The sequence below is a fragment of the Lissotriton vulgaris genome, chromosome 9 (genome assembly GCF_964263255.1).
Source record: "Lissotriton vulgaris chromosome 9, aLisVul1.2, whole genome shotgun sequence".
Lineage (NCBI taxonomy): Eukaryota > Metazoa > Chordata > Amphibia > Caudata > Salamandridae > Lissotriton > Lissotriton vulgaris.
Genome location: NC_141697.1, coordinates 664,863,376 through 664,928,714, shown reverse-complemented (window position 1 = coordinate 664,928,714; position 65,339 = coordinate 664,863,376). Strand labels below are relative to the sequence as shown.

Genomic DNA, 65,339 nt, shown 5'->3' with positions numbered 1-65,339 from the left:
TCACACCTTCACACCGCCTCACCCTTACACCCCCTCACCCTCCCACCCTCACACACCCTCACCCCCATCACCCTCACCCCTGTCACCCTCACCCTCCGTCACCCTCACCCTCCCTCACCCTAACACCCCCTCCCCCTCACATCCTCACACCCTCACCCTCACAGCACCACACCCTCACAACCCCTCACCCTCCCCATCCCACACCCTCACCCCGCACCCTCACTCAACCTCACACCCCCTCACCCTCACACCCCCTCACACCTCCTCACTCACCCTCACAATCCTCTCACCCTCACACACCCTCACATCCCCTCACACACTCTCACACCCCATCACCCCCTGACCCTCACACCCCCTCACCCTTTCACACTCCCTCTCACCCTCACACACCTTCTCATACTCTCTCACCCTCACACACCCTTACCCTCACACCGGTCACCCTCACATCCCCTCACCCTCACATCCCCTCACCCTCACATCCAATCACCCTCCCGCACACCCTCACCCTCACCCACCTCACCCTCACACCCCTTCACCCTCACACCCCCTCACCCTACCTCACCCTCACACACCCCCTCACCCACCCTCTCACCCACCCTTTCACCCTCACACACCCTCTCACATCCTTTCACCCTCACACACCCTCTCACCCTCACACCCGACCTCACCATCACACCCCCTCACACCCTCACACACCCCCTCATCCTCACACACCCTCACACACCCTCTCACCTTCACACCTGATCACCCTCACACTCACTCTCACACACCCTCTCACCCTCACAGACCCTCTCACCCTCACACACCCTCACCCCCTCACACTCCTCACCCTCATCCTCACACCCCCTCACCCTCAACCCCTCACCCTCACACACCCTCTCACCCTCACACCCTCACCCCCCACCCTCACCCCCACACGCCCTCTCACCCTCACCCTCACACCCCCTCACCCTCACACCCCATCACCCTCACCCTCACACCCCCTCACCCTCACACCCCCTCAGCCTCACTCACCCTCTCACCCTCACCCACCCTCTCACCCTCACACAACCTGTCACCCTCACACCCACTCTCACCCTCACACCCCTCACACCCCCTCACCTTCACACCCCCTCACTCACCCTCACACCCCCTCTCACACTTACAAGCCCTTACACCCTCTCACCCTCACACACAGCCACCCTCACACCCCCTCACTCTCACACACCCTCACCCTCACACCCCCTCACCCTCACACTCTCACCCTCACACCCTCACCCTCACCCCGTCACCCTCACCCCTGTCACCCTCACCCTCACATCCCCTCACACTCTCACCCTCACACCTTCACACCCACACACCCCCTCACCCTAACAACCCCTCACCCTTACAACCCCACACTCTTCCCCTCACACACCCGCACCCCCCTCACCCTCACACCCTCACCCTCACACCCCCTCATCCTCACATCCACTCACCCTCACCCTCACACCCCCACCCTTACACCCCCTCACCCTCATACCCCCTCACCCTCATACACCCTCACCCTTACACACCCTCACAACCCTCTCACCCTCACAGACCCTCACACCCCCTCACCCTCACACACCCTCACATCCTCTTACCCTCACACACCCTCAAACACCCTCACCCTCACACACCCTCACCCTCACACCCCCTCACCATCACCCCCTCAAACCCCCTCACCCTCACACCACCTCACCCTCACATCCCCTCACTCACCCTCACACCCCCTCACCCTCACACCCCCTCACCCTCACACCCCCTCACCCTCACACCCCATCACCCTCACACCCCCTCACCCTCACACACCCTCAGCCTCACTCACCCTCTCACCCTCACCCACCCTCTCACCCTCACACAACCTGTCACCCTCACACCCACTCTCACCCTCACACCCCTCACCCTCACACACCCTCACACACCCTCATCCTCACACACCCTCACCTTCACACCCCCTCACTCACCCTCACACACCCTCTCACACTTACAAGCCCTTACACCCTCTCACCCTCACACACAGCCACCCTCACACCCCCTCACCCCCCTCACCCTCCCTCACTCTCACACACCCTCACCCTCATACCCCCTCACCCTCACACCCCCTCAGTCACCTTCACACCCCCTCACCCTCACACCCCCTCACCCTCACACCCCCTCACCATCACCCCATCAACCCCCTCACCCTCCTTCCCTCACCCTCGCACACCCTCACCAGCATAGCATAACAAAACATAGCATAGCATAACAAAAAAAAGCATAGGATAGCAAAACAAAGCATAGCATAACAAAACAAGGCATAGGATGGCAAAACAAAACATAGTATAACAGAACAAGGCATAGCATAACATAACAAGGCATAGCAAAACAAAACATAGCATAGTATAACCAAATATAGCATAGCATAACAAAACATAGCAGAACAAAGCATAACATAACAAAACAAAGCATAGCATAACAAAACATAGCAAAACACAACAAAACATAGCATAGCATAACAAAACACAACAAAGCATAGCATACATAACAAAACATAACATAGCAAAGCAAAACATAGTATAGCATAACAAAACACAACAAAACATAGCATAACAAAACAAAACAAAGCATAGCATAACAAAACAAAGCTTAGAATAGCATAGCATAATAAAACAAAGCTTAGCATAGCATAGCATAACAAAACATAGCATAACAAAACATAGCATAGCAAAACAAACATAGCATACTAAAACACAACAAAACATAGCATAGCATAACAAAACATAGCATAGCATAACAAAGCATAGCATAGCAAAACACAACAAAACATAGCATAGCACAACAAAAAACAACAAAACATAGCATAGCATAACAAAACAAAGCATAGGATAGCAAAACAAAACATAGAATTGCATAACAAAACATAGCATAACATAACAAAACATAGCATAACAAAACACAACACATAGCATAACAAAACATAGCAAAACACAACAAAACATACCATGCCTTAACAAAACACAATAAAACAGAGCATAGCAAAACAAACATATAATAGCATAGCAAAACATAGCATACCAAACACAACAAAGCATAGCATAGCATAGCATAACAAAACATAGCATAGCAAAAAAACACAACAACAAAACATAGCATAGCATAGAAAAGCATAGCATATTAAAACATAGCATAGCATAACAAAACATAGCATAGCGTAACAAAACACAGCATTGCATAACAAATCAAAGCACAGGATAAAACATAGCATAGCATAACAAAAGAAAAAATAGGATAGCAAAGCAAAATATAGCATAGCATACAGCATCATTCAGCACCACCCTCAGCGGCACCACAACATCACTATGCGCTACCACAGCATCACTGAACGCCACAGCATCACTCGTTCGCCATCACATCACTCAGCGCCACCACAGCATCAATCTGTGCAACCATTCAACAACACCTGGTTCAAATATGTTCTCTCAATGTTTCAAGCTTTATTACAAATGTAACAAAAAGATGTTAATATTTCACTTCTGTTCTTGGATTTTCGTCATAATAAAATACACTGAACATAATCTTCACAAACGTTATTTACAAAAGTTTAAGCTATTGCCATTATAAATTACAATAACTTTTATTTAAGCATTAATTATTTAAAAAAAATAAAAGCCATTGTTATTTGTAATATCAATACATGTAAGTCACATAAATACAACACATATTGCATTACAAATGCTATAGGTGTCACATTTGCGAAAGTTATAACTATTGGCATTGTAAATGAAAGAGCTATTAATTTCGCTATTTTCAAAAACAAAACATAAATAAAAAATGTGTCATTTACAATACCAATAGCTCAAACTTTTCTAATGCGAGACCTATTGCATCGCAAATGCTTGTTTTATGCTGCACTGCATCAGAAAAAAAACGTTCTTTTTGCCGTTGCTGCACATCATCAGCTAAAGGAATTGACAAAACCAATAGTGGAAAAGTCGAGACCTGCTGGTTTTGTCATTGCTTGTTTTTCACAAGCATTGTTTCGAATATCCATGAATATAGCACTCACAATACACACTTTCAGGGTGCAAGTCCTAAAAAAAGAAGTGGGGGGACGCTGACTTCATTACAGGAAGTGACGTCACGAAAGGTGTCTTGCACCATCAGACTCATTGCCTCCCCTCGCTCACCCCTTAGATGCGATCATGCGATTGCATCAGAGAAGCTAGTGTGTGAGTAGCGTTCTGAATGGGCTCCGATCTCGCCCCAGAGAGGCCAAAGAGTGAATGTGTGGCTCTATTTGCTCCAGTTATCGAGCTCCCGGTAAAAAAAAAGTGGGGGGACGCCGTCTACCCACGTGGTACCCCGACTCGAGCCCTGCACACTTTGCCTTATTTCATGCAGCCTCAGAAAAATAAAAGCAGCAACAACCAATGCTTTTATCCTAGCAGCATGGCGCCAGCGAAGTCACTTTCTAATGTTATTATATAGCACTCTAGTTCATTCGTACAACGTTATGCTCCCATAACCAATTAGTCAGCCTTTCGTGTTCTGATTTGTGTGCTTAGCGTTTACTGGACGATACAGAGCTGCCGGATCATTCTGGTGCGGTGATTGGTTTAGCTAAAGACGATAACTTGTAAAGCGTGATAGTATTTTTTCTGTTGTTGTTGTAGTTCTGAACGGTGTTGGTGAAACGGAAACGACTTGGGTGAACTATGCTGCAGGGTGAGATAGGGGCCGTGCTCCCTCTTAAAGGGTCAGTCGATTCGGAGCAAGGTGAGTGACGAGTGTAACCTCAAGTTATATAAATCCCGGCATAAGTACTGCGGTTAGTAGTTCAAGAGGGAGGAATACTTGCAGTTACTGTTCGGTGGGAACTCGTTTCAAAGCTCGATGGACGTCGTCACATGCCGTTTGAGCTTCATCTCATACTGCCAGTTTGAGATCTTCATTGAGGCGCCTAGGGGGTGAGTCGCTTGGAATTGTAGGCGCTCGGAATTGTAGGCGCTTCTGCTCCTCGGCAAGGACTACATGCTAACATGTAAGAGCTTAAAAGTGGAAGATTTTGGGAAAAATAATCGGAGGAGTGCCTTTTTTCCCCATTCACTTTATTGAACCAGAGGCAATTTCTGACGGGAAACAGCTAAAACTCGGGTCTTTTGGCACGGATGCATTTTGTGGTCTTGCAGAGGTGGCTGTTTAGTGGAGCTAGACTGTCGCGGTTACTTAGCAAAGGTGAGCTGAGCTTGTACTTGGGACCAGTATTGTCAGATTCTGAGAGTCATTCGAAGCCCAAAGCTGTCCAAGTGTAAGCCCAAATTCTACCCAACAAAGACCAGTATCAGCCCAAACAACAAGCATTTACAATGCAATGGGTTTGCCTTTCTTAAAGTTAGAGCTATTGGCATTGCTCTTGACATTATTTTTATTTATGTTTTTTTTAACATAAATAAATGGCATTGTCATTTGCAATGCCACTAGCTTTATCTCTCGCAAATGACACACACAGAGCCCCCCCCCACACACACAGAGCCCCACACACACACAGACGGCTTCCCACATACTATCACTATAAATGCAACACTCGCCGCACACTTTCACAACAAATGCAACACTCTGCTAACAACTACCTCCTCAACCGGGTACTGTCCGAAAATACTCCTCAGCGCCCCACAACTACGTATAAAGGGCTCTATAAAAACTTCAAAAGGACTAAATTAATAGCGGTTACTGTGCTACTCGCAAATACAAGCAGGGTGAATATCACCACAAGAACATGGTCGGAGAGTATGGCGAAGCCGAAGCATACTTGCTCTTGCAATGATGCAGTGCTGTTCTACATGACGCCGCGTATTAACACACATTACGTGCAGTAGCAGTGATGGCAAAGTGTCATGTTTGTCAACCAGGACTCAGTTTCGTTTCGCCATCATGTTTTTAAAATAGTTTAAAACTGAGAGCGTGTTAGGCTAAAAAGTTGGGGCTGGCTGAAGTTGTAGCATGCACTGAAACTAATTTACAAATGCAATCAAAATGAAGGTAACAAACAAAAAAAATCTCAAGTGGAAACAAAATAATAAAGCCTTGTTCTACACGGCGTTCATCCTTTACTTCTGCCAATTATTAACGCAATAAACGCAGGTGTCGCTCCCATACATTGAACAATAAACCCTTGAAGGCATAAAATAACCTTGTGCACAAAATAAAATTCAGCAGGATCAAAAAGGACGTGCAGAAAACAATTACAGGGCCTGTGCGCTCTCGCCGACGCCTCCCATTTAATTCCGCCCCCCCCCCCCCTTTCAAAAACACATCACTCCTCTCAAGCAATTGTCCTGGGGTCCGGCGAAGGTCAGGCAGAGGAAACAACACTCCAGTTCGATGGTGTATCCGGGAAGCCAAACCTGTGAACTAGGACTTCCAAAAAAGGAACTGGCATGCAATGCAAGCAGAAATCAAGGGATGAATGCCTGCTTGAGGCCCTGCGGGAGCCAGTGCAGCAAGAGTAGTGTAAGACAGACAGGGGTGACCCTCCATCAATGGGAGGGGCGCGCCTGCACCAACAAAACATAAGGTGTGTATTTGTAAAGCGCACGTTAGCCAGTGGGCATCTTGGCGCTGAATAACAGGTGTTTACTGTTACCCAACTCAATGGAACTCATTTTATCGACCTCCGATGGATGAAAGGCTGAGTGGACCTGCTGGGATTTGAATCTGTGACTATGATTCAACAGGGAAATGGGGTGTTCCAGCAGCAAGCACGAACCCCACCCCCAGTAAGAGTTGGTCGGGATTCCCACATAAAAAAAATTGACAAAGCTAATAGTTCTGGCTTTATTTTGCTCCCACGTGCAGCTAAGGGCATGCATGCACACGTCTGTTTATTAGGGTGTTGGGTGCTTAGAAATGCTGTTAGACCTATTGCAATACCGGAAGGAAAAAAGTAGGACAGCTATTGCTTTCTGCAACAGAAACCATACAGGAATTAGACAACCTGCGATAACTGGGTAGACTTTACAGATGTAAAAGAGTCCCTCAGACAGTCTTGTGAAGCAATTTCTAGAAGACGGAATGGTCCATCAAACCACCAATGGCATGAGATGGGAGGCTGTTACTCTGGGGAGTGCTAAAGCTTGCTCTGTATAAATGGTAAAATATTTCGTAACAGGCGATGCAGACACTTGCGCTATAAAGTAAGCTCTAAAAATGAGTGGATTCAAGTCTTGCAGCAAGGGCTAGGGTGACTCGGGGAGTGGGGGACAATGCAGGTCTCGCTCCTGTGCATGAAGAAATAAAGGGGGTGCAGGACGAGGGTGGGTGCATGCATCTTCCTCTAACAGAAAAGCAAGGGTACTGGGGTTATACTTCAGTAAGTGTGTGTGTGTGGGGGGGGGGGGGGTAGTTGAAGTGGTGCGGGCAGTCTCCTCCGATTGGAGGAGGGGGGTGTTAATGGTGCAGTTAAACTTATCCTTGTCTGCACTCTGAGATATATGCCGTCCTAGCGAGGGAGGGCAGATGCTTCATTGCCAAAACCTGCATGAGCCCAGACCGCCTTATTCAGCAGGAGGGGAGGGGGGGGTGAGACCCCCTCCTTCACCCTGGAGACCCCCTCCTCCACCCTGGCATGGTGTTCTTTCGGCCAGCAGGTGGGAACTGAGAGGGGAGGTTCATGAGCTGGAGTGAGGGTCAGGCCTTCTCTGCCAGGGCCTCCGTTGGCTGTGACCTCCTCGTCCAGCGAGCACGTGGGCTCCCCGGCGGTGAAGGGGGGCGAGGCCTTTCCGCTGCCTCAGACCTGCAGGAATGCGCGGCTCCCACCAGCTGCATGGGAGATGTTTTCAGATTTCTGAAGTCTGTGGGGCGGGTGCCGGGAAAGGCTCGAGCGCGGAGGAGAAAGACCGGGAGATTGTTGGAGGGGAGTGTTATGCAGAAGCAGGTCCGAGGCAGCCACCGGGAGTGACGAAGGGGCGAGGAAGACAATTCACGGGGAAGGGAGGCAGCCGCGGGGTGACATGTTCGTCGGATGAGAGGAACCCACGGGGCGAGACTAGAGCGATGGCAAGGCGGCAGTAGTGTCCCGCCTTCTGGGCAGGGGAGAGGATATCCTGGCTAAGATACACTATGCGGTACAGACAAGAGGGTGAAAGACACCAGCAGCTTAGCATATGTAAAATAAACCACGTCACTTTTTGCCTCTTTCCTCAGATTTATCATAGCAGGGCACCATTTTTCAAGACCCCTTAAAAATACGAGGTTAACAATTTGCACAGGTTTATACCCTGTTCTTTATTGGACCCAGTATCGCCAACCACTTCAAGAGTAGGGAGAAACCGAGATTTAAAAGAAGAGAGTTCTCGACACACAGTTATTCGACATTAACTGACTAAAGAGTGCAAACACTGTTACAAGTACAACATCAACACGTTTTGCATCTAAAATACGGTTTTGTGACAGGCACTGCCCCCATGTCTTCAATTTCCCGCTAACTGCCCCCTCCCCTCCAAGTCCCTGACCCACGCCTGCAGTAAACAGTTACAATGCTAGTCACCAGGCCTGTTTTCGAAAACAATCGTATTGACATTTCACCTGATTACCTATATGCAATGTGGTGAAACGTTTGTTACGAGAAAGACGAGCGTGCGAGGGAGGGAATGCGGGTTCCACCCCTCCCCCCCCCCCCAACCCACCCTTTCCTTTTTCTTCTGCAACAACAAAAGCTTCCTGCCTGCCCCGCAACAGCCTGAGTGTGATACAAAGTATAGTGCCTCACCAGCACTTTTCCCATTCACCCAAGTCTCACAAGCAAAGCACTGCTGCACCCCGCCCGCCACGACTAAGCCCTCTTACCTCCTGCCACCTGCTGGGGCTGTCCCCCCAGTTCCCCCGCGCATCCTCCTCCCTGGCTCTCCATGCTGGGCCGGGATCCCACAGAAAGGCTGGGTGCGGCGAGGGGGTTTCGCGTCCTCTGTCAGTCCGCCTCCCTGGGGAGGTGCCGCAATACTCCCCACCAAAAATATATTAAAAACACAAAATAAACTTAAAAAAGCAAGCGCCGTGGGCTCAGTTTGATCCGGGAGCCAGCATCACGTTTAAAACATCCAAATAACGCAAATAAAAGAAAAATACATCCATAAAATTGTAGTTAGAGCCCGGGTTTAAAGGGACAGCATGGCTGATCTCAGCTCCCTTCCACAGGGCGCAGCTGGGTGCGCTTTCTCCTGTTTTCCTCCCTTGGTCCCCAGCTCAGGGAGGCTGTGTGTCAGCAACGACTCAGATTCACACAGAGAGGAGAAGCAGTTAAAAACAAGGATATTTATGTGAGCGCTGCGAGAGTTCACCTTTTCCTGCCAAGTGGTCGCTTCTGTGGGAGGCACTCGGACGTGAACACACGCTCGGTAGGGGGCGGGAACGGGGTCAGAGACACAGAGCGAGGCAGCGGTAGGGGGGCGGGAACGGGAGCCGAGGCAGCGGTAGGGGGGCGGGAACGGAGCCGGGGAGACACGGAGAGCGAGGCAGCGGTAGAGGGGCGGGAACGGGAGCCGAGGCAGCGGTAGGAGGGCGGGAACGGGGCCGGGGAGACACGGAGAGCGAGGCAGCGGTAGGGGGGCGGGAACGGGAGCCGAGGCAGCGGTAAAAAGCACAAAAAAAAAGCAAGCACTCACCTGGACTTCTTCCGGGTGCCTTCAATGCCGGACCAGATTCGGGGGCGTTCCCGAGAACCGGCTTTCGGCTGACGTAGCCAAAAGCCAAAAAATCTCGGGAACGCCCCCGAATCTGGTCCGGGATTGATGGACAGAGCCAACTCCCAATGGTTAGCCTCCATTTATGGAGCTAGCCAATGGGAGGAGGGGGCTGTTACCTGACTCCACACACAGAGCATAAGATTTTTCCTAGCGCATGCGTACTTCGTACGCATGCATCGCTAGTCAAAACCTAAAAAACGAGCCCAAAATTGCAACTCTCATATTATGCAAACTTCGCCTACAAAATGATTTTAAAGCTAATTCTAAAGTTTTTTTTTAATACAGAGTAGGAGGAGATTATTTGGACGCCTGTGCGCTTCTGCAATGGTCCCTAAATTTTATACACTACTCTTTTCAAAGAACAGTTCCCACTCTGACTTAACTTGCACTTCTGTTACCAAAGATCCAAATCTGAACCTGGCATTCATGAATTAACTCCACAAGATCAAATTAAAATAAACCTAAATGAAGTCTAAGAACAGGAACCTCAATGTTATTTCAGCAATGTGGCTCCCAAATAAATATTAAATGGATGTTACAGAGTTAACACCACACAATGATAAGCATATTTAGTAATAGCAATTGCTTTGAAGTAATTCCAGCACAACTTGTTAGGCAAGGTTTGCATTTTATTTGCTTAAGGATATAATTTTTTTTTTTTTTTTTACAATGATCATATCCGACAGTAGTACAAATAAACAGTGAAGCAATTTGAAAATCAATTTTTGTGCAAAAAAGTGTACGTTAATGTGAAGTGACAGTGTGAAAACTTAGAAGACTAGAAGTGTTCTGTTTGAAAGCTGCGAGGGTTGTATGAGTAACACATGAGACCCACACCTTTTCCGTTAAAATGTACTGAAAAGGCCAGAAGAGAGAGAGTCACTTACTTTGACCTATTCCCAGACTCTTCTTCAAAGCCCATCACCATGACCACTGGTGCTAAAAGTTATAAAGAACCTTGGTCGTTGTCCTCTTGTTGCAGTGAAGACTTGACTAAAGCTCGGTCTTTGCAGGCGGCAGAAGGGTTTCTTTGGGATCCAAATTAAATGTTGGAACAGAAAGGAAAAAGACTCAATTTCGCTGTACTTTTGGTGACATCCTGTTAAAAATTTGAACACTAACACTCAATTTCACTGATCCTGACATCACTCTTCTCGTCCGATCCTACGCCATTCCTCTCTTAAATAATGCAGACCCGCTATCACACCACTGCTGACCTGAGCAATCTCATGAGGCTACTCAGCTCCTTTACTCCTATCACCCGTGTAGGGCTTTAAGTATGCATCTTAATGCTCTTAACTTTAGTTCTTAACAGTGACTTTAAAATCCCCAAGGTAATCCAAGTGATTGAATAATTCCCTATTTACATTTCACATGTTTTACTTCATTCTGCGTTTCCTAAGAGCTTTTTCTTTTCCCAGATGATGTTTCTGTAGTTTTCATGCACCATATAACTAATATAGCACAAATTGTGAACTGACCTGGCCTTATGTCTGGGCGAGTTCAGATTGTGGGTGGGTGTTTATGATGGGCACGATTAAGAATCTTGAGGGTGAAGGCAGTTTCTCACAGCGCCCACCAGTGGATCATTAAGGTGTTCAGTATAAATGAACTTTAAATCCTTGACATCTTTGGAAAGTGCGCAGAGAATACAATGGTCACAAAAATGCCAATTGTAAATTGATTCAGAAGGGGGTGGTGATGGACAGAGTATCTGAATTAAGCAGAACACTCCTACCCAGTCAACAGATCAGGGCTTGATCCATCACCGTTTTTTAGCTCACTGCACCATCCCAGCTCAGAACCTGGCTACATGCAAATTAGTCTGTCCCTGGCCCAGTGCATCATGGGAACATGGCAGACCAAACTACCAAGCCAATTCTTTAACTGGAAAGGAAACAAGCTTCCGGGGACCGGTTTCTGGCATTACAACCGTCTTCGGCCCGGCTTGCTTGAATCCTGATGGTGCAATGAGCTAGGGACTCACATCTGAGTATACCCTTCCACGCTAATGGTGGTTTAGTCTGCCCTGTTCCCATGATGCACTGGGCCAGGGACAGACTGATTTGCATATAGCCAGGTTCTGAGCTGGGGTGGCAGAGTGGGTTAAAGAACGGTGATGGATTAAACCCAGATCTTTTGACTGGGTGTGAGTGTTTGATTCAGTTGCTCCGACCATCACCACCCCCTTTTGTACTGCTTTTGGCCGCCATAAGTGTGGCAGGATATGCTCAGACGTGAGTCCCTTGCTCACTTTGCCACTGGATTCAAGCAAGCCAGGCTGAAGACGGCTGGAATGCCAGAAACCGGTCCTCGGATGCTTGTTTCCGGTCCAGGGAAGACATGGCTTGGCAGTTCGGGCTGGACTGTTCCCATGAGGCACAGGGTCGGACTGATTTGCATATAGCCATGTCTGAACTGGGGTGGCAGAGTGGGCTAAAGAACGGTGATGGATTAAACCCAGATCTTTTGACTGGGTGTGAGTGTTTGATTCAGATGCTCCGACCATCACCACCCCCTTTTGTACCGCTATATCCTGGGGGCATTAAACAGAATCCAACGATCTGGGCCCCATATGGTTGGCTCGGTGCGAAAGAGGTCCCCTGGGGTCTTAAGTGTGGTGCTTTAGAAGGGGCCATTTTGCTTATGGGACTGTTTATCTCTGTGAGTTATCTCCGGGGCCTCAAAACATGTATTCTTCAGTGGAGAGATATCCTTCGCTGTATTGCTGCCCTCTACTTCGAGCCTTGGGTACAGGGCCTCACAGTGTTCTTTCCATTTCCGGCTGTAATGTGTGGTTCAGTAGCCTGCTTCCCTTCCCTACTGCCTGTATTAACTATACGCCAAAAGGCCTTTATATCATGGGCAGATAGGGGCTTCTTTAGGGACTCCCATTTTGTCCAGCTCCCATGTGTTTTTGGGTTCGGTGATACTAGCTTTTTAGAGTGCCCTTTTTTCTCTGATTAGGGATCTATCTTTGATGTAATTGCCTCAATCAAGGCTAACTTAGCTCTCCGGCAATTATCCTTAAACAACAGATGTTTGGCTTTTTTGGAGCCATTCGGATGAGACAGGAGGAACAAAAGATACCAGCTAAAGTAAATGTTATCATCTTGTAGGTCTTTGCAACTTGAGTGTGGGAAACAATAAAACCATCACTAGAAATGGAATGTTCCGCTGCCACCAAACATGGATGACTGATTCATACAGGGGCCCCATCTTGGCATATGATTGCTGAAAGGCTGACCACCGGACCTTTCTTCTGTCATTTGTCAGAACTAGCCTATCATCTTGCGGTGTTTAATCCTAAAACTTCTTCACTCATCGGTAGTTCTTCTACTTCCATAATTAGAGCGTTATGATCACTGTCATGGCGGGTGGAGACAGCAAAGTCCACCACACACTGCCACAACCTTATGTCAAAGAGGATGTAGTCTATGATGGAGGAGTGACCGGGGCGATTGTAGGTATGTTTCTCTAGCGTATCCGATTTGGTTCGGCCGTTACATGCTCTTAGGGAATGATTCACAGTGAAGGATTTGATCTGGAGCATCAAAGGTGTTCAGACCTACTTGGCGAGATGTTTACCTCTGGAATAGCCCAGTGTAGATAGTCTTCACCGAGAGTTCCTCCTTTAAGATCATTTAGAGGCTCAGACTGGCAATTAAAATCTCTACTAATAACTGTCCAATGGTTACTGGGGATAATAAAGAAGCAGCTAGGTGGTCGATGGTTGGTGACTCAAGGCTGTTACTAACAGGCCTGGAGTAGACATTGACCAGAGCAATTCTGACCTTCGATGTAAAGGTTAGGAGAAGGTAGTGGATGTCATTAGAAAAAAACTCCAGCTGTTCAACTAAACAGCCTAAATGGGTCCGACCCATATACATAGCCCGCCCGAGGGCCTGCCCCTGGTGGTTGCGGCTATACTAAAAGATACAAAGCCCACCCGCTGTACCACCTCCCTATCCCAGGTTTCCTGGAACATTCACATGTTGTGTTGGTCCACAAAGACCACCCCCAGTCCAAATTATTCAATTTATTTCTAAGGCCAGCAATGTTCCAAGATAAAACGTGTAGCTTAGTTGGGTCTATGTGGTTAGCAGACATGGGTAACCTAGGATTAAAATTAAGGGGCCTGGTTTTACTTGGTTGGGCACTTGGCATCCTTCCCCCCCATTAGAACCCTGGCGAATAGACTATCAGCTACGAGTACTTGAGGGTTGGTGGCTAGTGAGGGTACAAGAGCTGTGGCCCTTAACATGGTTTGTGACAAACCTGGGGTTAGGCGTAAAATAGTCACTGAGCGACTGACTCACCTCAGTAGGGCCTGTACAATTTGTCTGCCTATCCCTGTGAGGAAGGGTTATGACAGGGGACTCCTTCAAGCCACCTACGCCTAGCCCAGGCTTGGTGCTTGGATGGTGTGATACCCTGTTTACAATGGCCCTCTCCTTATTTAGGTCTCGCCTATTCTATCCGCAGGGATAAATTGGCAAGATTATAGTAAGCGGAAAAAAAGTCTACCTAGCCTGCAGATCGCGTACAGTTCATGTGAGCTATGCGCGTGCACAGAGCCTGCCACATCACACACCACCGTTTGTCTGTGCTTCGGCATCAGACTTCAAAGTCTGCCGCTCCCCCGCCCCCCCCCCGTGCACCTCGCACACCGCCATTTGTCTGAGCCTTGGCATCAGACTTCGAAGGAATGCGATCCCCCGCCCGCCACGCAATGCCGAGAGATTGTTTTTTTTGCATCCATTTCGCGCGGAAGCCGTGTTTTGTTTGGTGTTCTCTACGCCTTTCTTGTTTTTTTTTTTTTTCGGGACGAAAGTGAAAGCCTACCGTGCTTGTTTACAGCAGTCTTGCTCCTCAAATGCTGTTGCTGTGCTGCCATCTCTTTAGGGACACTCCGCTTGAACACTCGACTTGCTAGCTGCAATGCTACATCCGCTATGCTTTGCCTCTAGACACGTTGATCCCTAGCAGACTGTGCTGACTCTGCCCCTCCTGATTCTGAAACTGACCAACGCTTATGATGTATGCCCTGCCACCATTTACTTCGGACCCTCCCTCACACACCCCTCTCACCCTCACACACCCCTCTCACCCTCACACACCCCTCTCACCCTCACACACCCCCCTCACCCTCACACACCCCCCTCACCCTCACACACCCCTCACCCACACCCCCAACCCACACACCCCCCCTCACCCTCCCCACACCCCCACACCCACACACACCCCCTCACCCTCACACACCCCTCTCACCCTCACCCCCCACCTCACCCTCACCCCCCACCTCACTCCCCACCCACCTCACCCTCCTCACTCTCACCCCTCACCCTCTCCCTCTCCCTCTCACCCCTCCTCATTCTCACCCTCCTCACTCTCACCCCTCCTCACTCTCACCCCTCCTCACTCTCACCCCTCCTCACTCTCTCCCTTCCTCACTCTCACCCTTCCTCACTCTCACCCTTCCTCACTCTCACCCTTCCTCACTCTTCACCCCTCCTCACTCTCACCCCTCCTCACTCTCACCCCTCTCCCTCTCCCCCTTCTCTCTCTCACCCTTCCTCACTCTCACCCCCTCCTCACTCTCACCCTCCTCACTCTCTCACCCCTCCTCACCTCTCACCCCTCCTCACTCTCACCCCTCCTCACTCTCTCACCCCTCCTCACTCTCTCACCCCTCCTCACTCTCTCACCCCTCCTCACTCTCTCACCCCTCCTCACTCTCTCACCCCTCCTCACTCTCTCACCCCTCCTCACTCTCTCACCCCTCCTCACCTCTCACCCCTCCTCACTCTCTCACCCCTCCTCACTCTCTCACCCCTCCTCACTCTCTCCACCCCTCCTCACTCTCTCCACCCCTCCTCACTCTCTCACCCCTCCTCACTCTCTCACCCCTCCCTCACTTCTCACCCCTCCTCACTCTCTCCCCTCCTCACTCTCTCACCCCTCCTCACTCTCATCACCCCCTCACCTTCCCCTCCTCACTCTCTCACCCCTCCCTCACTCTCTCACCCCTCCCCTCACCTCCTCACCCCCTCCTCACTCTCTCACCCCTCCTCACTCTCTCACCCCTCCTCACCTCTGCACCCCCCTCACCTCTCATCCCCTTCCTCACCTGCATCTCACCCTCGCACTCTCTCACCGCTCCTCACTCTCTCACCCTCGCTCCTCACTCTCACCCCTCCTCACTCTCTCACCCCTCCTCACTCTCTCACCCCTCCTCACTCTCTCACCCCTCCTCACTCTCTCACCCCTCCTCACTCTCTCACCCCTCCTCACTCTCTCACCCCTCCTCACTCTCTCACCCCTCCTCACTCTCTCACCCCTCCTCACTCTCTCACCCCCCCTCACTCTCACACACCCTCACTCTCACACACCCTCACTCTCACACACCCTCACTCTCACACACCCTCACTCTCACACACCCCCACTCACACACCCTCCCATCCCCTGACCCCTCACCCTCACATCCCCTGACCCCTCACATCCCCTGACCCCTCACCCTCACATCCCCTGACCCCTCACCCTCGCATCCCCTCACCCTCGCATCCCCTCACCCTCGCATCCCCTCACCCTCGCATCCCCTCACCCTCGCATCCCCTCACCCTCGCATCCCCTCACCCTCGCATCCCCTCACCCTCGCATCCCCTCACCCTCGCATCCCCTCACCCTCGCATCCCCTCACCCTCGCATCCCCTCACCCTCGCATCCCCTCACCCTCGCATCCCCTCACCCTCGCATCCCCTCACCCTCGCATCCCCTCACCCTCGCATCCCCTCACCCTCGCATCCCCTCACCCTCGCATCCCCTCACCCTCGCATCCCCTCACCCTCGCATCCCCTCACCCTCGCATCCCCTCACCCTCGCATCCCCTCACCCTCGCATCCCCTCACCCTCGCATCCCCTCACCCTCGCATCCCCTCACCCTCGCATCCCCTCACCCTCGCATCCCCTCACCCTCGCATCCCCTCACCCTCGCATCCCCTCACCCTCGCATCCCCTCACCCTCGCATCCCCTCACCCTCGCATCCCCTCACCCTCGCATCCCCTCACCCTCGCATCCCCTCACCCTCGCATCCCCTCACCCTCGCATCCCCTCACCCTCGCATCCCCTCACCCTCGCTTCCCCTCACCCCCGCTTCCCCTCACCCCCCCTTCCCCTCACCCCCGCTTCCCCTCACCCCCCCTTCCCCTCACCCCCCACTTCCCCTCACCCCCCACTTCCCCTCACCCCCCACTTCCCCTCACCCCCACTTCCCCTCACCCCCACTTCCCCTCACCCCCACTTCCCCTCACCCCCACTTCCCCTCACCCCCACTTCCCCTCACCCCCACTTCCCCTCACCCCCACTTCCCCTCACCCCCCACTTCCCCTCTCACCCCCCACTTCCCCTCTCACCCCCCACTTCCTCTCTCTTCCCCTCTCCTCCCCTCACCCCCCTATTTTAAAAAACAAAACATAAATAAAAAATTTGTCATTTACAATACCAATAGCTCAAACTTTCCTAATGCGAGACCTATTGCATTGCAAATGCTTGTTGTGACTAGGGGATACTCTGTGAATTTACTTTCTCTTTTCAAATGTGGAAGCCTCTATTGAGGCCAGATCTGTCATTTAGGTCTGCTACTATCATCCTACTGTGGAGACTTCTCCCTTGTAGTGCAGAGCGGAGGCATGCCAGAGATTTTCAGAAAGTTGAAACTCACAAGTTTTCTCGATAATTCACTTTAAAATAAACCACACGGATTTAGTTCTTAGAAATGCTTAACACGATGTGCCCTTTAAATGTAATCTATTCAGTTGGCCACCTATACTCCTCTTAGTTAGTACTTCCTCAGAGGATGACTTCTCACCTAGGCTTAATGTGCCATAAATCCATTTTTCATACTGTGATTTGTAAAGCGAAATAATTGATCAACAACCTTATTGCTGCATGACTCATCACGTTTAAGTCACTTTGACCTAGGAAGAAGTTGCCATTCTGGGGTGAGTTGGACCTGTTGGATGGAATGGAAGTTTGTTCCAGTGCCATTCATACTTTTTTTTTCTTTTTTTCTTTAAGGAAATGCAAGAAAGTTTGCTTGCCCGTCGGACTTTATCCTCTGCCCCTTCACATCGGCCCCATCTTTCACAAAAGACAAAGTTAATAGCTCTAATACTGAACTTTGGCTGATCAAAGCACCATTGGATTTCAAACCTGCAGGGTAAGTGACCTCTGTGACTTTTGTAGCTGACGAGGTACAACACCTGCACCATGGCTGAAATGTTAAAAATGTTAAAACCAGTGTTGTGGGAGGAATAGCTCTATATCAGAGCTTCAACCTACTTTTTAGTATGACAAACGTTTGCGATCCACCTTGCTTTAATGGACATGAGGCGGGGTATGTAACAAAAGTATCCTGTACAGACTTGCAGTTTTACAGAAAAAACTAGCTCACAAATGATTGTGTGGAAATCGGGTTTCAGTGATTTATCATTTGGGTTTCAACAAATAAGGTGTATTGATTTGTTTTGAGCTTATTAAAATCTTTTTCTATCACTCTTCTGAATTTAAAAAAAAATGTTTTTTTCTTAATGAACTGCTGAATGTGTACTGTTCATTTATAAATAATTGCATGTTGTTGTGCTACAAAAAGACATCCTGCATCCTTTCCTTTCAAACTCTCTGTATCCAAGAACGATTGTCACATGATTCACTTTACTTCTTTCTCTGACTGCAAAGTGAAAGGAGTTTGTAAACAACAACCCCCCCTTGTTAAAATTTAAAAAGAAACCAGCAGCAATTTGTCAGGAGGCATAGTCTGACATTTAAGTGCTGCAAATGTGAGAAGGTAAACACTGAGTTTATCTTTAGCTATTACTTGGACTTTCACAGTCCACCACAAATCGACTCAAAATGATGCTGTGATTGCAATGAATTTGTAATCAAGCGATAAAGAATATATAGGCATGTGAACAAGGGCTGTATAGCCCGAAACGCGTCCTGTTTGGTTGCTAGCGGAAAAAAATCTGGAAAAATAAATTTATTCACCTGAATGCTGTGGTCTGTCTCCTGCTTCGCCGACCCTGCTGGTTCGGAGGTGGTTTCCTGGAGTGACTGTCGAGATATATATATATATATATATTCTCTGAAAAACCATAGGTTTCAGGCACATTATAGTTAGGAATTAGTATTTAAAAAAACCTTAGAAATTCACTGAGAAAACCATAGGTTTCATCCATGTTAGTTAGCTGGACATTTCTCTCATACAAAACCATTGAAATTCCTCCGTTATAGTTAGTTCAGCTAACAATAACTTGTGCGCCCGCAGATGACGTCACATATAACATCACTCATGACCTGGTCAGTGACATCACTCATGACATCACTCATGACATCACTCATGACATCTCAAATGACATCACTGAGGACATCTTCCTTGTGAAAGAGTGGCAGACCTTCTCTCAGCGTAATATAACCCTTGATACACACATTACATTTTTTTTCCAAAAAATAGAGATACCAATACCAGTTAGAACAACCTATTCAGTAATTCCAAAATCTACATACACATCCAGTCATTCACTAACAGTTCTATATAGGCACTCATACATGTACTCACTCATCCTATGTACTCATACAGCTATACATCTTATTACACACCGACTCTCATCTATAGAGTTACTTACACACAAACTGACACATGCAAATAAACTATCAAACATCCATTTACTTGCATATACAGCTATACACCCACCACTACACTTACTTCTACAGAATCGTACACATACTTACTCTCTTAAACAATCCCTTATAGAAACACATACTTATTTATACAGGAGCTCTTAATTTCTCGCTCTCACATATACTTACTTACATACATCACTTTTATACATCAATACTCACATATACTAGTTTAACACATGTGTAGTGACTCCTAAAGATACTATTGAGACAGTCGTTCACTCACTAACACACCCATACACACACACTCATCCATTGAATCAATTTTGCAAAAAAAACAATCATTTAGACACTTATTTACCCATTTATTTTTCCATCGACCTTTAGATATACATATATAAAAAATATTTATTTTTCAGAAAGACATTCACTGGATGATGTCATGAGTGATGTCACTGACCATGTCATGAGTGATGTAATATGTGATGTCCTCAGCAGTACATTGCGGGCGCGCGAGTTATAGTTAGCTGAACTAACTATAACGGAGGAATTTCAATGGTTTGTATGAGAGAAATGTCCAGCTAACTATACCTTGGATGAAACCTATGTTTTTTTTCAGTGAATTTCCAAGGTTTTTTAAATGCTAATTCCTAACTATAACGTGGCTGAAACCTATGGTTTTTTCAGTGAAAAAAAAATAAATAAAAAAAGAACAAAGAATATATATATATATATATATATATATATATATATATATATATATATATATATATATATATATTTTTTTTTTTTAATCTATATATATATATACTTCACTGAAAAACCATAGGTTTCAGGCCTGATCCACTGATGATGTCACCTATTACATCATTCATGACCTGGTCAGTGACATCACTGATGACATCTCAAATGACATCACTGATGACATCATCCAGTGAATGTGGTTTGCTTCGTTATTTATATATGTATTATATATATATATATATATATATATATATATATATGTATATGTGTATATATATATATATATATATATATATATATGGATAGAGGATTTAGTAGCAGTGTGATTGACTGTTTACTTGACTACTTTAAAGTGTCTCTCTAAATATATTGGATAGTGACTAAACTGTTTGAACATCTGTATCACTTTGTCAGTTGGTGTAAAAACTACTTTTCCAGTTGGTTACTAGCTATTTGAAAGTCTATATTAGTTATTGATTAGTTAACTGAGTATTTGTATGGGAGAGTGAATGTGAATGTGGTTCGGTGGGAGGTGTGTGACTGCCCAAAGATGTGTGAATAGTTGATGTAGTAGGTATCTGATGTTAAGACTACATGTTATAACAGTTGTTTGGGTGAGTGAATATCTTTATGGGTGTGGTGATGAACAAATATCTCTCTTAATGGTACATGTCCAACAAAGTAGAAAAATAAAAGGCAATGTATTTTGTCAGTTATTTATAAATAAGTATACATAAGACTCAGTGATTGTATGCGTGACTGTATGGATAACGGTATACTTGCAATAGTGATTTTATAACACACTTCATATAATTTACTATCTATAATAAAGATAGTAAATTATATTTAGTGTGTTATAAAATCACTATCTATATATAGATTCTATATGAACAGATAAAGTGGTGTTTGTATAAATGTATAGCTAAGTAAATGCAAGTATGATCCATTGTTTGCATAAGTGAATAGGATGACTTTATAAGTGAATAGGATGTGTGCTGGTGTGTAATGTCGATATAGGTGTATAAGTATATTTGATAGTGTTCTATTGATCATTGACTGCACGTATGAGTGAATCTGTGGGTAAGTGATTAGATGTGTGTATATATCTAGGAATCACTCTGCGGGTTTTTAGGAACTTGTATTGGTGTGTCAATGGATTAAAATATGGTACTCTGTATTTTACAGTGAGTGATGAAAGGTTATACTAGTGAATGATGAGGTGTATCATCAAGTGGATGATGTCATCAGTGATGTCATCAGTGATATCATTTGATATGTCATCAGTGATGTCACTGACCATGTCATGAATGATGTAATATGATGTAATATGTGACATCAGCAGTGGATTGCGGGTGCGCGAGATATAGTTAGTACAACTAACTATATCGGAGGAATTTCAATGGTTTTGTATGAGTGAAATGTCCAGCTAACTATAATGCCCCTAAAACCTACAGTTTTTTCAGTGAATTTCTGAATTTTTTCAGTGAAGTTTTTTAAATGCTAATTCCTAACTATATCAAGCCTGAAACCTATGTTTTCTTTAGTGAATTGCGACGGTTTTGTAAATGACAATTTTTAAATGTATTAATTGTTATATTTATTTGGTTTGATACTGATTTACTACATTTATTTAAAGTTATATTTCATATTCTTAATGTAAAATAACTAATTTCAAAAATGTATTTATACATTTTTTTTTTTAAAATATGGGCTGAAAGAGGCAGCACTGAGGTCTGTCCTGATAACAGATGAGTACATTGGAATTCGTAGAACGGCTGATTTTAGAGGAATTTTTTCAAGTTCCAAAACTCCACACTTAGAAGAATTTCCAAGTGAAACCAGTCAATGTTAGCCTATGGAAGAAAAATCAAGTTACTGTAAGTATGGTTAGAATTACTTTTTAGGATCAGTAGTGCGCTCAAAGATGCAGAACTAACGTTTCTTGTGATAACAGGTGAGTAAATTGGAATTCCTAGTTCGGCTGATTTTACATTATATGTTCGAGGCATGTGGGCCGCTAAATTCATATCTTGTGCATAGATCGCCGCCTAGTGTTGGGTCCGGATGATTGCACCTTGTTGTCCTGGAAGAATCTTCGAAGTATCATGAGATAGGTGGCTCCTCCCCTGGACTACAGTGCAAATGGGCATCATCTCCATCCTCAGATTGTTTTTTTCCGCCATTGGGTTCGGATGTGTTCTGTGACTCTAGTTCGGAACCAATAGGAAAAACGTGTTTTCTTCAGGCCAAAAGGCCTTTTTTAGGGTCGGTATTGTACTTCGTTCGGTTCTGAGTTGACTTATCCGGTTCCCGGATACTTGAGCACGTGTGCTCCCAGCTTTTTAGGCCCGTTCGAAGATTGACATCGACGATGGAATTCCATGCCCCGTTTAAACGTTGCCCAGTCTGTAACGCGAAGTATCCTCTCTCAGACGTGCAGCCGGTGTGCAACAGATGTCTGCCTCCAGACCGCGACGAGGGGAGTTGCTTGGCCTGTTCGAAATTCAGGTCGGAAGAGGCGCTCACTCTTCGACGTGAGGCGAGGCTACCTGCGCGGAGAATGTCGGATGTGGAGGATATCTTCGATGCTGGGGACGACGAGGGCCTTCTAGAGGAGGAACCGGAGCACTTCTCCGACCCGGCCTCCTGTCAAGAATCTTACTACGGAGAAGAGGTAGACGATGACAACATCGAAGACGATGGGGCCGTCGAGGTAAGAGATGACGGTATGGCCATTGGAGCCGCAGAGGGCGGCTCCAGCGATGAGCACGACCCGGCCGAACCCTCGGGGGTCGAAAGTGACACTGTCTTGTCAAAGGCTCAGGTCGAAGCATCGCCGGAAGGCCTTAGCCAAGATCTTTATGCTCATTCTACAGCCCCGCAAACTGACCCGGCTAAGAATATTTCAGAGCCTTCGGTGGGTACGCCTTCGAAAACGAAACTGACTAAAGACAAATCGAAACAGAAACTGGTCAAACCAGTGTTCGTTTCGCAAAGCCTCGTTCCATCGGATCATAAGAAGGCTCGGAGTGTCATTGTCCCTCCGGGGTCACAAAAGGGTGCCAACCCGAAGATCTACACATCCAAAAAGGTGCCAAAGGCCGAAGGAGATGGAGCGGCGTCATCTAAGGCTGCCCTCGGGGGCGTGGACACTGAAGACGGACTTGAGTTGCAGCCGCCCCTCAGCCCGAATTCATACAAGTTGATGCTGGTGAAGTTTCTCGAAGACAAGCACAAAATGGCCGCTTTGGAACGTGACGCATCAAGCCGCGGCCATTTTGGGAATCCCAGTGCAACACCTGGCTCGAAGTTGGCGATGGCCGTGAAAAAAACCCAAACCGCCATCGGGACCTCCACCTATAGTTTTTGGACTGCCTCCGACTGCACGACCTAAAACCTCTAAGCCGGCACAGGGCACCGACCCTGGTAAACTGATGTAAAAAATTAAGGGAACGACCGCCACTCCTGAAGGCGTCGGTTCCACTCCACCTTCTTCTGAAAAATCGAAGACGTTGTACATTGACACTGCAACCGGAAGACTCGCCCTTTTCAAACGGAAGATCTTGCCGGAGAATCCAATGGAATCCTATCAAATTCCACTTAAAAGGAAAAGAGACTCTGCTTCCTCGCCGGTTCTTTTCGAACCAGTCAGGCCTTATGGACAAGCATTTACACATTCCTCCACACGCACTGAGGATGGTGGGGGGAATGACCAAAATGACGAACAATTCAATTATCCTGATGCATCTAATCAGGACGATTCGCAGGCGGTGCTAGACGATCAGGGCACGGCGGACACCCAGTCTTACCAAGTAAAAACAGCCCCCGCAGAGGATACTGCGGCCTTCAACACTCTGATTGAAAGGGCGGCGTTGAACCACGATGTGGTCATGCATGCAGAACCAGTTGAGGAGGACTTTCTGTTTGATACCTTCTCTACGTCGGACAGATCTGTGAAGACGCTGCCGATGCTGAAGGGTGTTCTAAAACACGCCAATGACATTTTCAAGGACACAACCAGCGCACGGGTGGTGAACCCGCGTATTGAGAAAAAATACAGGCCTGCTCCTGTGGACCCTACGTATATATTTATGAACTTATCTCTTTAGAAGGCCCTGATGTCTTCTTTATGACGGAGACCTGGCTAGGTGATGAGGATACGGCCATTATTAATCTGGCCCTCCCCCCGGGTTATGCAATCCATACTTTAAATCGCAAGGGGAGAGGTGGAGGCATAGCCGTGGCATTCAAGACTTGTTTCACCTGTACCTGGAAGCCTATGGTCCTGACTGGCGCAGAATGCGCCCATTTTTCCATCAGTATTAGTCCGCATCAAATTTTGTCAGGTCTTCTGATCTATCGCCCTCCAGGAAGTGACAGCGCTTTCAGGAAAGCTCTTCCTGAGCTGGTAAGCTCCCTCTCTCTGTGCCCCTCCAACTTTACCATCATCGGCGATCTTAATATACACTTTGATGCCATGGAGATACCAGCGGTTAGAGGTCTGCTGGACGATCTTGAAGCAGTACAGCTACCCCAACTAGTCCGTCATCCGACCCATGAGGGTGGTCACATTCTTGACCCGGTCTTTACAAATCTTCAACTGACCGAGGTCTCGCCCCCTAGACCCATGGGTTGGAGTGATCACTACCTCATTGAGCTCCTTATCACAATGGTGACACATCCTACCGGGAAGCCTGATAAAACATCTTTTAGGCAACCCTGGAAAAAGCTCAAATTGGAGGATTTCCATCGTCTTTTGACCACCACTCCTCTGGTCCACACGGATGACGTTGCAACTGGGTATAACACCTTTTGCGCCTGGATTGTTCAGGCGCTGGACGTACTAATCCCGGCTAGCTGGAGTAGGAACCGATCTTCTCAACCTAATCCCTGGTACTCGGAGGCACTCAGGTGTATGAAAGCTTCCTGCCGACAAGCTGAAAGAGCATGGAGGAAAAACTATGATAAAGACCAAAAAGTATGCTACCTGGCCAAGGTAAAGTTATACCATAGAGCTGTCTGCCGGGCCCGAGCTGATTACTATGCACAGGAGTTCCAAGCGAGCTCTAACCCGTCCAAACTGGTTTTTAAAGTCCTGAAGGAGCTTACAGCAAACAGACTTCCTACTACGAAGATCTGTTCCCATGCTCACTGTGAGTCGTTAGCCAGCTTCTTTGTGGAAAAAGTAAACACCATCTATCGCTCTTTTCCCAAAGCTGACCCTGACAGTACGACCTTAACATTGCGTACTTCTCAGTGCTTGGCCTCTTTTCCCTTACCATCGGAACAGGAGTTCAATCTCCTAGCGGCCAAGGTCAAGTCTGGCTCACCGGACGACCCTCTGAGACCGGCCCAGTTTTTGGACTCGGCGTCCTTTTGCCTTCCTCCTATTCACCATCTGGTGGAGCAATCCCTCGCCACCGGTTCAGTTCCACCTAGTTGGAAGGCGGCCTGTGTCACGCCCATTATAAAGAAACCTGGTTTCCCATACTAAGAAGGTGGCATCCATGTGCTTCGGCATTTTGCGTAGTTTGAGGCCTGTCCTCAAATTTTTTGATGCCCCCACCCGCCAGATGGTGATCCAAGCCAGCATACTATCTGGGCTCGACTACGCGAGCTCATTGTTGTTGGGCGCCAACCAGGCGGAAATCTTGCGACTCCAACGGGTGCAGAATGCGGCGGCCAGGGCCCTGGTGGGTTTGCCGCGTTTCTGCTCAGCCCGCAGCACAATCTTTAAATTACACTGGCTACCTGTAATTAGACGCATAGAGTTTAAGACCCTCTGTTTTGTGTTTAAAATTTTTTAAACTGACACTCCCATTATCCTCCAGCACCTTCTGACTCTGTACATCCCTTCACGCAGCCTTCGTTATGCCGGCCAAAATCTGGCTGTTGTTCCTTGCTTTCACAAATGCAGACTGGGTGGCCGATCGTTCTCGGTGCTGGCCTCCAAATTGTGGAATGCACTTCCTGTCTACATTCGCTCTTTAGAGGATCTCTTTGCCTTCAGAAAGGCTGTTAAAACTCACTTTTTTCCTTTGCCTTATTAATCATCCTTCACTTTGACTATGATGTTAGTTATGTTACTTTTTCCTACTATAGCGCCGGGACGCCCCTTTGCTGGGGCAGCTGTGCGCTCAAAAATTCTTTTAACATAACATAAGGGGTCAATTGCCATTGGACTCTTTGGTGGTCTCCAATGCCCGGAAGAGGGCGAACTCACAAACCAGTGGTGATGCTCCTCCCCCAGACAAAGAATCTAAAGTATTAGAAGCCTCTGGGAAGTGGGTTGCTGCACAGGCAGCGAATATTTGGAGAATAGCCAATACACAGGCTCTACTGGCTAGATACGATAGGGCTCACTACGATACCCTAGAGCAATTGTTGCAACATCTGCCTACTGAATATAGAGAGGGGGCGGACATGTTGATTCAGGAGGGGAAACTGATATCAAACGCTTCTATAAGTGTGCACTAGATTCAGCGGACACTGCAGCCAGGGCCATTGACACTAGTGTAATGCTAAGGAGGCAGGCATGGTTACGAATTTCAGGTTTTAAGCCTGAAATACAAACAAGTTTGCTCAATCACCCCATTAACCCTGATTTTTTTTGTTTGGGCCGGACGTTGACACGATTCTTGAAAAGATCAAGAAAGACACTGAGATGGCTAAGTCCATGGGGGCCTTGCAATCTCAACAGTTCAGAGGGGGTTCTTTTCGTCGCTCAAGTAGCAGAGGGCCGTCAAGAGGGCAAGCATCCCAGCAAACGCAATACAATAAAGGTGGTGCGCAGACCACCTTTAACAAAAACAATAGAGGTGGATACCGTAGTAACAGCACCAAAGGCAGAGGACATGGAAATAATAACACCAGGCCCTCAGCAAATACCAAACAGTGACGTCTTGTCACTGCCCCCGGACCATGTAACACCGGTCGGGGGACGACTCCAGCAGTTCCTGCCGGTCTGGAAAGGCATTACCACAGACCGGTGTGTGAGGCAACTTATCCAGTACGGGTATTGTTTAGAACTAACATCCATTCCACCTGACATACCCCCAAGACACGATCCTATGTCCGCAGAGCACATAAACTTATTACAGCAGGAAGTGGCCAGCATGCTGCAAAAAGGGGCCATAGAACTGGTGCATCTAGAGGAGCACGGAACAGGGGTGTACTCTCTCTACTTCTTAGTCCCAAAGAAAGAGGGGACTCAGACCCATTCTGGATCTGAGACCCTTGAACCTATACATCCTTTCAGAACATTTCCACATGCTGAATCTGCAGCAGGTCCTGCCATTGCTCAGTCAGGGGGATTTTCTGGCAACTCTGGATCTGAAGGATGCCTATTTCCATATACCCATACATCAGGCACACAGGAAATACCTCAGGTTCACCATACAAAACAAGCACTACTAGTTGAAGGTGCTACCTTTTGGGGTGACCACCGCTCCCAGAGTGTTCACCAGATGCTTGGCTACAGTGGCAGCACACCTTCGGAGACAAAACATTCATGTCTACCCCTACCTGGACGACTGGCTTGTGCAAGCAAAGTGCCAGCCATGTTTCCCGCACAATTAATCTCCTGCACAGTTTGGGATTCTGTCTAAACTATCCCAAGTCGCATCTTGAACCCGCTCAGGTACAGCAGTACCTGGGAGTGACGTTGGACACTGTGACAGCCACAGCCCAGCCAAACTCTGTGCGAATCGACAGCATGCAGCTGCTGATTTGCAGATTCAGACCACAACACTCACTACAGGCGCAAGTGTTTCTGCAGTTGAAAGGCATGATGGCCTCCTGCATATTCATAGTCCCGCACGCGAGACTGCACATGTGTCCGCTCCAAGAGTGTTTGGCACGACAGTGGAATCCGGCTCAGGGATAATTAAAAGACCTAGTGTTGGTGACCGGTCGTGCGTACAACTCTCTGCATTGGTGGAATCCACGCAACCTTTGCAAGGGACGACCGTTCCAAGAGCCTGTCCCACAAATAGTGCTCACGACGGACGCATCCCTCCTGGGGTGGGGGGCGCATCTCCTTCATTACACAGTGCAGGGACTATGGTCGGATCAACAGAAGAAGATGCACATCAATCTGCTGGAATTGATGGCGATCTTCATGGCAATGAAGGATTTCAAGAAACATCTGTGCAACAAGGTCGTGTTGATCCGGACGAACAACATGACGGCCATGTATTACATCCAGAAGCAGGGAGGTACTCACTCTCCACAGTTGTCCCACTTGGCAACGAGTATGTGGAAATGTTCCATTCAGAGGAACATTTTCCTCATGGCGGAGCACCTCCCGGGCCAGGACAACCAGATGGCGGATCTGCCCAGCCGGCACAGTCATCAGGTGCACGAGTGGGAGATTCATCCATCAATGCTGCAACGATACTTCCAGCAGTGGGGTCATCCAGACATCGACCTGTTCACCACAAACGAGAACGCAAAATGCCCAAACTTCGCCGCCAGGTTCCCACATCCGCGGTCTCAGGGCAATGCGATATGGATGAACTGGTCAGGCAGATTTGCGGACGCTTTTCCGCCGGCCCCATTCATACCTCTGGTGGCACGGAAACTCCGACAGCACTCGATGACTTTCATCCTGGTTGCTCCAACGTGGGCGAGGCAAGCATGGTACACCACGTTCCTAGAACTTTCCGTGGTGCCTCATCAAAGACTGCGCCTTACACCCAGTCTTCTCACTCAGAGCCATGGAGAAGTTCAGCACCCAGATCGACAACCGTTAAACCTTGCGATTATGGATCCTGAAGTCATAGAATTTGGTTATCTGAATCTGCCTCCTGATTGTATGGACATCATTAAGGAGGCACGACGGCCTACCACTAGGGCCTGCTATGCTGCCAAATGGAAACGTTTTGTCATTTACTGTTCCAGCCGTGTCATAAACCCGCTAGATGCATCTACACAGGACAATATTTGTTACCTGTTCCATTTATACAGATGCAATCTGGCATACAGTTCTATACGTATTCATTTGGCGGCAATGGCGGCTTACTTACAGAACAGGCAATGCCTTTCACTGTTCAGAGTGCCACCAATAAAAGCTTTTATGGAGGGACTCAAACGAGTCATTCCATCCAGAAGGCCACCTTCACCTGTCTGGAATCTTAATGTGGTTTTGACCAGACTGATGGGACCTCCTTTCGAGCCTCTCCACTCATGTGAAATACAGTTCCTAACGTGGAAGGTCGCCTTCTTGGTAGCGATCACGTTGCTGAGATGGGTTAGTGAGCTGCAAGCCCTAACCATTCAAGAACCTTTTATACAGGTCCATGCAAATTGGGTAGTTCTACGCACTAACCCTAAATTCATGCCCAAGGTGGTTTCTCAGTTCCACAATAATCAAACTATTGAACTGCCAGTTTTCTTTCCTAATCCAGACTCGGTGGCAGAAAGATCACTGCACACATTGGATGTCAAAAGAGCCCTCCTGTACTATATAGACAGGACGAAGGATTTCAGAAAGACTAAACAACTCTTTGTTGCTTTCTCACCACAGCACAAAGGCAAACCCATTTCAAAATCCGGTATAGTCAGGTGGATTGTTAAGTGTATTCAGATTTGTTATCAGAAGGCTAAACGCACACTAACAGTCCCCCCCCCCCCCCCCCTCCCCCAAGAGCGCATTCCACACGCAAGCTAGGGGCATCCATGGCTTTCCTGGGTAACATTCCATTGGAGGACATATGTAGAGCGGCCACATGGAATAACCTATATACATTCACCAAACATTACTGTGTTGATTTACATTCCAAGCAGCAAGCTGCTGTAGGTCAGGCTGTTCTACAGTCCCTCTTTCAGGCTGCTGCACTGGCTCGGGCAACCACCGCTAAGGGAGAAACTGCTATTTAGTATATGAATTTAGCAGCCCACATGCCTCGAACGAAATATGCTACTTACCAGTATGCATCTGCTCTTGGCATGTAGGGCCGCTAACATTCATATCGCCCACCCATCCTCCCCGGTGCCTATCGCAGCTGCAGCAGTCAGAATTATTTCTAGCGGTCATCGGGTATCGTATTGGACTCCATCTCTGCCACAATGGCGAAAAACAATCTGAGGATGGAGATGATGCCCATGCGCACTGTAGTCCAGGGGAGGAGCCACCTATCTCGTGATACTTCGAAGACTCTTCCAGGACAACAAGGTGCATTCATCCGGACCCAACACTAGGAGGCGATCTATGCACAAGATATGAATGTTAGCGGCCCTACATGCCAAGAACAGATGCATACTGGTAAGTAGCATATTCCATATTTTTTGGGCCTTGGGGGTCCTTGTGGGACCCCCTGAGCAGGCCTAGAGGGATCAGAGTGTTTCTACCCTGCCCCCTTTGCATGTTTTGCACGTTTGTTTGACTGCTTTCTTGTGCCTCAGTTCTACCGAGGCACAAGAAGGCTGCCAACACTTCCTGGTTTGGACTGTTGACAGACAGTTAACAGCGAATGACCATGCAGCTCGTGCTCTGGAAGGTACAGAGTACGGTACTTTGTCTCTAGATATCACTATGATTTTACTTTTGATTTTCTCAGGAACTACTGAACGGATGTACACCATTAAACAAAAAGCACAATCTGCGGGCCGAACTCTACCTTTTTGCCAAATTTGATGCAATTCCGTTCAACCGCTCGGGCTGTAGCCCAGGCTAAAGGTCCTATGGAAAATTGCATGGGGAAAACACGTTTTGGGACCCCCCTTTTTTCTCGGCCGCCACTTGAAGAATCACCCCCAAACTTTCAGGTAAGGAGTAGAGCGTAGCAGGCCATTTTCTTTGAGGATTTCGCTAACATTCGTCCACCAGCGCCAAAGTTATTCCAAATAGAATGTTGTGTATTTTCTATGGAAACTACGTCCTAACTATATCTACCTACTGGCGACTGCCAGTAGGTAATTAGGTAATATATATATATATTATGGAAAAACGAGTGGCAAAGAGGGCAGACGGGCACAAAAATGAATGGCACAGAGGCAAAATACAGAATGCAGAAAAAAAGGGGTGGCTAAGAACAGAAGGCAGAATGGGCAGAGGCACGGGGGCAGCAAGGGGTACAGAAGGAAAGACCGGGCAGAGAGCACGGGAACAGCGAGGGGAATAGAGGGAAGAAAAAGGGGCACGGACCACGTACAGACAGCGGGGGAAGACCGACAACATCAGCCACAGACATAACAATGAAAATGCAGGCAATACAATAAAAGCAATAAAACGTTGAAAGGCACATGTGTATAGGTTACCGTTACTTGGCAGGCAGGTAAAAATAGATGCAGCCAGGATCAGCAGTAGGTTTTTCGTTCTGCTGTCCGATTGCTCACTTTCCACAAGCCCTTGGGTACCACTAAATAATACACTGCTGTATGCATACATGTCCATGCCAATAGACCCAATTCAGGCTGTCTCCCTCTTGAAATTGCCTCTGCTTCAAAAGGCGTTTTTAAAAAGAAATTTAAATTGTACAAATTGCTTGGGGGTCCCCAGCTTCCAGTAGTGATTCAGTGGGGGTCCTCAGGAGTCAAAAGTTTGGGAACCACTGGTCTACCCTACTCCACTTCACACTGCACCCTTCTCTGCACCACTCCATGCCTCTTTCCATTAAGCCATGCCACTCCACGCCACTCCACTCCACTAAATGCCACTCCACGCCAATGCACTTAACCCCACACTACTCTACTAGGCACCACTGCAGTCTACACCACTCCGTGCCATTTCACTCTATGCCACTCTACTCTTCAACACTGCACTCTAAGCCAATGCACTCCACACTCCTTTAATATGAAAAACAGTTAGTTATAGATTCCTTACCTTAGAATTACGCCCCTGGTGTCAGACTGGATCCGGAGAATTTTTGGTCCGCAGTACCCCTGCGTGTCGAAAGGTGGGGTCGGTCGGCTACTCGTTAGCCGCTGGAGTCGTGGTCGCTGGGATAACGTTGCAGTAGCTACTTAGAAGCCGGCCTCGCGCGCTGACATATGTACTTTCTTTTTCTGCACCAGCCAGCTCAGCTCCGGAGAGAGCGGTACCTCCAGTCACTTTTTGACTGACTTTTTGGCAACTTTTATCGACATTATTTTTGAGTCTTCGACTCCAGGTGCACAAGGAAAGCCCGGTTTAAAGGCCTGCGGTTCCTGTAATCGACTGATGTTTGTGATGGATCCGCACTGCGTGTGCCTGTTCTGCCTGGAGCGTGACCACGACCCCAAGTCATGCTCCAACTGCCGGACCATAAATCCTAAGTCTTTGCGGGAGCGGTCCCCCAATCTAGCCTAGTCACCAGGGAGTGTAACTTGGTAGGGGACCCTCCCACTCAGTCGGCATCCCCACTCCTCCATCTATCCCAACCCAACTCCATCCCATCATTCCAGTCTCCCCCCACAACAGAAAGTGTATCTGGCATATCTCCCCCATAGAGTAAGAAGTCGTTCCATTAAGGACCACTGTAACGGCGGTGGAGCATACACACTGCCCAGCGTCAAAGTATCCTCCCCAATTCTACCCTGTACGAAAACATATCTTTCCTGCGTATCTGACCAAATTTTCTCTTTTGCATAGGGGACCCTGTGATGGATTAATATTGCCACACCCCGTGAGCCCCGTGTGAAGCCTGAATGAAATACATTTTGATATCCATACCGCTGTAGACATAGGGCTTTAGTACCCAGCAAGTGTGTTTCCTGTAGCAGGAGCACGACGGCAGTAGCTCGTTTGGCATAGTGAAGAAGGGCCCCTCGCTTTACCTTGTCCAGTGCCCCACCAACATTCCAGCAAACTATGCACAGGGGAACCAGGGACTATCTGCCTACCCTTCGGCGTGCCAGACATTCCAAATGACTTATATCCTTGTGGCCTGCGTATGTGTTCCCCGGTGCGTGCGATGAGCTGCAAGCTACCACCATGGACTCGCAATCAAACAAATAGAACAGACCCCCACCCCATACCTCACAAACATGGAAGTATCTGTCGCGGTCGGATAGGAACAAAGTCCCCAACTGGGGGACATGAGCCATACCTCCCAATGGATCCCCAACTGGCCACCCATAGCCCTCGGGCCTTACCCCGTCCCACCCATCACTGCGTGACCAGGTGCCCAGCCCATAACATTGTGCCTGTTTGAACATCAAGTCAGAGTCTCCAGATTCTCAGCCCCTGCCAGTTCCACGGATCAGTCCACTGGGGCCTGTCTCTCCGGTGTCAAATCCCTCTGCCGGAGGACGGTGCTGGACAGCGAACGACGCCTGGACCTCGATCTCCTGTTACCCCTCCTTTGGCCTCGGAGGCCCCCCGGGCCACCTCATTCGACGATGAGTTGGATTCCCTGCCTGGTGGCGTGTAAACTCGAACCTTCACAGTCTCGTCAGTGCATTTAAAGACATCCTCCTAAGAGTCAAAGAAATGCGTGCAAGATTGGTAAACTACTCTCAGGCGGGCCGGAAACAGCCATGCGTATTTGAGCTTAAGGTCCTGGAGGCGAGCTTTGGCCACCAGAAAGGATTGTTGCTGCTGCTGCACCAGACGTGTGGAGTCTGGGAATATGAGGATACGTGCCTTATCACAGGTGAGGGATTCCTTAGCTCTGGCCTGCTTCAGGATAGCGTCGCGGTCCATATAATTTAGGAACTTGGCAATGATTGGCCGTGGGCAGGTCCCCTGCGGGGGCTTCTGCATTAGGGCCCTATGAGCCTGCTCCACCACGAAGCAGCGAGAGGGGGCATCTGGGGAGGGCCAGCCCTCCAGCCACCGCGTCAGGAAACGCTCCACACTGTCTCCTTCTCAGCCCTCCGGAAATCCCACGAAGCGAAGGTTGTTTCGCTGGGCACGCCCATCGGCATCCTCAGCCCGCAGCGCCAGACCTTTCTGAATCTTCTCCATGGCCGCCACTTTTTTCTTTAAGGTCGTGACGTCACCCTCCGATGTGCGGGTCTCGGTTGCCGTAATACGTTCCACTGCATTCCGCAAGTCCTGCCTCAACAGCATGACCTCATAGCCCACGGCCCCAATCTTAGCGTCTAGCATATCTCTGGACTGGTAATGGCCGCCAGGAGTGCCGCATTGTCTGGTACCTGCCCCTGAGTCCCTGCAGTCCCTGCAGCAGCACCCACCCCTGTGAATTTGTCAATGGTGCCCTGCTTGGTGTGGCCCCCTCCGCCCTTATCGTGTGTCATGGTTGTAGAGTAGGTGCTTCTCCCAATCAATCAAGGGCGGCCACTCCGAAGGCAGATCGTTGGAACAGTCCGAAATCCTGGAATCGTGACCCCAAAACAGTTGTCACCTCCTCCAGGCCACTCAGCAAATTGTGACCGCCACGATGCCGCACAAGATGGCCGTTGGTTCACCCTCGCTCCACCACAGAGGGCCTCACCGCTATGGCACGATCCGACAACAGACAGCTGCCACTAACCCTGGTAATGCCCGAAGGGCTGCCAAAGCCACTGTCCAAGCTGTATCCAAGCGGACCCCAACCCGGGGGCCACGCCTCGTCGTTCTCCACTGCCTCAAATGCTCCACTGGGCGGCTCGTCTGGAGGCAGCACGCACCTCTATTACCAGGCGGTCCCGGAACTCCCGGTATCCCAGAGCAGGCGTCGGATCAAACGAGGGCCTCTGGGCGGCGCCCCTCCCCCACCACCACTGCCGCGGCATGGCGCGGCTGCCTAGTATAGGATGTCTGCAGGGGCAGGCAAGAATAATGTGAGGAGGGTTATGCAGGTGTCCCCAGTGCCGCCGCCAAAGCTCCCGGGTCCGCCAGGCTGCCTGCCCCGGAGCTCCACAATATGGCCGGCGTCTCTCCTCTGCCGCTTTCACCCGGGGACTCCGCCGCCACAGTCCAGATCCACCACCGGTGCTCACCTCCTCTCCCCGCTGGCCACCATGTCCCAGCATCCCGCAGCGCTACAATCCCAGGGGGGGACCAACGTCTGAGCAGGAATCCGGGCCCCGACCCTCCTGCGGCACTTCCACCTGCCGCGCCGTCCTCCAGTCCCCTTAATGGGGCGGGCTGAGCATGGGAGCCCCCGGCTCCACCTGGGTCGTCACGCCGCTAGGCCGCTGCCAGCCCTCCGGTCGCCACCTCCGCGCCTCCTGCAGCTCCCCCGCACACATCGGAGAACCGCTTGGACGCTCTAGGATTCTTCGGCGCAGGGCACATCAAGGCTGGTGTCCATAGGCAGGATCTTTGTACAGGATATTATCGGGCTGGTCGGAGCGCAATTAAGCCGGTACCACCATCTTCACCAGCAAAGCCACGCCCATCATTCTGAAGTATGAGTTGCTTGCATCCAAAATACAAACAATCCAAGTATATGGGCCAAAATCACTGTTCTGTGTATTCTCCTCACATCGTCTTTCAAAATAAATGATGCTCAGTCTTCTTCAAGGACTGTTGGAGGGTGGCAATCGAGACAGGACCTTTCTTAGTTCATCTAGAGCAATGGTCTTCCAACTTTATAATGCCATGTGTATAACCCCCCCCTGAATTTTTCACAATGGTTTTATTACATTGGCAATGTTTTAAAGGTCTTGACCTATTTAAACGTTGCAGTTAATTTCTGTTATCCTTTTTAAAAATGCAATCAAATACATGATTGTCAAACATACTATTCTGGTTAGCCAAGCCTTACGAAAGTGTAAAAGTATCCTCAGTGAGATTATCAGGAATCGCGGGGGTAGATTGGTGAGGAATATTTGTAGTCTTTTCCCATTTGACACCTACTCCTAACCAGATCTAAATGTCAAAAGATATTGGAAAGAAACAGTTAAAGATTCCTTACCTTAGAATTACCCCCAGGTGTCAGACTGGATCCGGAAAGTTTTTCGTCAGCAGTACCCCTGTGCGTCGGAAGGTGATGTCGGTTGACTCCACGTTTGTCGCCCGCATCGTGGTCGCCGGGATGACGTCGCTGTAGCTACATAGATGCCGCCCTCGCGCGCTGATGTCGGTTCTTTCTTTTTCCGTGCCGGCAAGCGCAGATCCGGAGAGAGCGGTAATCCCAGTAATTTTTTGACTTAACCTTTTTCTCGATTTTTGTCGACTTCATAGTTTTTTGAGTCCATCTACTCCTGGTGCACGAAAGATGCCCGGCTTTAAAGCCTACGGTTCCTGTAACTGAATGATGTCCGTCACGGATCCACACCACGTGTGCCTCTACTGCCTGGAGCGTGACCACGACCTCAAGTCGTGCTCCGCCTGCCGGACCCTGGCCCCGAAGTCTGTGCGAGAGAGGTCCCAAAAGTTACTCTAGGACCAGCAGTCGGCTCTGCGTCGCTCGAGGATACCACACCATTCTTCTGCTAAGTCTTCACACTCTGGGTCAGGTAAGTCAATGCACAAAAAGAAGTCTAAGAAGCATCGCCGCTCTTCGACTTCTCCCCGTCCTTCGGCTGGTGAGGGATGCTTGTGGTGCCCCTCCCGCAGCTCCGCATGCGGAGCCCGTAGGATCGGCTCCAGGTTTGTCCCCCTCCCGTGAGTGACCCCTGCCCAGCTTTGTCACTTCTACGAAGCAATGCATGCCATCTTTGGGCAGCCCGACTCCGCCTTTGGGCCCTGCGGACTCGGCTGGGGGACCTGGGCTTTCGGCGGCTTGGATCCAGGCCTGGATTCGGATCGGCGCCAGCCGACCTAGTTACACCTCCCCTGGCGCCAAGTCTACCGGCACCACATCCGCCACTGGTGTCAGCTGTGTCCCAGCCGACGTCGACCCCGGCCTCTACCTCTAGGTAGACACTAAGTCGGACCAGCGTCTACCGACACCGTTCTGACGCCGGCGGGTGCTTTTGTGCCCCTGTTCTACCCTGGCTCTTTGAGATCAGATTGGCTGCCAGAGGAGGCTGAGGAGGACTGGCAGGAGTCTGGAGACCCTTTAACAGACCAGTTGGCGTATGAACAGGACTGGCGAAAGGGAACTTGGAGAAGCCAGTGGTCTGGATACCTCACCAGACCGTGGCATGTTGTCTCCTGCCACCGTGGCTATGCAGGAGGGAGCTTCATACGCAGTGGTGTTCTCCACCTCAAGCTACCTACGGTGGCTGTCGGGACTAACTCCCTGAAAGAGGTCCTTCAACCGGCAGCAAGTTCTTTGGAGCCCCTGCTGCCGTTTAATGAAGCCCTCGCGGCCATCCTTTTGGGCACATGGTCCAGACCCAACACAGGGGCTCCTGTGGACGGGATGATTGCCCAACGCCACAGCCAGGCCTTGGGCAATCCCGATTTCCTCTCCCAACACTCCACCCCTGAGAGCTTGGTGGTCCAAGCCTCCACTTCTAAAGGCGCCTTCCCTACAGCACCACCAGCTAGGGAAGCCAAACATGTGGACCACCTTGGGTAGAAAATGTTTTCTTCCGCCAACTTGGGACTGTGGTCAGTAAACACTGCATGTCTGTTGGACCGTTACACCCACTCTGTGTGGGATACGGTGGCGCAGGTGCTGCCTAAGTGCCCGGAGGAGGCCCGGGCCGTACTCTACCACACAGTTGCCCAGGGGAGAGACGCAGCAAAGTTTACCATCTGCTTTGGGCTGGATACCGCCGATGCACTTGGCAGGTCGATTTCCATGTCAGTAGCCCTTCAACGCTGCGCCTGGTTGCATTAGACTAGTGTTTCCGGGGATTTCCAATCCACCCTTATGGACATGCCCTTTGATGGCCGTCGCCTTTTCAGTTAGAGTGCTTTAAAGACTCTCAGGCTACGGCCAGGTCGTTGGGCCTCTCCATTACCTGCCCTGCGCAGTCTGCCCTAAGCCTCTTTCGTGGCTACGGATCCGCCATCACCTCCCCCACTGGCGCACAATCACGTCGGACAGGTGGGTTTTGCAAATAGTCCGAAGCGGCTACTTCCTCCCCTTCGAGACCTACCCTCCCTCCCTGCCACTGCATGTCAGAGGATCACCTGGGCCTTCTCCAACAGGAAGTTTCGGCTCTCTTGGCCAAGGGTGCCATCGAGCGTTTTTCTGCCCCAGAAGTAGGTCGTGGTAGCTGTTCCCACTACATTCTGGTACCCAAGAAGGACAAAGGCCTGCGTCCGATTTTAGATCTCAGGAATGTCCACCTCTTCCTCCGGAAGGGAAAGTTCAAAATGTTGACACTCGCTCAGGTCTTGTCTGCCCTCGACCCTGAAGACTGGATGATAGCGTTAGACTTGCAAGACGCTTACTATAACATCCCCGACCTGCCGGCTCACCGGCATTACCTGCGGTTCATGGGAGGCCACGAGCACTTTCAGTTTACCGTGCTCCCCTTTGGCCTTACCAGCGCCCCTCGGGTGTTCACTAAAGTGATGCCGGTGATCGCAGATCATCTGTGCAGATCAGGGGTTTCAGTCTTCCCTTATCTGGACGACTGGTACAGCATGGGGGCAAGTACCAACACAGACTATCCTCATGCAAAGAACTCCTAAATTCACTTCAAGAAACCACAAGGCAGTGTCACTAAGCTACAAAAGGGATGTACAGCAAAAAGAAATTACAAGTGGTTTGTTTCAAACAGAATCAACAGACATTACAAACCAACAACACTTGGTAACACAAAAAACACAGCAAGAGACATCGGTCCTGGTATTTCATCCAATATACATCTCCAGGGGCCCCCAGGATATACTAAATCGTGGCAACATTCTAAAATTGATGAATACCATTCCAAACCTTGCCGATATGAGATCAACGGAACTCCTATCTATAGAGTTCAAACGCACTAACAATCCCCAAAGCCCAGAGGCCACAAAAACAACGTGGAGCTCCAGTAAAATCACACAACAATCCTGGCAGAACTGAGCATTTTTCAAAAATAGGGTATTGAAATATCCCCACTCCAAAACTCTGCTTACCCAGCTCCACTATTAACTAATGAAAATATCGGACAACAAGTGCGCTAAACACCTTCAAATTGTGTCCTTAAAGGAGCCCGCGGGAGATCTCGCCGGAGATCTCGCCATAGGAGTCTTGACAACTACTGGGAACAAGAAGAACCAACAGCACGGCCACCTGCCACAACAAATCTGGCATGTAACAAGGAAGCCATATCATGCACCATAACCAGATGTATAAAGCAGGACTGACCCGATCCACAAGATAGAACCGAATATAAACGGTCTAGAAGCTAAAATAGCCGACCCAGACTTCCTAAATTACATCACGACCTATGATATAATCCTGTTTCAGGAAACCTGGCTCACGGCTCAAATTGAGGGATACATGTGCTTCGCCGCATCGGCAGATTTGGTCATAGTCCTGGGGGGTTGGCTACCTATGTTTCAACCACAAGCATACCGGTAGCAACCTCGATGGGCCCAAAATCAAATGTAACAATAGCAGTCAAAATTTCCATTTTTATTGAGGACTAAAACTGAGGTGTCCCCATTTCATTCGTACATCCATCCCAAACGAAAAATGTAGGACGCAACAGAGTTGGTCAACCAAATGTTAAACACTGCTACGGAGTTAGAAAACCCGCTGATTATTCTGACAGGGGTCTTAACTCAATACCTCATAGGCTCGGCCCAAGGAGAAGAGGCAGCGGCACAAACTGGAATCTACAACATTCCTACACAGCATGCCCCACAGCAAAGGAAGAAGAAATACCGCAACAATCCACTATTAGAAGATCTGGAATATTTAAATCTCCAAACACTAAACTGAAGATTCCTGGACGATATTCCACCAGTTGAGTCGTACTACTCTGCAACAGCTAGCTCAATTTTGGACTATACGTTTGCAAGTCTTTGCATCACAACATATTGGATATAGAATGGGGGAAAAAGGAGACCGCGATCACCGGGCCCCAAGTATTCTACATAACCGCCAAGAGAGCAAGAACGATCAGGCCTGACGTAACACTTGGACTATTTACATCTCAAATCTCAGGAGAATCAAATGTACAACAAACCATTCAACTACTAAGGCCGAAGCCGCAATCCAACTTTTCAATCGGCTAGCTGATAGCCTACAAAATAAAATTGCAACCTGAGAAAAATTCACTGATACACTAATAAAACAATACGCAGACACCACTGTCAATAAACAGAATGTACATAAAACATGGAAAAAGAACAACATCTCGAAAGAACATCGAGCACAGATTAAGATTCTCAAAAAAACAATAAATACAGCTCTCCGTAACCTGAGAAGATCCCCTGGGAATGCCACCGTGCGAGCAACCTTGAAGGAGCAAAGGGCGAAACTAAAAAGATTGAAATGGCACATCACCAGAGAATCGGCGAATGATAACTGGGCAAAATTGCTAAGCGATATAAAAAGCAATAACAGCAGTCGCTTCTGGAAAACAGTCAATGGGATCATCTGCCCATATCACACGGGAATTGGGTCACATATTCCGGAATCAACCTGGGTGAAATACCTTTCAAATCATTTTAACAACTACACCGAATGCCACGGACAACAGGCCAGTAGTCAAACGCCAGAAGTACAAGCTAGACAAAGCTCAATTGAGAAGAGTGAGCAGGAACTGCCATCCAAAGAAAACGGATCACTGGGCGTCGTCAGTCACCCTCTGCCTACAATTATCAAAAAACAGATCTCAAAAGGGAGGAAAGAAGGGGCCCGGGACCAAATGGAATCCCACCTGTGCTATTTAAGGCAAAGAGTGAAGACTGGGCGGGAATTCTGAACCCCCTATTTATGGATGTCAGGCGGGGACAAAGCAGAGCCCAACAACTACTGCCTAATAGCACTGATAGATAACGAGGCAAAATACTTTGCAGGCGCTATACTTGAAGATCTTATAACCTGGGCCGAGGCGAGTTCCATTATACCATGGAATCAGACTGGGTTTCGCAAACCGACCAGCACAACTACCAACATCCTCACAATCTCCCCAATAATCAATGCAGCCAAAGTCTCCAAGCTACCTCTACATCTATGCTATATTGACATCAGTGCTGCTTTCGATAATGTGGAGAGAAGCAGACTGTGGGGCAAACTGGCACAACAAGGCATACCACAACCCACCCTAAACATGCTGAAGCTCCTACATAAAAATACCTGGGTGCAGGTGAAACTAGGAGGTGGTACCCATGTTTCCACGAAAATTCATACAACAAAAGGCCTGAAACAGGGTTGTGTGCTTGCACCAACCCTGTTTAACCTGTACATGGCAGATCTGCCAAAGGTACTTGACGCCTGCAACTACCACTCACCGAGGATAGGTGGGAAAACGCTGAACAATCTTATGTACGCCGACAAAGTAGTTATGCTTGGTCATACTCATGTCGGCCTACAGAATCTATTGACTGCAATGCAGAACTATGCCATAGAAAACAATTTAAGAATAAACCTGCAAAAGACACGGACGATGTCAATATATAACAACGAAAGGGAACACCAGGGAAACTGGTTTCTTGGTGATACAAAAATTGAGTCAGCTGACGAATACAAGTACCTAGGAGTTCTATTTGACAATGAAGGGTTGTTTAAGTCCCAGAAGGAGGAAGCGAGAAGAAAGGGTCCGTTAATGGCTCTAACAATGGAAAAACCTTGCTAACAAACTGACGGGCCGATCTTGACACCTTTATTAAAGGTAGCCCAGGCCAAACTACTCCCCTCAATTGCGCATGGCAGCGAAGCAATGCGGGGCAGAGACTCAAAGGAACTGGACAATATACAGGTCAAAGCCTACAGACAAATGTTCTGCCTTCCGAACCACACTTCTCCGGCACAAATAAGGCTTGAGTTTGGGCTCCTACGTCAAGATCTTGCAAGGCATGGGGTATATATCATCTGCTGGTTTAAGATTAGAAGTGCCCCCATTCAAAAGCTTAACCATCTGCTGTGGCACAATTTACAGCACCGGGAGCACTCCCAAGCCATAGACTATCTCCAGTTAGGCTTGGAATACACCAAACTCAATGGACAATGGGATGCCCAAATCGGCTATCACAACTTCAAATAACTGGCCTGGAAGGCTAGTAAACAAATTTCACTGGTGGAAGTTAAGGCAACCTTTTCAAACAGAGAACATGCATGGATGACCCTTAACACATATGATGCACTTGCTCCCCAAACATACTTTAACCAGGGGTACCCTAAGGCAACAAAAATGAGCTTTATGAGGCATAGACTGGGAATTCTGCCTTGCGCTCAGCATCTTCCACCATGGCAAAGGCCACCAGCACAAGACACATGCAGACTGTGCAACGCAAAGCAAGGCGATATATTACATCTAATCTGCCTATGTAAAGAAATGCTCCAAGCACGGTGGAAACGCCTAATAAAACCGTTTAATCTGAAGGGCATTCGCACTAGGAGACAAGCTGTGTTAGCCTGCCTAAACCCAGAAAACACCCAGCTAAACATCCGACTGGTAAAATTCCTAACGGTAGCCGAACAAAAATTGCTCAAAAACGCGAAAGACAAACTAGGATCTGCTAATGTATGCCATCTATCTGATGGGAACAAGTTACAATAATGACCACTCTACAGACTCAACCCCTAACCGCACTGGAACAATGCTTGTAGTATGCAAATATTTTTTGAACTACACCCCGACTAAGAACTGGGCTGTGACCTATCTGCTATAGCACTAAGCCACTGAGGGCTACCTCGAAGAACATATATAACCTTGAGTTTTACTGTAAAGAATCTTTTTCATAAGGGCTTTTAATTTCTATCAACCAAAAGGTTGTTTAAAAAAAAAACATTTTATGGTTAACATTGCAGACAACAAAAAGAAGGAATTGAAAACATAAATGCCTGCACAAATCTCAAAATTGCCTCTCAAATAACATGAGAAAAGGTGCAAAAAGGGCTGGAGGCACAATTCCCTACACCCCCAAAACTGGGAAGCAGGTCAAGACCGTCTTCCACAAACCAAATATACACAATAGCCTAGCACACTTTTGTACGAAAATATGACAATGATATAATAATCAGAAAGCAGAGCATGTTCCGAAGATGAGTTGATGCTGTATTAAATTTGATTCTTTTAAAAACTTTTGGAACCGCCAACGCGTTTCCTCCCGTCCAGGGACTTCTTCAGGGCTGATAGTATATGAACGGGCAAATTCTAAGCTGTGTTTGTTCATCAGTATTGTTAACCAAAATGAAGAGTTTAAGTTATCAAGCAACAGCGTGGTTTCTCCATTGATTGGAGTTTGCATTCTGGATCTAGAATATTTGCCTTTCTATGAGAAGACTTGTCGAATCAAATTTGAAATTTTAAAATGTGGATGTGGACGGGACGAAACGCGTTGGCGGTTTCAATTTTTTTTAAAAGAATTGAATAAAGAATCAATTTAATACAGCATTGACTCATCTTTAGAACAAGCTCTGCTTTCTGATTATTATATCATTGTCCTATTTATGTACAGAAGTGTGCTGGGCTATTGTGTTTATATGGTTAACATTGCAATGGTTTTAATTAACTATGCTAAATAAACTTATTCTTATCTTGACGACTGGCTGTTGAAGGCGGGCTCGCCCCAGGCAGTCATCTCCCACCTCCAGACTTTGGGCTTACGAGCGCCCCTCGGGTGTTCACAAAAGTGATGGCGGTGGTCGCAGCTCATCTGCGCAGATCAGGGGTTCCAGTCTTCTCCCTATATCGACGACTGGCTGTTAAAGGCGGGCTCGCTGCAGGCTGTCGTTTCCCGCCTCCAGACTACGGCTGACCACCTGCATTAGCTGGTGTTCTCCATCAATGTGCTGAAGTAACACCTGACCCCCTCTCAGAAGCGGTTCTGGACACGACACAGTTTTGGGTTTATCCTCCCGAACCGCGAGTCTGGGATATTCAGGCTATGATTTTGATCTTTCAGCCTCTATCCCAGGTTTCGGTCAGGGTGGTACTGAGACTATTGGGTCTGATGGCCTCCCCTGCTGGTGGACCATGCCAGATGGCATATGCGGGCTTTGCAGTGGGATCAGGGGAATTTGTCTGATTGCGGCCAGATCTCGGAGGGCACTGCACACCAATTGCAGTTGTGGCTCACAAACCAGGATTGGGTCGGCGGCTGATCCCTCTCTCTTCCCCAACCAGAGTTCACAGTTGTGACCAAAGCATCACTTCTAGGATGTGGTGGCCACATGGGGGAGGTGGAGATCAGAGGCCTCTGGTCTCTGCCAGAGTCTGGGCTCCACATCAACCTCTGGAGCTTCGGGTGATTCATATTGCACTCAAAGCATTCCTTCCCTCTGTCTGGGGAAGAGTAGTGCAGGTGTTCACGGACAAAACAACTCCCATGTGTTACTGCAACAAACTAGGTGGTGTGGGGTCGTAGACCCTATGTCAGGAGGCCCTCTGCCTCTGGACATGGCTGGAAGATCAGGGCATATCCCTGATCGTTTAACACCTGGCAGATTCCATGAACACCAGGGCGGACAAACTCAGCCGCAGGTGCATGATTGATAACGAATGGCGTCTTCACTCGCAGGTGGTGCAAGGTCTCTTTCAGCAGTGGGGAGAGCCTTGGTTAGATCTATTCGCCACCAAAGAGAACGCAATGTTCGCAGTTCTGCGCGTTGAAATTTCCAAGGCGGCACTTGCTAGCCAACACTTTTCGTTGCGAGTCTAGCTGCGGTCTTCCATACGCATTTCCGCCTATACCACTTATGCCCAGAGTGCTGAAGATCAAGCTCAACTGGGCCCAAGTCATTCTTGTGGTTTCGGATTGGGCACAAAGAGTCTGGTATCCCAAGATGCTGAACATAGCCATCGATCCACCGATCCAACTGCCTCTTCGGGAGGTTCTTCTGTCGTAGCAGCAGGGGACGGTCCTCCACCCAAACCTGTCTAGCCTCCACCAACTTGCGTGGAGATTGAGTGTCGGCAGTTACCGTTGTTTGACCTGCCTCCCGAAGTCTGCGATTTTATCTTGGTAGCCAGGCGTCCCTCCACTAAGATGGTATACGCCTGCCGATGGAACAAATTTGTGGCATGGTGCACAGCAAAGGCTGTGGATCCCCTTTCCGCCCCTCTTTCCGAGGTCCTCTTGTTCCTCCTTTCTCTGGCCCAACAGGGCTCTGCTCTGGGTACTCTCAAGGGCTACCTCTCGGTCATTTCAGCCTTTATTAGGCTTCTGATCAGCCTTCTCTTATCAAGTCCACTGACTTATTGCCCTCCACTCTTCGCAGGGAATCCAATCTACAGATCTTTTGTCTACTTTTCAAAACTCATCTCTTCACGAACCCCCACTAACCGGTCACACCTTGCCCCTGCTCTGTCCGACCCTAGCGCTACGAGGCCTCAGGGTAGTAACGCGCTTTATAAAAACCCTTTCATTCATTCATACTTATCTTTTTCCTCCTATTCCCTTTGTAATGCCCCAGTGGGATTTGAACTTGGTTCTTACCTATCCCACTTTGAAAACTGCCTTTTTGGTGGCCATCACCTCTGCTCGTAGGGTGAGTGAGCTCCAAGCACATTCTTCCAAGCCTCCTTTTCTGGTTGTTCATTCGGACAAGATTGTCCTAAGAAATGGGCCATCTCATCTTCCTAAGGTGGTTACTTCTCTCCACATTGGCCAAATCATCACTTTGCCCACCTTCTTTCCGCCTCCTTCAATTGAGGAAGTGAGGCCCCACCACCTGGATCCAAAACATGTGCTTTCCTTTTAATTGGATCGCACAAAACAATTCCGGGTGGACGACCAGCTCTTGGTTGGTTATGTGGGTGCTAAGAAAGGTCGGGCTGTGCACAAACAGACCATCTCCCGGTGGGCCGTTCTGTGCTTTAAAGCCTGCTATTTGGCAACGAAGGAACCTCCAGTGGGGTGGCACGCCCATTCCACCAGGGCAACAGCTGCGTTGGGATGAGGATTCTTCTTAAATGACATCTGTCAGTCAGCTACGTGGGCCTCTTAGCACACGTTTACCAAACACTACTGCCTGGAAAGCCAAGTCCGGAGAGACAGCTTTTTGGGCCGTTTTATCCTCCAGGACTTTCTGGTGTGAACTTAGTTCGTAGACCCACCTCCGGGGTTGGTATTGCTGGGGTATCTGGTCTAAGGTAAGGAATACCTAACTGTTTCTTTCAGATGTTCAAGTTACTTACCTTCGGTAACGATATATCTGTGGAAAATATAAATCATTTATAGATTCCTTACCCCCCTACCCATCCTCCCCGTTCTGCGAACTGACTTCTAGGGTAACGGACATCCTTTCAGGGCCCTAGTTTAGTGCACCAGTGGTCAGTGTCTTGCATGGCTCTGCGCATTTGGCGTGGAAAGTCGTGTACAGAACGGACGTCAGCGCATGAAGGCGGTGTCTGTGTAGCTACCGCGACATCATCCCGGCGACCATGACGCCAACGACTAACGCGGATTCGACCGACGCCAGCTTCTGACTGGTTACTGCTGACCAAAAATTTTCCGGATCCAGTCTGACGTCTGGGGGTAATTCTAAGTTAAGGAATCTATAGCTAACCAATGTTTCTTACAGATATATCGTTATTGAAGGTAAGTAACTTGTTCGTTAGTGACGTTCCATTACAGTGTGGCCTCCAGTTTGAAGACCCTTCAATAATCATCTGACTTTACTGTATTGTGACCACGTTTTTTTAGTCTACTGCTGTTCTATCCTGGCAGAAAAGGTAGTTAAACGCACAGTGCCACCTTGCGCTGCAAATAACAGATAACTAATGTAAATAGAATGTGCAACTCACTCAGTTAATCTTTATACAACAGAAAACCAGAAGAAAAACAATCCTAGAGGGGAGGCTTACTTATCTGCAGCAGTAACGAAAGAATGTAGAGGGGCTGAAGATTTTGGGCAGTGCGCCCAATCTGTAAGATGGGCCCTTGTGTTCTCAATTAATAATGTACATATTCGGAGGAGACAAGCTGGTGACCAAGATGGCCGCTTAGGCTCCCGGCTCCGTAGACCTCCTTATCCTGCCACAAGATCCTGTTAATTATCCTGCGCCTATGCAACACCCTCGTACAGATGAATCGTAACGACGCCTGATCGAGTGATCCCGAGCGATCCACCAGCTTCTAGGACGGAGAAACGTTGCCTTGAAGTTTGTGGCCTACATCAGCATTTGAGCCGGGGCCTCGAATATGGGAGCAGCCGGCCACCAGTTGAACAACATCGGCCATGAATGTCCGGGAGGGACCGGTCCAGTGGCATGGAGGTGGAGTTTTGCCTGATTCTAGCGGCAAACATCAGAACTGATGAGTGGCGCAAGTGTAGTGATAAAATAATACGGCGGAAATATTTGGATCCCCCCAATTCACGCAGCCTGGAGTATGACCGACTCGGACATTATTTGGGACTCTGCACGTTGGATACGGGCGCAATCCTGAACATTACCCTGAAATGTCCCAATAAATCGATGGGTGAACATCTGGACTGTGACTTTACAGCAGAGCGGGGTCTATATCTATAGACTCGGGGCTCAAATTGCGATCGAGAAGAACGAAATGGCGCCCGATTTTGCACTAATCATAAATCCGACGCTCTCCTCCAAAGTGACTGAGAAAGATCGAATGAACCACTTGGGTCGATTTATCCTGTCCAAGGATGGTAAGAATGTCTATGATGGGGGAGAAGAATTAGCACTGGCCGGGGCTGTACCGACGATTGGAGTTATCATGGCGGCTATCGGTAACTTATTCTCTTCCCTGGGCCAGAGAGCCCGAACCTTGGAAAATAAATTGGTCGCTATAACATCTGAACTGGGGCTAACGAGAACGACTATTGTCACACCGATTGACAAACCGAGAGCCATGATACCCACAGCTGCCACACCAGCCAAGGACGTACACCCCAGAAAACGGGAGATGCAGGAGTTTCTGGACTACACATCTTCTAATTTCCGAGCACTAGAGGTCCCGGATGAAGCCTGGCATTCAATAGCTGCTCTGGTGGTGGAAAATCTGCGTGGCGCTAGTCAACTGACTGATCGAACTGAGACTCAAGGGTGGTTTGACTGTATGGCCCTTTCTTCCTTCCCGGACCCTAAGCAACTGGTCTGGAAATATTGCCAGGGGTTCTTGTCGGTACGGATGGAACTCAGAGACAGTGTGATCGAATATGCTCAGTTGTTCCCGGCTTGCTTCCGTGTGCAGCTTGACGACTATCTTTGGCCTTTCAACTCTCTTGAGATGGCGGCAGTCCGGCTAGGAAAATCAGTGCGCCTGATTGAACGGGCCAAGGCTGAGACCAACAAACCGTTTGAAGACATTTATTGGCTTGGTGGATGTGTGCGACTCACTTACAAAACATTGGTAACGGGGGTGAAATTGGCGAAAGACGATTCCCCGACTCTGTCTGTTTGATTAATAGCTAGTTATTCTGTGAATAAAGGGGAGGCTCAAATATGGTGGGGGAGGGGGGGGTGGTGGGGGGGGGGGGAGTGAGGCCGGGAGCCTGAACGAAGGTCTTCCTCCGATTACTATTTTTAGTTAATGTAGTTTAGATGGGGCGACAGGCACACTGCTAGTTTGGGTCGAGCGTAAGCTATATGCAGGGGTGCAGGGTGGGGGGGTGGAGAGTTGCGCTTCATGCTCTGTTTCTTTTTCTTTTTCGTTTCTTTCCCTTTTCTTGGTCTTTCCAAGTACGAATATTCGTCATATATCCTGTTTATATTCTAGTATCGGGTGACAATGCAAATTCTGCTATTCTGGCTTATTTATGGTATATGTTGATGTCCATAATTGATCCTGTATATGACTTCAATATCGAAGGGGCTATGCAAGCTTAGATATCCTGATTCAGTGGGTGGGCGGGACCTGAGTGGTACACGCTGAGGGTATATCGTAAATGTCATTTGTTCCTGTATTTTTGAATTAACTATAGGCGTTGGGTCTTAGTGTCCTGCTTGATGTCCCGCTAATATCCTGAGTTTACAATTGCTTGATCTAACTTTCATAATTGACTGTATTGCACTTGGTACACCTTTTTATTGTTTTTTAAATAAATGAAAGATTTAAAAAAATAAAATCATGTACATATTTTTGCCAATGACGACCGGTTTGTCTGTTTTGTAGTCTGTTCAAAATCTTCCTCTGGCTACATCTTCACAGTAGATTTGTGGCTCACTGGTTAGAGCAGGCAGACCCTGAAGCAGAGGTCAGACCCGGGACCAGGGTTCAATTCCCGACGCGGCAGGGTCTTGAGCTCAAATGTCCACTGACTTGATAATTCTCGCTTCGGTGCCTGACCTAATCATGGGTTCACACTCTGCAACTCTGGGCATTAAGCTTGCTTAATCTTCACAACGGCCCCCCGCAGCGGGATGCCTGGCATTCACCTTGGGGATGCCCTGTAGGGGCGATCTCACAGGGAAAAGCCAGGACGGGTTCCCAAGGAAAGCGCTTAGAGACCCCTGGGTGATAAGCGCTATATAAATCCAATATACAATACAATACAATACAACCTCTCTCTACATGAGCTATTTGCTTTTGTTGCAATGTCTGAATATAGGCTTTCAGAACTGTCTTTCCCAAATAGAGGCCAGAAGCCTTAAAATGTAAAGCTTTTGTGTTTAGATTTTTAAACAAGTTGCATTTTGGATAGGAAACACGTTAAGCGAAGAGCCATGAGCTGTGAATCTATCTGACACCTGACGTGTATAAACATAGAAACTTATTTTGCTTCTGCATTGGAAAGTAGATATGGGATTTCTACATTATTTCTTAGTCATCAGTGTTTGAACACATATTTCAAAATGAGGAATTAAAGAAAGTAAAGATGCTTAGTGAGAATCTTTCAGTCTATCTCAAAAGAAAAATCAGTTCAAAGCATTTTTTTGAATACTGACTATGCAATAGAAAAACCCTTCAACGTTTTTGTTTCAAAACGATCATACTGTCTGTTCTAATAAGGAAATGGCAAGGTTCCATACCTAAACGTCATTTTTAACATGTTGTTTTCTTTCATCCTTAGTTTTATCAGGAAGAATATCCCCCTGATTGGATTCAAATCTGTGAAGATCAAGAACGATGGAAAGAAGCGACTTTACAATATCTTCAGCTCCCCGCAAGAGATGTGTTCCTCCCATGTTCTTGTACCTTCGGAGGACCACAACCAACTGCTCCCTGGTCCCTCCTTCCGTGGCTACATAAACATATGCAACAGTTTTGGCGACCCCAGTAGTGGTCTGCATCCTGTTCCTGGCACTCCCGTCCTTAAAATCCCTGAAGGCCTCAAGCAGAGATTTCTGCCTTTTGGGGCAACCACTGCATCCAGGACTGGTAGGTTAGGGGAGGATGGTGCACAAGTGACCCATTGTGAACCCATGTGGATGGATGGTGTGAAGAGAAAGAAAAAGAAAAAAATGTTTGGGAAGGTGGAGGCGGTTCTAGATCAGTTGCTGTGTGTAAGGCAGGAGGAAATGGACAGAGAAGGTGCCTCGGGTAACTCTCCTGAGATGGATCAGGACTCTCAAGGCTCCTGTCTCGCTGCCAAGGGCCTGTCAGTCACCGAGAATACAATAAAAAAGAGAAAGAAAAAGAAGCGAGACAAGGAGCATGCAGACGTCTCTGTGACAGCCCTAGAAGTGAAAGACACCCTGAGAGACGAAGGCTTTTTATCTGTGATCAAGGAGGAGGCAATAACAGAGCCATCGGATGGCATCTCAGATGAGACTTTTAGGATTCAACACAGTAAAAAGAAAAAGAAGCACCAATCCCAGGAAATTCTGGAAGAGAGATCCCCCCTCACAGCTACTGAACTGGGCTCTGTGTTTAAGAAGAAAAAGTGCCATACCAAAGCGTGAAGTGGTATGCAGCCACCGACTACTCAACTAAACGAGAAGAAATTAGGAGCTTCCCAATCCACCTCCAAGTGGACAAACTGCATACAATTAATCAAGCTCATCTCTGCCAAGGTATCTCCGGTCTCATCTGCAGGTATCCACCTTTAAAGTAAGAGTGGAACTGTGTGGCTTATTTGAGGACTTCCCACTGGCGGTTGATGTGGTATGACCATCTGTGAAGTCTGATGTGACTGAATTAGAACTGTTCCTGATACTTTTATCCATTTAAGAACCTATATGGAGGTGGTTTCTCCTTCTCTGTGACTGCCTGTACTGTTCCTGACTCTTGAACTCCTTTTTGCTGTGTTGCTGCATTCCGTAAAGGAGTATTTTTTCTTCATTTATAATAAACCAGTCATATGCTTGACTAGCGATCAGTTTTTGTACTCGGTTGACAGATTATTTTTCGTGATCTCTTTATGTAAAAGTTTTGATAACTCCACAAGCTGAGTGTTTTTAAGTGTAATAAAATGCTTTATTAACACCTTAGCAGCTATGGAACGTCCAGCTCCAGTGCTGAACGTTCCATTGCGCAGGTGCAGTTGGAACGTCCAACGGACGACGGCAGCACTCCCGAGGTAGTGGTGCCGTCGGCCGTTGGACTGGCGCAGCACTTATGAGGTTAAAGAGTAGAGAACAGAAAGCATTTACAACTAATGAAAATAAACATCCTTAAGTCAATTGAAGCAAATATTGAAAAATAAAGAAATATGAAAAAATAGACCAATCTCTCAAATTGAAGAAAGGAAAAACATACATCAACCATTAGACATAAGCATAGCATATAATAGTAAACGAATCTAAGAACTTGAATTGAAATATATAAGCAAAATGCTAAACAAGTGCATTTTAATCATTTTCATAAGGAGACAAATAAAGGAAAAAAGTAAGAAAAGAAGGGGAAGAGAAAAAAGAGAAATATAATACTATATTAAATCCTGTAGCAAACAGTTAACAGCTATGCAATATTAGAATAAATATATAATAAACATTTTAATCTTTAAGGGGGATCATAGTTAGAAGCCTGACACAATGATTGAACCGATTGCCTGGATAGGAATGAGGTAAGGGATAACTGTAATGAATCTTTTTTTACACTTCGAGGGAGAGAAGTAGCATAAGTTTGATCTAAATTATGGTGATGACATAACACATTCCACCATCTAATATAAGTAATCTTAGTGGTATCCTTCCAATTTGTTGTGATTATTTTTAAGGCCAGAGGAAACAACAAGTCAATACATTTCCCGACCATATGTTATGCACTCTAAAGCGGAAAGGAGCCCCCCCCCCCCAAGAAACGGAGGATATCAAAAGGGACGTTTGTGGACAAAATTTCGTTAAGCTTAGCCCATATGCATAGCCAGAACATATTGACTCAAGGGCATTTGAAAAACCTATGGTGGAGATCACTAGTGTCATGAGCACACAACCAACATTTAGAAGTGGTAGAAAGATTGAATTTATATAAACTCATAGGGGTAACATATAGTCTGTTGTAAAAGTAATATAGTGTTTGTGTTTTACTTGCTGAACGAGAAGAGGTATGGATCTTGGCCCATATAGATTTACAAACCTCAGCCTAAAACCCATGTTGAATATCTGTTTCCCACATCAGCTCTGTTTATGATTTTGCATTAGACTAAGAGGAGCCAATCAATAACTTATATATGCCAGAAGCCTTCATTTCTGAAGAAAAATCTAACAAAGGGGAAAGAGGCTGTGTATTTGAATCAATATCAGATTGTTGTGAAATATAAAGGAGAAGAAGAAATGTAAGGCACTGGAAATGGGAGGCATAATAAGTAGATATTTTGTATCTCTTCTGGATATCAAAGAAGTCTAACACACAAACTGTTTCCTTGAAAGCTAAAGGTGTAAATTGTGCATGTTCAAGCTGTCCCCAAACTGTTGATGAGTCTGCATGGGTTTCGGAAAGGGAAGTCCAGATATGTTTTAATGTGAAGACTGAATGATATAATTTAAAATTCGGAAAGTTAACTCCACCCGTATCCCTGGGTTGTTGGAGACCCGCTAAGGAGATTAAAGTTTGCGTTTATTCCATAGAAATTAAGTCAAAGAGTGATTCATAGGTTTGAAAAAGGTATTTGGAAGAGAAACTGTAAGCATTGATGAATACAAATTTACGATTGATAGCAATATCATTTTAATTGTAGCAAACCTACCCCACCAAGACAGAAATAAAGGGGACCAACCTTCTATAAGTGAAGTGATTTTTGTCATTATCTCGTTAAAGTTCATTTTAATTATTTCTTCAATATTATCGGAGTATAGGATGCCTAGACATTCCATATGTTTTGAATTCCACGTGAACCCAGAGTCTTAACATATCAGGGAGGCAATATTTATTTACGGGCAGGACCTCTGATTTATCTATATTAAGTTTGTATCTCGAAACTGCAGGGTATGCATTTAATAGTGGAAAAATTCTGGTAAAGATGTATCAGGTTTGGATAAATATAGCAAAATATCGTCTGCATATGCTGTATATTTAATATCCAAGCTTTTGAATTGAAAACCCGAAAAGGCTGGAGATCGGCGAATCGTTTCTAAAAGGGATCTAATTATATATAATATTAATAAAAGTGGGGATAAGGGCAACCCTGTCTAGTCCCTCTATAAAGAGGACACTAATGGGATTGGCTGCTATTGATCCAAATAGAGGTAGATGGTTTAGAATACAATAACTGAATATATTTTTGAGAAAATGAGAACTAAAACCATGCCGCTTCAATGCGCCAAACAAAAATTCCCAATTCACCCAGTCAAAACCCTTCTCAGAATCAATAGCGGCTAGGGGACAATTACGTTTTGAGGCTAGGTGAATTATGTTAAGGAAGGTTCTAGAATTGTCTGAAATGGATTGCCCTTTCACAAATCCCGAATGACTGATATCTACTAAATCAGGAATAATGGAATTAATACGGAGTGCCAACAATTTAGCAACACTCTTACAATCCGTATTGATCAATTAAATAGGCCTATAATTGCTACGTTGAGAGAGATCTTTATCTTTCTTGAGTAGTAAGCAAAGCATTGCTTGAGAGAAAGAACCTTGTGTCCGTCCTGTGGTCAAGAAATGATTGATCAGAAGTAATAACTTGGGAATTAAAAGATGTCTGAAATGAAAATGTACAGTAAAACAGTCAGGCCTGGGAGTTTTATCTTCTGGAAGATGATTGATGCCATTTAAAATTTCCTGCTCTGATAGTGGAATGTCAAGGGAAAATAAATCTATACTACTAACAGGAGTTTTAGGGATTGATTGAAAAAAGGCATCTAAATGTTCAGTTGAAGTAGATGATTCTGGGGTATATAGTTTTATGTAGTATTCAGAGAAGTACTCTAATATTTTTGAGTCACTAACATGTGAAACCCGGCTGAGTCTGTGATAGCAACAATCTTAATTTTCTTCTTTTTTATTTTAAAGTAATCAGCCAAAGATTTGCCTGCCTTAGTCTGACCACCATACATTTTTGCATTAAAGCGAAGTAGACTACCACAGGCATTGTTCCAGGATTGTTTATTGTATTGCAGTTTGGCCTTAATAAGATTAGATAATGTATCATTACGGTTAGAGGAGAAATATTTGTGTTCTAAAACTTTAATTTGATCTAGAAGTTGCTTGGAGTCCCTAAGAGCCACCATTTTCTTGCTACAAAATCTATTATAAAGCCCCTTGCGGTTGGTTTAAAGGAATCCCAAATAAAGATGAGTTGTGTGTCTGAGGTAAGATTATTCACAAAACATTCTTGTAGCAATATTGTAAACTGTTCTGTAAATTGTTGGTCTATTAAGTATTGTTAAATCTCCACCTGAGAGTGGGAAGAACGAATTTGGTATAGTCCAAGTTTACAATGACGGGAACATTGTGCAAGATAAGAATGGAATCTATCTCTGCATTCGTTCAAAATTGAAGGGTATGTTGGGTAAAAAAGATCTAATATATTCTAGAGGGAGAATTATGAACAGCTGAAAAATAAGTAAATTCTAGAACACCGGGGTGTGTTGCCCTCCTTACATCAACTAACCCTCTAGAGGATATGGTTCCCTGAAAGGTTATAAGAATTTTGGTAGGAACATTTCCACAATGAAGAAGTGACTATAGGTGCAAATCACAAAAGGAAGAGGGCTAGTGTTAAAAGAAAAATCTGAAAATTAGAACAGTGTGTGAATTGGTGAAAAAAAAAAACTTAGTTTTTAAAAGAACACTCACTCACCAATCTGGTTGGTGATATGCTTCATTATAGGGTTCCCAACAGGAAGACGGAATGTCTCCCCGGTGTGCTACGACACCTGTATTTACAATGGAGCTGTTTTTTTTCGTTTGAAGTGAAATAGGGATTGTGAGTGGTTGATTAGTCTCCCCCCACTACAAGATTCTCTGATGCATGGCAAGATAATAGAAAGGATAATAAATCTACTCCTTTTGGACCATAGACATTACAAATCAAAAACTGCGCATCATTTATCTTAATATCTAACTACCATCTTCCAGCATAATCTTTAAATTCTTTCAACAGTTGAATACTGAAGCAGAGGTCAGATCCGGGACCAGGGTTCAATTCCCGACGCGGCAGGGTCTTGAGCTCAAATGTCCATGGACTCGATAATTCTCGCTTCAGTGCCTGACCTAATCATGGGTTCACACTCTGCAACTCTGGGCATTAAGCTTGCTTAATCTCCACAATGGCCCCCCCGCGGCAGGATGCCTGGCTTTCACCTTGGGGATGCCCTGTAGGGGCTATCTCACAGGGAAAAACCAGGACGGGTTCCCATGGCAAGCGCGGAGATACCCCTTCGGGGGTCGATTCTGACGCTATATAAGAAATATAATAATAAGAACACTGTCACGGGGGCTCTGCCGAGGACGGGTGGGGTGAAGACTTTAATGGGTGTTCGTTTCCACCCTGTCGACAGGACACGTATAGCCCCTATAATGCGGCTTGGGCTTCCCCAGAGGCGGAGACCTCAGTCCTGACGTCATCCTCAGTGAGCCTATCAGACCCGGAAGAGGCGGATAAAGCTGTGCCAGTGGAAACGTGAAAGCCGGAGGACGAGTTGGCGTTGGGAAGCAGAAGCTGGAGGAGAATACTAGCGAGACTGGAAGGAGAACGGACGAAACCGGCGACCTCTGAGCCAGAAGGACCGAAGAGCCAGGAGGCCAATGATACCGTGACTCGCCCCGCCACACTTATGGAGAAGTGTGGCTGGACAAGGTACGAAAGCGTATACTGCGCTTTGCATTTTCACGGGGAGGGACATGGTCGAAGACTTTGGTGGTTGCCCCTGGTGAACCCTCGCCCCCTTCTTACAACTCGTGACCTGTGGGCCCAAGCCTTAAAATCTGTGGTCTCTTTTCTTTTTCTCACCGAGGCAAGACGAAGACCCCTTTCCTGAAGCGCCGAAGCCTTGTCCAGAGCCAAGCCCCAGCAATCCTCTTTCCCCCGCAAAACCCTGAAGCAAGCCGGATATCGCCCTAACAAACATCTGATGGATGTTACTTTACTTTGAGTTGTTCAAAAAAAAAAAATCTTTTTTTTATTTTTTATTTTATTTTGGCATATCCGAAAAGACAGAACAAATTGAGTTACAATCAATGTGGCAGTAACATCGACAGACACCGCAAAGTGAAGCAGTAATACAATGCAGACCGCACATATTATACTCAATCATAATCATTGTCCCATCCCCAACACACTCCGTAGTCTTCAACAAACCAATTCGTCACGTGGAATGCAATATATACATTGTCAATATATAGCTCTCCTGCCCTCTTGCCCCCAGTAAATACCCTAGCCAGCTATCCAGATCAGAGTATGGGCAAACACAGACAGTATAGCATCACATCATACAGTGGGGGTCATAGACTATAATCATTACCCATTCACTTTGTCGTCAGTATGTTAGATGCTTGGGTTGTGTTGCCCTCTCGCGCATCCGTCCCGAGTCCGATCTTGTGACGTCTGTGTCAGCATCGTCTACCACAGGCCTCTCCAGGTACAGCGCCCAGTAGTTCTTTGGTCGATTACGAGGGGGCAGCAGTTCACTGTATAGACCTGTTTGTGTGCAGCAATATACCATTTCCCTGGTCCACCTACCCAGTGTTGGAGTGGGCCCTCTCATCCAGGTAAGTGCTACGCACCACCTGGCCACCAGGAAGGCTATATCGACAAGGCAACAAAATTCCGGCGCGATATCTTTGGAATAACCCAGTAGCACTAGTAGCGGTACAGGGGATAACTACAATTCCGTGACCCTATTTACCTCCGAGTAGACCTCCTGCCAAAAGTCAAACTCTGGGGCATAGCCAGGCAAGATGCAAGAAATCAGCAGATTTGCGCCTTGCAACGCTCACAGCTGGAATTGTCTCGTAATCCATACCTGTGCAGGCGCTCGTGGGTGTAGTATAACCTATTAAGAAATTTAAAATGTAGTAGCCGGTGTCGGCCATTGATGGAGACTTTCCTGACATTAGCACAGCAATATTTCCATTTATCCTCTGGGAGATCGATCTAGGTTTAGCATAATGTGCCGTTCTCTCCAACGTGTCACGATAGAGATGTGATAGTAGCCGCGCTGGGGATTTAGCCATGACCACATAGTCATATGTCTGTACTAATGGAGGCTCCTCCATATCGTCTTCAAGCAGTCCTCTCAGTGCAACACGCACCCTGTGGAATTGGAACCCAGCGAGAGGATGTTGATTTGGATCGTCTTCCGTGGTTACCTCTTCCCACGTTCGGGCCTTGCCATCAAGGAAAAGATCCCTCATGGTGGTTAATTTTAATTTTGCAAGTGCTGATAGAACACCTCTGTCTCTACATGGACCTAGCCATGAACACCATTCTAGTTTGGCCCCTGGTGCATAGAACAGCGAACAGGCCTGAGCGTCCATAAGATGGTGCCAAGCATGAGTGACCGCATTGAGAGAATCCAATAGGCCTGTGCGTCTGTCTGTGGGACGAGCCCTAAGTGCCGGTAATGGAGTTGGTTCAGCTACTATTCCCTCTAAGGATGTGGGGGCGTTAGCAGGACCATGCATCCAACCATACGCGTGAGCGCCCTGAGCGGCTCGATAATGTAGTTCTAGATCAGGAGCTTGCAAGCCTCTGTCCTCATAAGATCGGATAAGGATATCCCAGGCTAGTCTGGGTTGTTTGCCTGCCCAGACCAGACGCAATATCAGGGTGTGCAGTTGTTTAAAAAACGTGCTGGATAGTACCATGGGGATATTACTGAACAGGAACAAGAAGCAGGGGAGTATTATCATTTTTAATAGCGAGATGCGGCCCAATAAGGAGAGAGGAAGACCAATCCATTTCTCTGTCATCTTCCAGTTTGGAGACTGCTATGCCGTAATTTTCCCTTTTGACCACCTCTGCGTCTGTGTGGAGCCTTATGCCCAAATATCTGACAGTCCATGGACCATTGTATAGGGTAATCCGAATCGACTCTGTTAGTTGCTGGGGTGAGAGGGAACATGACGGTCTTGCTCCAGTTCACCTTGATCCCAGATAGTGCCCTGAACAAGACTACCTCTCTCCGTACTCTCGATAAATTCGTGTCTGGGTCTCTTGCATAAAGTAGGGTGTTGTCCGCATATGTGGATACAATCAGGTTGTAGCCAGGGAAACGGATACCACAGTGCCCATGGTACTCCCTCAAGGCGCATGTGAGGGGCTCCGCCACCAGAGCGTAAAGGAGAGGGGAGAGGGGGCAGCCCTGTCTAGTACCTCGCCCGATACCAAAGGGTTCCGACGTGAACGATCTATGCTGACTCGCGCCGTAGGCGATGTGTATAGTGTGTTCAGTAGTTGTATAAATAGTTCCCCGACACCCATGCGCTGCAGTACCACCCGCGGGAAAGGCCATTCGACAGAATCAAACGCCTTTTCCATATCTAGGAATACCGCAATTGCCGGCACCTCCTGTCTCGTATGTTGAAAAGCCGCAAACACCGTACGCAAATTGTAGGTCAAAGTACGGCTGGGCACAAATCCCGCCTGTTCGGGGGCCACAAGGGTCGGTACCAGTGGACTAATACGATTCTCGATTACTTTTGCAAAAATCTTGGCATCCACGTTAATGAGAGGTAACGGTCGATAGGAGGCACAGTCATCTGGAGATTTACCCGGTTTCAGGAGGGCAATAATGACTGCTTCTCACATAGTTGGGGGCATCCGCCCGTCTTCTGCGATATGTTCAACTAGCTTCTGCAGCCTGGGGAGCAATAGCTCAGAGAATGTCTTCTAGAACGAGGCAGGAAAACCATCGCTACCCTGTGCGCTGTTTGCCCTCATAGATGACAACGCCCAGATAATCTCTTCCCTTTCGAATGGACGCGCCAGGAACTCACGGTGAGTGTTGGTGAGCCAAGGTAATTGGATATGTGTCAGATAATCCATGATGCTCTCATCTGACACCGGGCCCCTTGAGGCGAATAGAGCAGCATAGTAGTCACGGAAACGGGCCGCCGCAGATGCCTTGCCTATCTCTTCTCCAGTAATAGGGGAGCTCAGGGCTGACCTCATTGTGATCTGTCTGCGTTGTTTGGCTATCTTGTCCATCTTGGCCAGTACCGCACCAGGGCATTCGCCTTCACCTTAAGATCTGGCAATAGCATGTTTACCAAGTTATTTCACCTCAGCATCCGCCTCCTCATTATATTCCCTAATCATTTGCGCTAGTTCCTGCGTCAGGTCGGCGCTCGGATCCCGAAGTCGACGCATTTCTATGTCTTGAAGTGCTTTCTACTAGCAACAGTCGGTCGCGGATAGACTTGAGAACTCCAGCGTGTTTAGAAATGAGGACACCGCGGATATATGCCTTGAAGGCTTCCCACACTGGGGTATGAGTCCACTGAGCCCTTGTTCCTGTCAAAGAAGTCCTCAATTGCAGTAGCTACCTCCTCGCGAAAGGTGTCATCAAGCAGTGCATATGGAGTTAGTCTCCAGGAAAAAGGCGGTGGACGGTGTACCGAGGGCAACCATTACCGGGTGTAGGAAGGTGGATATCTGACTATGGTTACCCCCAAACTTTTTGCCTGGTGTTTAGCTGGTTTTTGACTTAGTTGGCCTGGGATCCTGCTATTCAGGGCCCCAGGCTGATTGCTCTCTCCTTAAAATGGACTCCATGTACCTTAGGTGCATAACACAATTGGAATTGGTTCACCTTATAGGCCCCTGTAACAGTGTACCATAGGTACCCAGGGCATAGGTGTAGCCAAGGCCTGCCAGGGGCTGCAGCATGTATTGTGCCACCCCTGGCCTGGCCTCCATATTTGACACAACTGGCTGATCACTCAGCTGGGGTAAGTTGGTGTAATCACCTCTTACTTAGGTACAGTATGTCTGTGCCTAACCCTAAACTGGACACATATGTTCCTATCAGCCACTCCTATGGAAGGCCTCATCAATCCTGGAGGCAGAGTGCTTGGAAATATGTGAGATGGTGCTCTAGCATGAGCTGAGCCTGTCTGCAGCTGTCGGGAACCACTCCCTAAGCTGTTCCGGGATATTGCCATACCATATACTCTTAAGTGCATTATAATCCTCGCGGTTAAATGCTATCTTTGGTTTGGCTTTATCAAAACATGTCGAGTAAGGTGTCATACGAATTGGAATACTATCCCCTCGCCAGTTCTGGCGACGGGGATAGCATTCCACCCTTCTAGAGGGACACGACATGTGTGTAGCCTTAACCCTGGTTAAAGTTAAACAGAGCCTCAGCATCACAAAATGGATGCTGCCACCACAGACACATGTCTGACCTCCTGCTGCTGGGAGTCCTTCCAGCGAGGAGGGCCTGGACAAAGGGTTTCCTGCCTGGGGAGGTGCGAGCACCACCCCAGACAGGGTTTTGTGTATTGGGTAGGACAGGGCTGAATAGATTGAGACATGCCTGGGGCACACAAGGTGTCCCTGTGCATAAGCCAGCCCAAACCGGTTCTGGGGCTTTCCAGCCCCAGTCCTGGCGAGGAGCTGGACAAAGGAGAGGGGGTGTAACCACCCCCCTTCCTGGTCCCACCCATAGGGGAGGGACCTAGCAGGAGATCCACCCCTCAGATGGGAATAAGAGAGGGAGCAGTGCCATTGCACAGCAGATCATCCTGAAATCAACTTTAAACAAGAAGAAGACTGGACTTCGACATTCTGCTGCACAGAAGACTGAAGAGAATCTCCCTTGTGGCCTAGGAGTGGCCACCCTGTGAACACAGGTACCAACCAGCAACTCGACGTCTGCTTTGCCGCCGCCTCCCGCCGGAGACCGAGCCCAGAGCCCGACAAGAACCAGACTCCCAGACCTCTCAGAGCCCGATCCACAGTCCCTGCGAAGAAGGGACCCGTGGAGGCACCGAGTGACGTGGGACCGGACCTCTTGAAAGACACTCGAAAAGCTGACTGCGCAGCTTCTGAGGCATCCTGGACGTTGTGCTTTGGGGATTGAGAACCCCCACCACCGAGCAGCCCTTGCACCGAAGAGCAGCCCTCCAGCATCTCCACGATCTGCGTGGGGCCCTTTTGCATTGTGCCACTCGACGCGCCATCCCGGCCACTAGCCACGTGGTCAGTGGCCATCTTGGCGACGAACCCGAAGATTTACACAGCAGGTCTGGTTGCTCCAGACCTACTCAAGCTCCTGTGAAAAGGAGCACCCGCTCTGACCTTGCTGGTCCGAGTGAACAGCATCTTTCAACTTCTGCGTGGCTTGCATTTGCCAAGGCCTGTTTGCTCCGATCAGGTCGCCGACACCGCCAACAGCGAGAAGCCTACGTGGGACAGCTCGTGACCGACTCCTGGACGTCCTCGACCCCGGGTATCCACGTGGCTGCAGAAAGAAGCTACCCGACAACGCCTGTTTGCACCCGACATCGCCTGGTTCCAATCTGGTTCCACGGTAGTCACTGGCTAGTGACTTTGAACATTGTCCCCTCTGCTTTCAGGTCTTCACATCTTCAGATCCACCCTTGGATCCACCGGAACTCTTCTCATCGAACCGTCTGCAGCATCTTCAGCTCCAAGCACCATCGACCAGCGTGACGAAACCCGACACGACTTCGACCCTGTGCACCTGCTTCCTGTGGGTGAGGTAACTCAGCTCCGCCGGTGCTCCTGCACTGGTACACATCCCAAGGGCCTGTGTTTTAAGTTTCAGCTCCGTAGGTCACTCGGAAGGTTCCTAACTTTCTAACTTTGTGCTTTTTACGCACCATAGACTTTGTATTGAAAAGTGCGTGCACTTTGAACACTGCACCCGAGTCCCGTGGGCCTTTCCCGACTTAGTCATTGCCAGTCTCGAATAGCTCCAGCGATTCCCAAGGCCCTAGGCCTCTTCACTTTCCTCTTGGTATCTCTTATACCACTTTCTTAGTATATGGTTTAGGTGGCCCCTAGGGCTCATCCATATTGTGCAACTTTTGTGTATTTTAAACTGTCTTGTGATTTAACGCTTGTGCTTCTGTGCTCATAAAGAGTCCAGGGGATTTTATAGTTAATAAATCAATATATATTTTCAATATATATCTGTGTGGTGTCCCTTTCATTTGGTATTCAAGGGGGTTGTGTATGGTATAACAGCTGGCTTCACATGCCTTTCAGAGTTTAGCCTAAGACTGCTTTGTCCACGTTACCACTAGGATAACTGGTCTACAAGGTTGAATTACAACCATCATCATAAGGGTTGCTTGGCATGGTACAAAGTGATCACTAAGAATTAGTGAGCATTATATACCAGGCCAACTTCTCACACCGGGGAATGGTCCGAATAAGTACCTGGTAGGGTTTTACACTCACGTACCCTGGAGAGGAGGTGTGCAGAGAGGAGCCAGTAATTGATGTGGGTATGTATGTTACGTTTGCGACGAGTAGTGGGTGTATTCCCCTTGCGTCAGGTATCTAGTCCTCCAAATGTCCTGTAATCTCAATTTAGTCATCTCCGCGTCCAGGACGCAAGCGGAGGTTGATGGGCGTCTGCTAAGTCTGTCCGACCTGTTCAATGTAGGGTTCCTCGTCAAGTTTAGGTCACCACCACCCCCCCCCACCCCCCCCCCCCACAGGATTTGTTCCTCACCATGATCTCTGCTTTTACGTGCTAGAGTTGCATAAAAAGAGGGGCAGTCGAAGTTGGGGCCATACGTGTTAATCACGTGCAGGGTCATGCCTTTACCTATGCATTTCGTAATAACGTATCTCCCTTCAGAGTCCGTGGCAATCTGGTGAAAGGTAATGGGGGACCTAGGGCTTACCCAAGTCAGCACCCCCCTGGCGCTAGAGATGAAGCACACGGCGTGGGCGCGGTTATGGAGACCTCTGTAGCGTAATGTCGAGCTATCTGTCCGCAAGTGGGTCTCTTGTAACAGTGCAATGTCAACTGCATGTCTTGAAAGGTGCTGTAGGACCTTCCGGACCTTTCTGTGGTCGTTCAACCCTCTAACATTCCAAGTCAACAGAGTGATAGTGTCCCCGTCTCGTGGCTTTTGCGTCCTGTCAGGTGACGGTGGGCAAGGAAGGTTAATGTCTTCATCACGCATGGGACTGGTCATAGTGTGGGTGGTATGTCTGTATATCATCAATCACTGTGCAGTTTGCAATAAAGCATTGCATGTAAGTTTCAAGTTTAACATTTGTATAGCGCACTACTCACCCAGACGGTCTCAAGGCGCTTGAGGGAGGGGGGGTACTTATCGAATATCCAAGTTTTTAGTTGTTTTCTGAAGGAGAGGTGGTTCTCTGTAAGGCGGAGGTGGGTGGGGAGAGAATTCCAGGTTTTGGCCGCTAAGTAGGAGAAGGATCTTCCCCCCCCATGGTGGATCTATGGATGCGCGGAATTGCGGCGAGGGCTTGATTGGACTATCGTGGTTGGCGGGTGGGGGTGTAAAAGGACAGGCGCGTGTTGAGGCATTCGGGTCCTAGGTCGTAGAGGGCTTTGTGTGCGTGGGTGAGGAGACTGAACGTTATTCTCTTGTTGACGGGGAGCCAGTGGAGGTTTTTAAGGTGATCGGAAATGTGAGCTTGGCGGGGATGTCTAGTATGAGTCTGGCTGAGGCGTTTTGGATGTGTTGGAGTTTTTTCTGTAGTTTGGCTGTGGTTTAGGCGTAAAGGGTGTTTCCGTAGTCCATTCGGCTTGTGACCAGTGCGTGGGTGACCGTCTTTCTTGTTTTGGTGGGGATCCAACGGAAGATTTTTTTGAGTATGCGTAGGATGTTGAAGCATGATGATGAGACGGCGTTGACTTGTCTGGTCATCAAGAGGGAAGAGTCCAGGATGAAGCCCAGGTTACGTGCGTGGTCCGTAGGTATGGGTGTGGTTCCCAGAGCCGGTGGCCACCACGAGTCGTCCCAGGGAAGGAGGGATGAACCTAAGATGAGGACTTCAGTTTTGTCCGAGTTCAGTTTTAAACGGCTGTTCTTCATCCACTCGGCTACTTCTTTCATTCCTTCGTGTAAGTTGGTTTTGGCGGTGTTTGGGTCTTTGGTGAGGGAGAGGATCAGCTGGGTGTCGTCTGCGTAGGAGATGATGTTGAGGTTGTGTTGGCGCGCGATGGATGCGAGGGGACTCATGTATACGTTGAAGAGGGTGGGACTGAGTGATGATCCTTGTGGTACGCCGCAGATGACTTCGGTGGCCTCTGATCTAAAAGGGGGGAGGCGGACTCTCTGGGTTCTTCCGGCGAGGAACGAGATGATCCAGTCCAATGCTTTTCCTTGTATTCTGACGTTGCTGAGGCGTTGTATGAGGGTGCTATGACAGACTGTGTCGAAGGCTACGGAGAGTTCAAGTAGGATGAGGGCAACTGTTTCTCTGTTGTCCAGTAGTGTTCGAATGTCGTCTGTTGCTGCGATGAGGGCGGTCTCGGTGCTGTGTTTGGCTCGGAAGCCGGACTGTGAGGGGTCGAGGGATTTGTTGGATTCGAGGAAGGTGGCGAGCTGACTATTGACTGCTTTCTCAATGACTTTGGCAGGGAATGGGAGGAGCGAGATGGAGCGGTAGTTCTTAAGTTCACTGGGGTTTGCTGTGGGTTTCTTCAGAAGGGCGCTGAGTTCGGCATGTTTCCAGCTTTCCGGGAAGGTAGCGGAGTTGAGGGAGCAGTTGATGACGTCTCGGAGATGGGGTGCGATAATGGAGTCTGCTTTGTTGAAAATGTGGTGGGGACATGGGTCGGTTGGCGATCCTGAGTGGATGGAGTTCATCAGGCGGATGGTGTCTTCAGTTGGTTCCAGGCGCAAAGGTTGTTAGAGGGGGTTTTTAGTTCGGAGGTGGGTGGAGTGGACTGGTCTCCGGACTGGTTTTCAAAGCTGTTATGTATGTCAGCGAATTTGTTGTGGAAGAATGAGGCTAGGGAGTCGCAGAGGTCTTGGGAGGGAGTGATGTCGTTGGTGGCGGCGGTGGGGTTGGTAAATTCTTTGACTATGTTGAATAGTTCCTTGCTGTTGTGGGCGTTGTTGTCAAGTCGAT

At 47.9% G+C, this 65,339-nt stretch overlaps 1 protein-coding gene across 1 annotated transcript; it reads left to right on the top strand.

The window, feature by feature from the left end:
* Positions 1–4,641: 4,641 nt before the first annotated feature.
* On the top strand, positions 4,642–51,239 carry POLR1G (RNA polymerase I subunit G). Its single transcript, XM_086938370.1, has 3 exons — positions 4,642–4,758; positions 17,800–17,941; positions 49,992–51,239. The coding sequence occupies exons 1-3, from the start codon at positions 4,698–4,700 to the stop codon at positions 50,821–50,823; spliced, it is 1,035 nt and encodes a 344-aa protein (XP_086794496.1). The 5' UTR covers positions 4,642–4,697; the 3' UTR covers positions 50,824–51,239.
* Positions 51,240–65,339: the final 14,100 nt, after the last annotated feature.

Bases quoted from the DNA above. Each gene is read 5' to 3' on its own strand.
- POLR1G (XM_086938370.1), top strand. From the start codon at position 4,698: ATGCTGCAGGGTGAGATAGGGGCCGTGCTCCCTCTTAAAGGGTCAGTC. The intron at 4,759-17,799 runs GTGAGTGACGAG...TTTTTCTTTAAG, and splicing joins GTCAGTCGATTCGGAGCAAG to GAAATGCAAGAAAGTTTGCT. The intron at 17,942-49,991 runs GTAAGTGACCTC...TTTCATCCTTAG, and splicing joins TTGGATTTCAAACCTGCAGG to TTTTATCAGGAAGAATATCC.